Genomic DNA, 60,948 nt, shown 5'->3' with positions numbered 1-60,948 from the left:
TCATTAATACCACTCTACATGTATGATAACAACTTAGATGCGAGGACACACAGTGAGTGTTCGAAACACAGAAAATGGATACCTATCCTAAACCTTACAATATCTGTCCAACCAGACAGTAATCAGATAGTTTAACCCTTTAGCACTTGTGTTATACATTGTACTATTTACTCCTTATTGAGTCCATGAACAATAGAGTTCTGGGACATTTTGGGGTGGTATAAGGAGTAACGGGGACAAATGTGTTAAAATTTGTCCGTAAGGGGTCGTTCAGATGGGGGGCTTATCTCCGGAGCTAGCTAGCTCCACCCTAAATAGTTGTTGTTGGAACGCAACTTAACTATGCCTCTGCAAGTATCTCCAGAGCTATCCAGCCCCAATTCTAGCCCCCAAAGTTTTTGGGTCTAGCTCCACTTTCAGCTCAACGGGGCTTCTTTTTACGACCTAGCTCCACCGTTATTTGTCGTTTGGACGTTTGAACGCAACTGATCTAGGTCCACGCTGACGCATCCGGTCGTTATTTATTTGCCGGACTAAATATTACGTAACCTATTTGGGATCTTTCAGCTGCTGTAACTCCAGCTCCGGAGTCACCATCATTGTACGAACGTGAGCAGATTTTGGATTTGACCACCAGCTCCACATGAGTTCATTAATTGGAAAAGAGCTAGCTGGGGAGCTGCCCTCCATCTGAACATACCTTAAGTAATATTACTAACGAGATCATTCCCCAACAGAGTACATGAAAAGTCACTACGAGAAAACAATTATTTCAACAACTATCAGTGTATTTTGGGTCTTCGTTTATTTAAGATTCCCTATAAAGAGTCATTTCTAGTCTGATAGGTCGTTTGTATGTATGTTACATTCATTTGAACTTAGTATGAGGTGCGCGAATGCAAAAACAAAAAAGGTGAATTTAAACTATAAATTTAACAAAACTTAAGTTTAGTAACATTCAAGAATACACATTCTAAATCATCTTCATTATCCTTTGGCAATCCGTAGAAGTTATCAAGAAATGTAGAGATTAGTTTTGACGGCTTGGGGAAACTTTTTTTTTGCGATTTTTTTGGAATTGGGGACGTTCTAGCATCGGACTCATTATGTGTTCACAGGCTCTGAGGACCATCTGATTAACATTGTTGTTCACGTTAGGCCGATCATGAATGTCTTGTATTGTGTTGCCCGCAAATGAATAAATCATACGCATATTAAAAACTGCAGTCATTCATTTCTTTCCCTCTCTTTTGCCAAACACAGATTTTCTGCCATTCATAAATGTCGAAAGTTAGTGTTGTATTCGTTTCATTCAATGTTACACTTTGTTTTGATTTCATTGTACATTCAAGTATTGTCAGTACAGGTAAAAAGTGTGGGTAATATCTTGACAGAAAGTATTGAGAAAATGTTCAAACTTAAAAAAAAAAAAACAAACCAAAAAAACTTCAGTCTACACTCTTTAAAGCAGCACACATAAACGAAGCCAATTTGATAGAAGGGAAGTTTATCCATTCGGTGTGTGGGTAAAGCCAGGCAAACGATTCTGCCAAATTTTTACACAACTTGAAAGCTGGCAAGAAAGTAATAATACTTTTTGTTTCCATAGATATATTACATACTTCTCTTTATATACATAGTACAAATTGTTGAGACATTTTAAATGTAAACACTGGTGAGGATTGTATAATGGTTGGTTGTCGTCTCGTTACTCTTCGCTTCGCCCTCACCGAGCGGCCTCCGCAGTTACGGCGATAGCAGCAGGAGGGGAGCCTGCCGTCGAGACGTTAGAATGACTGGATTCTGCGGGACTTGCCGCGGCGGAGGACGCAGCGATCGCCGCCATGGGTTTGCTACCGGCCGCCTGGGGTGCTGTCGTGTCCCGGGTACCCTGTGCACTGGTACCCTGCGCAGCATACTGTCCACACACGCGGTGGTGGGTTTCCCAGTCCTTGTGCTGGCAGAACGATCCACAGTACCTGGCAGTGTTGCAGCCGCTACACGTCTCGTTGGCCTTGCGTCCACAGTTCCAACAACTCTGCGGGCCAAATACAAAACGGTAATAAACAATAAGCTGTTGAATTCAAAACAAACTGACATCACTCACCTCACAGCTAAGTTTTTACATTTAAGTTGCCAACTAAATTTCTGTGCATGACAGAGGCCTACTAAAGGGCAAGTCCAAGAATTTGCGCACGGCATGTCCCATACAAGTTCAACCCTCCAAGATATTCATGGATTTCAGTGTTTTTTTATATTCTACTGTTGGGCATCTGCAAGGAGAGTACCCACAATCATTTCTTATGTTATTAGTCTTTGAGATGATTATGTAATTAAAGAAAAACATAGCGTTACCTTTTCTTGGACTTACCCTAAAACATTCGACACAGGCATGCAACAATGTTTTTCAAATTTAATGGCATAAGCGTGAAGTGAAAAATGAAGAAATCAGCTAAGCTGAGTAAAGTTGCATGGCTTTTAACAGTAATTATAGTCAACTATACTTTTTTTAAAAGTTTTCATATGGTAATTACAAAACATATGGGGTGAGATGGCCTAGCGGTTAAGAACACTGGACTAGGGGTTAAGAACACTGGCCTAGCGGTTAAGAAAACTGGACTCATGCTCTGGTGTTTCAGAGGCAACAGTGGCATGGGTTCAAGCCCGGGCCGACACTTGTGTGACTTGTGCCCTTGAGCAAGGCACTTAACCATTATTGCTTCGTCCTTCGGATGGGATGTAAAGCCGTAGGTCCCGTGTGTTGTATAAATGCATGTAAAAGAACCCAGCAAACACTTATGGCTAAAAGAAGGGGTTCGCCCCGGTGTTTTTGGCAGTTATCCTCATACATACACCATGAGGCTGTACGCGATAGCCACACCAGGCGTTTGTACAGAAGCTAACAGATACAAACCTTGTTCATACTAAGTCTTTTCAAAATTCAGAAGGCTGGATAATCTTTAAGAAAGAATTCTATCAGTCGTCTTTTGTTTTTCAATTGAGATACTTATCTCTTGGAATCTTCATCAATATACATATCTCTCAAGGGTCTAATCAGTGTACAGCATGCTTATATTTACACCCTTTGTATAGAGAAAAAGAATGCACTTTCATTCAGCACAAGAGGCAGAAAGTGAAACATGGCGTTTCTCTCACACTTTTCAAAGATATCTAAAAAAAAAATAAATAAAAAATCAACTGCCCGTCTGTTTAAGAAGCGGTCTAATATCGCATGTGGCGTTTTCCCACAAATAATGGTTTCCCCGATAACTGCCTTATCTTTGATTGGCAACCTCGTTGACTATCTTCTTGTGTTTAACTATTGAGATTATCTAAACCGGAATGAACGCACCTGACACTATTTTACATAAGAACTGCGAGTCTTCAGAAGAACAAAAATGCTTTGATATTCGCAAATTAACTAGCAATACGAACTAATTCTTTGACGAAAATCAGAAACACGATTTGCGATAAAATGCGCCCAAAACTAATTCAAATATCACCAAAACGGAGGACCATTCAAAACCTGTAATTGGGGTGATGCCTAGTAACACTAGTCAGTACATTTAGATATTTTTCCTTTCTATTAAACTCTTTTGTAATTAGTATTTTTTTTTTACAAAATGGGATCTTGATTCAACTTAATATTGAAAATTTAAATTGACTACCAGCCGGGGCCCAATTTCACGGCTAACCTTAAGCACTATTTCACGGCGTATGTGTGCTAACGGTCGCACGTGCATGGAGATTTCTATTGCTACTTTAAGCAGATTTTTCCTCTGAAGTAAGCGTGCCTTTTGCTGTGCTTATGCTAACGGTTTCCATGAAATAGACGGAGGCTCTGTTAGCAGAAAATCATGTGCTTAGCAGCGCCGTGAAATTGGGCCCTGGTGAGTAGTACAATGAGAGTTGTACTAGTACTAACTTTATAACGTGTTTACCAGATTTCGATTTAAATAGTCCAAATAAAAACTGTTTACATCGGATGCTCTCCTAAACGTATGTGAGGCATTTTGGCAAAATGAGACAGAACAGGGCAGAGGTCGAAATGAGGGTTTGTAGGTTTTAGAAAAGAGAATAAAATTCTCCGTACAATACTGTTTGTTGCACTTCAATCGGACAATTCGTTGACAAGTTATTGCTGTTTTAAAGTTAGCATTTATTGACATAATTATGAAAAAGGCCAAACTGAGAAAAAGGCCTTTTAAAGATGCAATTGTTTTTGCCTACATATATTCCATGATTTTAATACTATTTTCTTACAAAATGTGTGGTACACGTAGGGTGGCCACACCAGGTGCTAGGGTGGCCCTCTGGGACTAGTGAAAAGGTTTTCAGGTATACAAAAGTGCCAAGTGAGTTACTGTGAGAAAACTGCATCTGCATATGTCCTTTGCCAAAAAAGGGAGTCAACTCAACAAATGTACAACCTCAAACTTTCAAAGTATTCAGGAAAATTTCTGAAAGGAAATAATCCAAAAACCTCGAGACAGTAAGATACTTTGTCTCTACCATGAATAACAACCTGTAGCAGAAGACTAGAGTGCGTGGGTGGTTTTGGGCATTATGAAGAAGTAACAGGCAGGGCAGCTTTGGGCGGTACAAGCAAACCACAGCCAGGGCAGCTAGGGGCGGCACTGGGGTTAAGATACCCTCTGGATTTAATCACAAGAGTTGGAAACTCACCTCGCTCGAGTCCTCTTGATGGTTCAGCATAGACACCACATTGTCAGCAGCTTGCCGGCGTGCGTCCACCACGGCCTGGTCCAGCTTGGCTCGCTCGGCGTTCACCATCTCGTTGGCCTTCTGCTCGGCCGCCGCGACGGCCTTCTGCAGTTCCGAGACCGCCTGGCGCTTCACCTCGTTCACGGCTTCTTCTGAAAGGAATGTCGAGGACAAACGTCGTAAATGAGGTATCAACAGGCTGGACTGAAGCAGGTTAAGTAGAAAAACTCAGGGGTCGTCTCGTTTAATATTCGGGATGAGTTGCGGGAAACGCGTATCCCGAATTACCCGATGGCGTCAGGTACGAGTTGCAGGATTTTGACCAACTGTCCGGACTCTTCCAGAAATGAAATGATCAGCATTGTTTGAAAATTATTACCTCACTGGGGGAAGTTGTTCAGAATCCTGCAACAAATACTCTATACAATGGGCAAATTGCACAGATTTTAAAAACTTTTCACAGATATATACAGGGATGGCTCCTTACATTATGTCCTTTTGTAAAGCAAAGGTAATCATTAACCTATTAACATGTGTATTACATTGTTTTACATTTTGCTATATTCACCGAAGAATCTATAGAACCATTACTTGGGCGGTTTGGGGCGCTAGAGGGAGTACTAGGCAGGGTGGTTTAGGGTGGTACAGTGACTGACGGCGGGTTAAGTTGAATTCTCCGAATCAAAAGCAAATACAATTCTAGGGATTTGAAACTGAAGTAAAGACTTCTACATGTATGTGCAATCACACAGGTTTCTGCCAAAAATTTTCCTCCCAAAACAACTGAACTCTTTAAGTTGAATTCTTCTAAGTCCGGAATTAGACTAGTATCTCAGCTAGATGACTAATTGCATTTTCTCCTAGGTACAGAATTCAATAGTGACATTCCCGACTTGGTGTCATCTGCGAAACATTACGGTAATCAACGCAGGGATTTTGTTTCCTAACCACATTTCCCCCCTCTTTCAATCCATTAATGGCTAAACACAATCATAACATGTCCAGAACTCAAACCCCAAAAGATTTACCACATGTTGTTGAGGCCCTATCTTAAGATACCTATAGAAGAAGAAGGAAAAAAAACCTAGTTGTCAGATCTGCAGCTTTTTGTCTTGAATATGATTGAGTGGCCAGACCAGAGTGTTGATATGTAGCTGCAGGACAGCTGCAATCCATTTGGTGACAGGCTGATAATACTATGGGGGCAGAGCAAGGCCTGGGCCCCACGGTGGGGGCTTGCACCTGGGTAAACAAGCCTGACCTTATTATGCTAACAGGGACAGTCGCCTGCCCTTTTGTGTTCAGATCAGCTGCAAGGTTCTTACACAGGGAAAGAAAAAGTGATCAAGGCTGCTCCACTTTTTTTTTTATACACTCTATTTTAACTAAGAAGAATGGATTAGTTAAAGCAGTGTGGGTTGTAGGCTTGTGTTTTTACGTGAATAAGTAAATTTGAGCACAGCTAATAATAATAATAATAATAATTATGATACATGTATGTGGAACTGTGCAATGTTTATCTAAACTTAAAGGGAATGTACAACATTTGCTTCTGCTGTAATTTTTAGAAATGGATGTTTTTTTTTTTGTTTGTATTTTATAGCAAATATTGTTACACTGTCTTGTTTGAAATTTTGGGTTTGTAGATGCTGGAAAAACCAAGAAAAACAATCATGCTCCCCGCAGTCCGGTTCCCTGACCCCACGTAAGATGAAACAGAGCAATTAATGGACGTCTTGGAATTGTAAGGTCAGGGAATCAGTCTAGGTGGCTTGTACCCGTTCATAGGTGTGTAATTGATTGCAAACAAAATGCGGACTAACTAAATATGGTAAACTGGGAGCAGTATTTGCAAAAAAAGCCAGTTTTTTTCAACGCTGGTTGGCCGACCAGTGTTGAAAATTATACAAAAATACCACTTTTCTTGAAAATGACAGCACACCAGGTGCCATGATTTCACAAGGTGCTTGAGACTATCATTCACTAACAGTCCAGTAAGGTATTTCATAATAATTTAGTAATTTTGTTTTTTGATGTTTGCAAATGTTGCATATGCCCTTTAACACTAAAATACTTGTAGAATGATAAGTGTTCAAAAGTAACTTAAGGCGTTCATCATTTACTGCTTGTTGAGATTGCTAGTTTGTCTTACATGACCTACATTGTTTCTTTGTTGTGACTGAAGTAACGTTTAGAAACCTATGTGGGTTACTAGACCCATATATTAACTTCTGGACAGTGAGAAAATAAGCACACGCCTTCGCCGCTTTTAAGTTTAATTTTGCACGGCAAAATCGGCCCGTTTCTGGGCTGTTTCGCAGGGTACTTTACTTACACCTGAACTGGTTTGCTTTCCAAGTAGGCTATCGATGCTAATAAATTAAGTGGCAATAATAAGCAGTCGGGTTTCGTACAAAAGACAGTGTCAAATAATCGAGGGAAATCCATTGCAACACCGCTGTTTGAAAAGAAAATAAACAAGTTTATGGGCCACGTGCAAGCATTTCGAGGTGAAATAACAATTTCAGTTGAGACCGATTATTTTTTATAAAGAGTCGAATTAAAAGGTTATATACAGCATTTGCTTTTGCTGTGATTTTCAGAATGGGACGGATTTGGGGGTTAGTATTTTATAGCAAATATTGCCTTACACTGACCTGTTTAAAGTTTTGTGTTCATACATGTAGATGCTGGAAAACCTAAGAAAAAAATGCTGTTCTTGTAGTCGGATAAACCGACCCTACTTCAGACGAAACAGAGCAATTTTTAGACGTTGGGAATTGTCAGGTCAGGGAACCAGACTAGCTGGCTTGCACCTGTTCACGGATGTGTAACCAATTGCAAACAATATGTGGACTGACTACATTTGGTAAATTGGGGCAGTATTTGAAAAATGTCAGTTTTTGTCAGCCAATCATCATTGGACATTGACACGAAAGTTCCTCTTTTCTTGAAAAAGACAGCACACCATGTGCCATGATTTCACAGGATGCTTGAGACTATTATTCACTTACAGTCAAGTAAAGGTATTTCATAATTATGTGGTAGTTTTGCTTTTTGATGTTTGCAAATGTTGTATGTATGCTTTAACTTGCATGATTCTTCCGTTAGAACACATTTTCCCAATTATTTTAGTCTCATATGTACCACCACCTATATACATGCAAAACTGAAATTTGTCCAGATGTTTTTCTCTGAGTGCATACAAACTGCACTTAATTAAATCATAATTTATGCACATCATTCATTTTTACGATTTTTTCTTTCTCTGACCCAAAGCCAGACTGTACAAATCCCTTGCATTTGAATTCAGGAAAGCTGTACCACTGCCTTGCCTTGCCTGCCAGCAGGTTTGCTAGGAACAGATGGTTTCCAGTCATAAATATGCAACAATTGTGAACTAAATAAAAGATTAGAGATAGACTGGAACACAGCTTCACGATATGCTGATGGAATTGACAATGTAGTACCATACACTGCACTGTTCGTGGAAGCCACAATGCAATCAACCCAGTCCTTATCGCTTCAGATCCTTATCAGTATCAATGGACCTTTTGCGTTAGAGTATTTCTTCAGAGGGCGCTCTTTCTTATTTCAATTTAGTAACAATGAACGCAGTAAAGGTGTGCTCATGCATACAGCAATACAAATACCCTTTTTTTTCGTTGGAGGCAACAAAAGTGTTCAAAATCTAAGAAAAGGGTGCTTAACAACTAATGTGATGACATTTTGGATCAGTGAATGCTGTTTATTCCGAGAACACAATATTCTAGGATCTCGATTTCAATTCAAAACGTGACGAGTCATGTTTTGAATTGCACCCAAAATCAGCATCTGGGACACGTTCTCATTCAGCCGATTGCAGCTACGCTAAGTCACGCACTATCCTGACGAATTACAGCAATTGCGCGTTCGCGTCGTGTCAACGCTTGTGCGCACCCGAATCACCGAATCACAAACCAACTACAAATGGAAACTTCCAAAAATGCGTCACTTGATGCATCTTTGGAAATAGCATTCTAATATTGTTTTCTTCAAAATGACAGCACGCCAGAAAGAATCATTTTAAAAGGAGTTAAGTGCCATTACTGTCTTTAAACCAAGTATGCTTTTCAGCAATAAATTTGTCAACTACTTTTTGGGTAGCTGCAAAGGATATACTCCACATGTGCCTTTAAATCCTCCCTAATGCATAAAGTCTAAAGAATAAGATCTCAGCTTCTGCTTTACTTAACACTTCATCCATGTCAATCACTGAAAACTTCAGGTTTTTTTAAAGCAAAAACCCTTGACTTAATACTTATGCTTAATCAAATGAGTGTGATAAATCCCATGTAACTAATTGACAGCAAAAAATCAAACAAGAGTGTTTAGTAACTTGTTTTTTTTCCCTTGGTTTTTAAGAAATATTTTTTTTGGGGGGGGAGGGGGCCTAAGGGGTAATGTATAGAGTTTGCATAGTGTGCCCTCCCATGGGCACGCCTTTGTTCCTTAGTGATATGTTTACATGCATTCATCAGTAGACTCTTTGTACTTTCATTGTCACTGAATTTGCATAACCAAACCTGACCACTACGAAGGCGCTGTGTGCAACCTCTCTATAATAGAACACAGAAACTGACAAACATGAAAAAGAGGCAAACAACGACAAAAGAAGAGGAAAAGCCCTGGCTAGAGACACACACCGAATGAAAGATGTTGGAAAGTGCATTCACCCAGTCTGAGAGAGTTCCGGGGCCCGCCGGCCCGCCGTTTGACCTCGGCGATGCGCTCCTCGTTCCCCCGCAGGCCGTGGGGTATCAAGTCGTCGGCGCGCTTCTTCAGATCCTGCTCGGTGCTTTCGGTGTGTCGGCGGGCCCACAGCGACAGTTCCTCGCGGTCCTGGATGCTGCGCTGGTGGAGCACGGCCAGGGCACGTTTGGTCTTCTCTACCATACCCACAATGCATTGCAGCATCTGCATGACAAATGGAACAGTGCAAATTAATAAGCCTTTTCGGAGTTCCAACTGCGCGCATTCGTAACCTGTGACAACGCACATTGTTTGTCTCAAAAGCCCTTTGACAGTACCCACAATGCACAAACAGCCTTTTTGTAAAGTCAGTGGCGCGATGATGTCAAAGGCCATTTGAGACAAACAATGCGCGTTGTCACAGGTTATGTATGCGCAGTTGGAACTCCGAAAAGGCTTATTCCAAGTAGACAGCATGTGTCTACATGTTCCTTTCAGGATAATGTTACAATATGGCACTAACAAAATTACTTTACGAAAAAAAATATGGATGTTACATGTAACTGGCAGAGGGAATTCTCTGATTATGATGAAGTATAGATGACTGGTATCAATTTTTGACAGAGTTTTGAAAAATTGTGTTGGCAGGATGATTAAATGATATTGGTTATGGAAAACGATATTGTGGGGGGAAAAAACGTGACCTAGGAATGCACGTTCCACCAACAGACAAACGTTTCTCACAAACCTCTGGAACAGTTTTCTTTAAAGGGTCCATGAAATGAATTTTTCTTAGGAGCATATTTTGTGGAACTTTCCACTCCTCTCGCACACTATTTTACATCCCTTCTTGGTTAATTTTATTGACAAGTTCTTTCTTTCAACATTTAAAATTGTCCGTGCTTTTCCAGACAACTGAGGGCGCTGTTGCTGTGATGTCATCTCAGGAAAACACTGTTCAGTTTATGGGTATCTGCTCAAATTGTGAACCCAAATAGTTTGCTCATTGAAAACATCTGTGAGTGTTGGGAAAGTTTGCCCACTGGCTTACAGCCATGTACTGACACAACAATGAATCACCACAGAACAGAAAAGTTACGACCGGCAAAAATATCCACAATTAGCTGCGACATTGAGGTTTCTGCCTGAAATGAAACCACAATTTTGTTCACGAATATGGAAATTTGCAACAGCATAAAAACCAAAAAAGGCATCAAAATATCCTCGAAAATGGCAAAACCAAAATTGAAAATACGGTTAAATGGGGCATAAATGGGCATTTTCACGGACTGCATGTAAAAAAAAAAAAAACTACATTGCATGGGCCCTTTCTGCTACCAAAGAGGTTTTTTTTAATACGGAACCCAGCCATTAAACACTGTTAAACGCAAACACATATTCTTGTCAATACTCAAAGATAAAAATGGCCCCTTTTCAGTCCAGTATTTTTGTCAAATTTCAAATCTGAAACACTTGAAGACCTTCCTGAATAGACACCGAGTCTCAGGAATCCTATTCTTCTGTGCTGCATTGATGAAGCTCAGTATCGGTGTCGACAATTTCCATAAATGCTTTCTTCCCCCGTAATACAATACTTCCTGTGACTTCTTGAATGACCAAAATGCAGTTTAACGCTTGGCTCATTCATCGACAGACCACGTCATCCCAACCGTGGACATTCACACTGATTTATCTGGGGAAATCTTCTTGACATATTGGCTGATTGGCTATCTCATCCTACGGGAGGAAAACGCAGGAAGCGGGGCCCATTGTTTTGCTTGTGAAAGTCTTTCCCTAAAAATAGAGCCAGAAACGAACCGAAGATGAAATCTTAAAAAAAATAAAAAGGAAAAAAAAAACCTACTCACCGTGTCGACATGTTTCCAGTCGTCCTCTATTCTATCGTCAAGAAACATTTGATCGGGGTAGACGTGCTCTCTAGCTGGAAAACCTACAAAGTTACACAGACAAAAAAAGAAGAAATTCTCACTCACTGAATTCTCTTGAAAAGTGCTCATTACAAAATATTCCCTTACATGGCCTGATATTAAGAATCTTTAACCCGCTTAACCTCGTTTCAAGTCGTCGGCACTAAACAATTAACCGCACAGAAGGAATAAAAAACATGCCTGAAGCAATTTTGGTTTGTTTGAGCATTTCTCTACTTGCTAAACAGAAATACAAATGATGAATTAAAATCGTGTGAACAATCAGGCCCAAGTTGAAAAGAGGTGGTTATTTTTATTGAAGCGCAAAATATTCACCAACCACAAAGAAAACAACAAGAATTAAATTTTGAATAACAATGAGTAGATATCATGCATGCCCAACAGCTATCGGCGTTTTAATTAACTGATGCAAACAGCGACAAGCTTGGCCGTGGCTTTACCGCCATCACGCTGGCCACGTGTTTCTACGACCCACTACTGATCCTCTGCACGGTTCAAAAGCTGAAAAATCACAGCCCCAGGCAACCCCAGTGCTAGTCTTGTCATGCCCAGACGGGCCTGATCCGGTTACGTCTTCTATTTAGTGGGCCACAATCATCGTGGAGACATTCGCTGATGCATTCAGCGTATTCATGGCTTGGGTCTCAAGACTGAATGGCCAGATTTACTTACAGCGGGATTAATATTTTATTGTGCTGTACTGGGGAGTCGAGTAGCACAAATTGATTCAGCGGGCAAACAGGCCTCTGGATTCTTGTAGCAAACTCTTTACTAGAAAAAAAAGTTCCGTCTGACTGTTCAAGTTGTATTTACTTTAAATTGAGAAACATTAATATCGGATCTACTTCAGTTGAGGTAAATAAATTTATAAATGCGCTGGCTTCATTACGCCAGTACAGTCTGAATTCTTTAGCACACTCTTGCAAAAGCGGAAGTTTTCTCTACCTTTTCCTGACATATTTATTTAACTTGAGAAACAGTCTCACCATGTTTACTTCAAATGAGGTAAAAGAAACTATTCCAGTTATCAGCATATCGATCGTTGACAAGTTCATTTTCATATCGCAGGTTTAAATTTCAAAAAACAAATGCTTAGGAAAACAGCTTAACAAATTTTGGATAAAACAGATCCAAATGCTCAAAGCTATCGTGAGAAACTTAGCTTTCAAATATAATGTGCTGACTTGTAATCCTCTATTTACAGGGTTGAAAAATAACATTAGAAATAACCGACACAAATTTCTTCACATACAATACCTGGAAAAGCAGAAGATTATCAAATGTGTGTTGTTTGAGTACATCTGAATTTACAAATTCATCTTGTGAATTTCACTTTTGATTCACTGCTTCTGTTTAAAATTCCTTACCGCCTGCTTACATTTGTATTACTTTTGAGTTATCGGTCCGTCATCAGTGTGGGGCTGTTGCGCTAATTTTACGACAGGAAATGAGAGATTTCATCATTGCACTCTCCCACTTAAGCCGATAATTGAAATCAGATGTTGCACGGAAAGATTACTGGGAATTACGCGAACGGAAACGCCCAAGTCTAGAGAGACTTATTCCCTTCCCTCATCGTAAGATGTGTGGCACGTTGACAAACAATGACACATGCCCCACTCAGGATGTACACGTACATGCGCACAATAAAAAGGACTTAGCAGTGTTGTAAGTCGTAAAAAATACACAGGATCACATCCAATTTCAATCCAAAAACGAGAACCCCTCCTTCAGGGATGTGACTGTTATGTTAACTGAATGAACAATCTGAAAACTTGACGAGGTGAAAAAAAAAAAAATACAATTTTCAGGCTTGTTAAATATGATTTTAATCCAAAAAATCAGATTTTCTGGATAAAATTCAGATTTTTTTATTTAAATCGAGTTTTTATTTTTTTTTTGTCTTGACATGAATTATCAAAAATGTTTGGTTAGTCATATTACATACATTACTATATTAGTCAACTGCAAAAAACTACTTTGCATTGCATTTTTACATTTTAAAACTCCCCAAGTGTTTTTTTGTATATAAATTCTCTGTTCCTAAAAAAGAGAGTACCGTCTCAATAGCTTCACTATATTCGAGGGATTTATGAAATTATGGATCACTGAACATGAGCGAAGGACCCATTATTGAAAACGAGGTTGGCATCTGTTTCAGTGTTATTCCCTCCCCCCTCCCCATCCATCCCCGTCCACCCCCACCCCTAGCCAGCCCCCTCAAAAAACAAAAACCATAAAAGAGAATAAAAACTGACAGCAACAAAAATGTGCAAAATCCGTTCAAAAAATGAAAGATGATCAATCACGATTAACTTATTCATCTCCTTACATATTCTTGATTAAGTCCTACAACCCCTCCAAACAACTGATCTCAATGCAAAATTATGGACAGCCCGTTTGGCCATTTCTAGCTGTACAAAGGCTTGAAGCTCCTCACTGGTTCCCGATCCCTCCATCCAATTGTGGGGAGGGAACCAGTCTCTACCACTCCCATTGTTCAGAAATAATTAAAATGTAGTCGTCTCAAAGTAAACATAATTTGTTTTCTAAACACAAATTTTATAGAAAATATATTTTTGTTACCCTGTTACATGTAAATTTGTTTGAAAACAGAAAATGAATAATTTGTTGAATAAAAAGCATACATTTCCACTAAATTTGATATCTTTCTTCACAAATGTATTGTTCTTGGCGTGGTACCAGTAATATGGCGGACGGCGACTTCACTTTTAACAGCCAACGGGCAATCCAGATATATTTTCATATGGAGATCGGTGCTCCAAACATGGAATCCTGGAGGAACCTTTGTGATCGTGAACACAACTTTGCAGGCTGTCATGACAAGAATACTCACTGTATCCTGGGTGCCTGTCCCGTTCCCGTTCGTATCTCTCCCGGGCCATCTCCCTCATCTCCCGGGCGTGGGCTAGGTCCTCCATACGAATCTGATGATGCGGCATGGCAGCGGCCGGGTAGTGGTTGGGGGCCTGGGGCGGCGTCGTCAGATGGATACTGCCGGGGCTGACGGAGCAATGCCTCTTGGGAAGGGGGACCTCCGTCATGTTGTGGTCGGCACCGTTCTCTTTGGGTCGCCCCATTATTCTGTCAAAATGGCCAGTACAAGTTCGGTTTCATCAATAAACTCATTTTCTTGGCTTTCTTGGGGGTGGAGGGGGGATATTTTGGAAACAATTTTGTTGTGATCGGCACCGTTCTCTTTGGGTCGCCCCATTATTCTGTCAAAATGGCCAGTACAAGTCCGGTTTCATCAATAAACTCATTGGCTTTCTTGGGGGTGGAGGGGAGGGGGGGGATATTTTGGAAACAACGGGAAGGCGTTACTTGGGGTGAGTGAATTAGGGCAAAACATTTTACCCTTATTAAACAAAATTATCACTCCTATAACTGTGTCCACCTATTGTGCCTACTTACATGTATATAAAAAAAGGCTAATTATAGAGTGGGTAAGAATGTTAAAACCTGACACTACTTTTTTCTTCATATGTCATCTCAATAAAGGTCAGTCCTAGGAAAAATGTTGAAAAGACATGAATCTTGAACTGAGAAACATTTCCAATTTTGTTAGGAAATACTCCATTGACTTGTACACAACCAAAGAAGTGGCGTCAGGATACTACATGCTTTCCATAGAATGTCCCTCCAACAAAAGACAGAAACATCACCAAGGAAAAGAAATCAAATAAAACACAGGGCAGTTAAAAGTACATTACTCCTAACGACGTCAAAATTTAATGTTCATCTATTCTATCGAAGTGGGAACTTCCGTACACCACAAAAGACGAGTTCAATGTAAACAAGCTCACTAACCAATTATATGTATGTAAGCACGTTGTACTTTGCAATCATGTATTGCCCATACTGAAAGTAGGGGCTGTCACACTGGCCGTGAGTACAAATGCGAGTCACTCCTCCAAACACTGTCAGCCATTCCCTCATTATCTTTGGCACAGGACATGATTACGGAACCAGACTATGAACAAGTACCCCCTCAACGGTTATAAAGAGAAAGTTGAGAGGGACAACTCGGAGGGACAATTCGAGCGCACAAGTCCGCCTGATGCTCGCGCAAAGATTGAATGGGTTTCTGCACATTCAGTAATGCGCGCTTCGCGCCATATGCGCGTAAACTTTCTTTGTGCCTGCACGCAATACGTCCCTCCCACTAAAGCTCCCGTGAGTGGGTGACAAAGCACGGTAACTTTTTAGTCCCTGAACCGCCCCAAACTGACCTGCCCGTTACTGCCCAAAACCACCAGAGCACTCAAAGGTTTATCGATTCATCAGTGAATAAACACAAAGTAATACAATGTAGTACACATGCTATAGAGTACCGAAGTAAATACATCACGTGCACAAAATGTGTGTAAAAGACATTGGCGCGTGATTCAGCCCGTGAACCAACACGCGCGCGTACTCCATTCGTCTGCACTAACACGCGCGCGTACTCCATTCGTTTGCACAACACTTTCTGGTTCTAAATGACATCACACTTTGGTACTCTATTGGGTTTAAGTTACCGCCAATGAGCTGATGGCCTTACCTGTCGTCCGGCGTTCGTCGTTTACCGTTTTCGTTGATATCCGTCACGGCTTCCCCTTCCGCCGGCACGGCTTTGCCGTCCAGAATCTGCTGCTCGTGCTGCATGTAATACTGGGAGGGTGTCATTTTGGCTAATCTAGCACAGTGCATCAACTCCCGTTGCAGCAGAGACAGATTAGCCTTAAGGGGACAAAGAAAATCAGACATCAATTATTGAAAAATTAAGAAATCATAAAAGCCCCCATTTATTTCAAGCCAATAAAATGTACCCTTTTTTGGTGTCATCGTAATATATACATGATGCCAATCATCTATGAAATTGCAGTCTTTTTTTTCAGGAACAGGACTGAAACGTTAAGAAAATAATTGATATTTCACACAGAGATTATTGCCAGCAATTTTTACGTTAAGTAAGCGTGCATGTTTTTGTAGTGAAGATAATTCTCAGTTGTCTCAAAACAGGACTACCGAGTACGCTTTTAAAGTTGCGTCTCTTGCCATTAAAACTAGTGGCTGACATCCATTAATCAAATGGGAACCAGTGACAAGCAATATGTGTAAAGTGCATGACATATTGGCTGGTAACATGTTGTTGCTATGGAAACATTTCTGTGCTAAACTCCATGAAACGGGACCACAGATCAATACCCTGATATCAAACCAAAATACTCTAAATTGTTTTTTAATAGTGGAACTACTTTCTTGAGACTTGCAAGACGTTAACGTTAGAATACCTTGAGAAATGGAATCACGAATGGTCTGAGGGGAAAGTTGGTTGCTTCCTGAAGTTTGTGGTGGAAATCTTCCACCGTCAACGCGTTATTCTGAAGAAAAAGAGTTTAAAAAAAAATAGTAAAAAAAAAAACATTCAAAATCTCTTTATTATAAATTTATTTTGCCAATTTTATGTTCAGCAGTTGATTGTACATGTGCAATGCTAACGTTTGCTAATGTCGGGAACATTTGCACAATTGACCAAATATTTGCCATGAGTGTTGGTGAACGTTAGCAACAAAGATCTACCTGAATTGTTCCCTATGTTTTCCAGGATGGCCGACAAACACACTGAACATATACATCATGTCAGGGCTGAAATATTCTGTTATCTACATCTGCAGTAAGTTCATACAATACTGGTACCATATCACTTCCGTGAGTCTCTTCATAAGATGGAATTTGCGTTTGGGTGATGTAAATTCAATACTGGGTTTTGCCCTTTATTCACCGACGTATTTTATAAACACTGCATACTCAGTGTTGTCCCGAGTGTGGGACACTCAGGTGGGAATCGAACCCACAACCTCCTGTTCAGGGCTTGGCTGGCTGGTTCAAAAGTTCTAGTCTCAATTACTTTTTCGAGAATTTTGACAACAGTTTTTCAATGACATAATATCTCCATTTGAGGTTGGCATGTTCGCAGAGCCTAGCTACCGAACATAAACATGTTCGCGAGACTGCAGCTCACCCCAGGTGTACAAAACTCCAATGAACAAAAAAATATATGATGGCAGTCACGTGAAAACCTGTGAGCTACAGAGTTTTCTTAAAAGAAAAATTAGAGAAAGAGCAGACTCTTACCACGAGTCCCATGACTAAATTCCTGACTCTCTCGCCAATTTCAGGCGAGATGTCCGAGCCAAACTGCTGTAGTGTCGTCAGGAATCTCTTGAGTTTACTAAGCTGCCTGGCCCCACAGGCTGGGGGGAGCTCCTGGCCTGCTGGGGTCATACCGGTCACGTTGCTTGGGGGTGACGGGGTGCTGTTCACGCTGTGCGGAGAATGCATCCCATTCACCAACGAACCTGATGAAGGAACATTGATTGTCTCTGGTAAGTGGAGGCTCATCATCTAGACAAGATGACTTGAGCTTTGCCAACTATCACGGCAATCTAGATATTTTGCGACACCATATACAGTATAGGCTTTATTCACAAGTCGGCAATAATAAATTGAAAGCGAGGTAAAATCTTCATTTTTGGAACTTGCAAATAGAAATGAAAGTCATGAAATTAAGTTAATTACAAATTAATACCAGTCTGCTCTGATGAATATTTTAAAATTTGCGATTAATTAAATGCTAATGTTTTAAGCCACATCTTTAAAAAAAACCTATATAGTGTTTTTTTCTCATAGCACGGCCACTCAAATTGAAATACATAATAATTTGAATAAATAAATAAAGCCGCAATGACAACGACATCAGGCATATTCTGTCTATACTTGTAGGTAGAATCTCATGATGTCACGATCACTGGAACTTTATTGTTACATCAAATTGGGTGGCAACGCAGTGAGTGAAAAGTAACATAAAGTACATCTACTCAGTTATAGTCTCTATAAACTAGTGCAAAACAGACCTCAAATTTCAGTTTCCATACATGGGCGTCACCAGGATTTTTTCTAGAGGGGGGCAATACATATTTTTGCCAAAAAATGCATTTCTCAACACATTCTCGATTGATCAGTTTTAGAGGGGGGCAGGGACATTTTGCCCCCCCCCCCCTATTAAATTTACACCACTATGACTTCGCGCCTCTTTTTCTTTCTTTTTTTTCCCTTCTTTTTTTCCTTTTTTTTCTTTTCCAAGGGGGGGGGGGGGGGGGAAGTGCCCCTCTTGCCCCCCCTCGCGACGCCCATGTTTCCATAAGTGTGTTATTCTGATTACACCATACATCAAAAAAATAGTTTGAAAGGAAAATTGATGAAATGATATTCAATAACAATCTCCAATGTCCCCATGGATCATTGCATCCGTGTACGTGTGGAGAATCCTGATAAAACTGATGCAAGGAACCAATGCGTGCATGTACATGTGGTTTCTGCACATTCATTTTTTTCTATGTCGGCCAAGGTTTTCATCTTTTTCGTAACATATGTTCAGTACTACCATCGTGCACATATGGTACAAACATGTATGTACAGCCTAATAGCAAAATGAGTTTTTTTAAGGGAATATACAACATTTGCAAACATCAGAACACAAAACTACCAAATTATCACGAACACCTCACTGGACTGTTAGTGAATGACAGTCTAAAGCATCCTGTAAAATCTTGGCACATGGGTGTGCTGTCATTTTCAAGAAGTCGTGTTTTTTGTATTAATTTCCAACGTTGGTCGGCCGAACAGCGTTGGAATAAAACTGGCTTTTTTTCAAATACTGCTCCCAATTTATCATATTTAGTTACTTCGCATTTTCTTTGAAATCGATTACACACCTGTGAACAGGTACAATCCAGCTAGACTAATTCCCTGACCTTACAATTCCCCGACGTCTATAAATTGCTCTGTTTCAAGTAAAGCGGGGTCAGGGAACCAGACTACAAGAAAATGATTGTTTTTCTTTATTTTCCAGCATTTACCAACCCAAAACGTCACACGAGTCAGTTTAACAATACTTGCTATAAAATCATAACCTCCCAAATCCATCAATTTCTGAAAATTACAGCAAAAGCAAATGTTGTAAATTCCCTTTAAGTAGGCAGAAGATGATTGGTCATAAAACGTGTATACAACTGAACCTTTTAGAAAGATTTCAGCAGATGACATGTTACATGGTGGACACCTTGCAAATGCATAAGAGTGCCTTACCTGAAGCTGAGTTTGTAGACAGAGACCTAGGATGTGTTGCCATAGCTACAGCACTAGGTGACGTCTGGGTTGCAAGCTTATTCATGGTAGTCTGTTCCACTGGAGATTCAGGTGTTCGGCTGTCACTGTGATCTACATGTCAATACAAAAAGGCATGAAGTGAAAATAAGAAATCTTTTTTGTTTGTTTCGTCTTTTTTTTTAGTATCGAATGGAAAACTAATGTTGCAATATCCACCGTGCCGATATCCACTCTGGCGGCAGGTGCGGGGGAAATGAGAGTGCGAAAATGAGATGTAAAAGGAAAACAGATCTTGGTGTTTGGGAAAACAGGACACCCTAGCGTCAGCCCCCAGATCGGATATTACTCTTGTTTGGGAGCAGGTGGAGTGGCTACGAGGCATCGAGGAGGCAGAAAGGTGAAGCGCCTTTTACAAAATGGTCAACCTGGCAGGATCAAAGGACGGGCGCACCTGCCAAGGAAATCTAAAATCAATGCCTCCGATGGCGCTGAGATGCTGGATTGAGGATGCCAGCCTGACAGGCTAATGGTCAAAAGTACTGTGATCTCAAGTCCTTTCTCTTTCCTCTGACAGGAGGACAGACCAGAGAGAGAGTGCCTTAAGATGAAGACCGAGAGAGTCCAAGACAGATAGAGGTTGACAAAAAGGGCCAGGTTGTCTTCTGCACCAAAGTTTGTGAGATACTTTACGTCAGATTGATGCACTGTGGTAGACTTTAGTGGTTACTCAGGCACCGCCCACAATCAAGAAACTGGAACAAACTTGCAGGCCTACGCAAACACTACACAGGTGCTGATAGACAATAACTGCTCACTTGGTAACTACCCTCCATTCCAACACTGTCCCAAAAACTTTTGCAACAAACTTGGCACACAGAAAAGTTTTTGAATCCACTCGTCTGCAGTAAAATTAGAGTACAATCGCGCATTTGGCTCGGAGGATAATCTTAATTACGGAATTGTGATTTTGTGTGTGTGTGAAATACTGAAATCATTTTTTTCAATTTTTGCTTCTCACAATAAAAGCTACTTTTCCAGAGCTGGTGATAACTTATTTCCCTTCAAAAATTGAGAAGTTTGTGATAAAAATGCTGAAAAGAAATAATAATTAAATACCACCACACACTCCACACAGAAATAAGATAAATACCCATTTAGCACATGAAATGCTGAAACACTATAGTATTTTTTCCACACACATCTTTCCCAATGGCAAAAAAGTGAAAAACCAATTTGTCCTCTCGATAATTAAGAAAGGGATTTTTATGCTAGTCAGCAAAAAAACCCCACAACCACTAAACATAGTTTATTTTACAATGGGTAATTTGATAAAGTTTCCTAAATTGGACTGAAGAAATTGAAAGAAAGCATTATCCAAATTCCAATTACACTTATTGACATATATTTAGGAGTTAGACAACATGTATGCCAGCTTCTCAAAGACCGTGCCTAAGTGATCATATGGAACGGAGTGTGACTGCACACGCACACAGAGCTGATCAGGACCCCTGAAGCAACATGATGCAACCAGACAGGATGTATGCACTCCATCTGGGCCAGAAGTTAAAGGCATTATCCACTCATCTCCACACAGACCACAGGAACGATTTCACGAAAAAATTGTGTGTATCACAACATTGATATAGGGTTAGAAACCATCATTAAGCCTCTTATGCAAACATACATTCCGTGCAAGGTGGTTCTTTCAGTCAAAATCAGTCAGGTGACAGTTTTCAACAGTTACGAGCTCCCGGCCTATACATAAAGCGGAGTTGACTGGCTGTGACTGTTTGTGTAACTTGATACAGCTATGCTTTGACTGCAGGTGATTGATAAGCCAGCCGTGCCTACTTCTTGCCTGCATTTGTCTGTTGACTGAATTTGACTAGTGAGAGTACTTGCCTTAAATCTGATATGACTGTTGGTGACTAGCCTGTGTAAAAGGCATGGCAGGGGAAGAGGATTGATTTTTTGACCGTCTGTGGCTGTTCAGAATGCAGGATGGTTAACTTAGTGATTGATGAATGCTGACTTTTTCCTGGCTGTGATTTTTTTTTTAATCCAGGGGCAGTGGCAAGATGGTTGCAAAAATGCAAAAGAACAATATATTAGGCCCCGCCCACTACGCACGTTTGGCAAAAACACGTGCACACGTGTCTCCATTCTAGCTGCATGCGTCATACGCACGTGCACGCATGCTGGACTTTTCTCCACAAACGTTAGACATTGATCACGGCTGTGATTGGTCAAAGCGTAACGGGGTGACGACTTTGGATCGGTCTCATTGGACACTTTGTCTCATTCAAAAGTCGTCCCTTGGTTGGGAACGATCTTTGTGATGTCTTTATCATGCTCTTATTTTGTTCCACCACAAGATGGCCTTAGCTGGGCCAATGTACAATGTACATGTACATGTAAGAGTAGTCTTGAGAAATAAGGGCAAATCTTTCTAAATTGGCTCTTCGCGTAGCAAGAAATAATTCAAGCCTGCGAGAGCAAGGTTTAATATTAGCATTTAGACTGGCCCTTTAATGTTGTCTGTCTGCCTGAATGATTCCACATGTCAAGCAGGAGTGGCCAGGTAGCAGATGGGTCGTCATCAATTAATTTACTTTAATGGACAGACTGAGGCAAGGATGGAGGACACTGTGGGGGGAAGGGGGGGGGGGGAGGAGGGACAGGGGAGTCAAATTGTTTCATTTCCTCCCACATTTGTTACTTGATTTGCTGTGTTATTGGGCAAACAAGAGGAAAGAATGAATTTCTTGTCTTCATTTTGCAGGCACACATGTACATGTAATTGCAGGACGTAATTGATCACTGATGAGGTTTAAATTAGCCGGTTTACCGTGCTAGCCCCGGACTCGAGCCCGTGTTTAAGCAGAGTTTACTTTTGAGTTCAATAATGTTGGTTTGTTCCCTCAATTTGTCAAAGAGAAGGAAACACAGCTCATTTCCTGATGTGTCTTGTTTCCACACAGCAAACAATACATGAGATACAGGGTTGGTTTATGTGGCAATTAAGATGTACACATGTAATTTGTTTTGGAATCTATTAGATGTGTGTGTGTGTGTGTCAATAAGAGGAAAACAAAGCATACAATTACCAGAACATATACCGGTAGTTGACAACATACATGTATACTTGCCATTATAATGTGCGAGTATACTCCAGAGAAGGTTTTTGCACATCACACACATAGGAATTATGATAATGAGATGACAAATGCATAGTTAATACTACCGAACTCTACACTCACAAAATAATGCAATCCACTAGCAATTCGTTAATGTTTCAGTTAATTAATATGAAGGTAAATTATAAAAAAACAACATCCAGAAGTTTAATTTGCAGGTTTTGATGCAAGCGGGTCCAAACTAAATGCAGTGCATTAGCCTGTACTGGATAAATTAATGGGTAAAAGATTACCCCTCGTGTTCATGTAAATCCACGGCAGCCATTCCGGCAGATGGTCTATACTCTCCGAGAAAAGCCAAAGTACTTGTTATTTTCAATAAAAAAAAAAGGAAGGAAATTTGCCAAAGCCTTCCAAAGTGCGCAATGCTTGTATGGCTGTGCTTAACCACAGGGGGCGGCCATTTCAACCGGGCCTGTTTTCCCTTGAAACCTCTAGGAGTCCCCTGTCTTCCTCTCTACCATAGGACAATTATCTGATTATGACATCTGTTGGCTGGCCTGCCCGGGTCTGGCCTGGTCCGCTTGTCACTCATTTTACATACTCGCCGCTTTTACAACATAAAGATACTTTTTAATATCCAGCGTAATACACTAACAGCCTGGTCCCCGCGCTGTCGTCTCCGTGGTAATTTCCAGATCCTAATTTGGGCCCATCTGGCTAAGAATTTCGGGTGCTGGGGAGTGGATTGCTGGAGTATTATGTGCATCGTGGAAACACTTCTAGGATGTCTGGAGAGAGTTGCTAGCTATTCTGGACGGATATGAGGAATCGAGGAACAGCTGGGTGGCCACTACTGAGAGTGGATCAGACCAGACCGCATTATGTCTGGAAACAAATTCAACCGGTCCGCCAGACGACATGTTTGTTCAAGTAGAGCCAACTACATGTTAAACAAGAACTTCCCTTTCGGGCAGTCATTCTGGCTGAAAGCTATTCAGAAAAATGTAGCCTTTGAAGTCGACACGTCTTATGAATGTTACCGATTTGAAGCAATACCAACTACAAATGTCCTTGTGCACAGTGACTTGTCCAGTTTAGCAGAATAATTAAGTTTTCATATTCCAAACAGCCGTGCATGTAATACCAGGTAGTACGCCATTCATTTATTACATTGTACCCGGTATATGAATGTAGGGTGATTATTCAAGCGATTACCTACTCAAATGAATATTCATAACAAGGACAGATTTTTAAAGAGCTACATTTAACTTAGACGCCACATGTTATACATGTGAATATATCCAGACACATTCAACCTATATCCAGACACTTTCAACCAAAAATACGGTATTTTCAAAAATACATGTAAGTGAATGTACTTCAAATCAAGTAAAAAGATACCAGTACATTACGCTTCAAAGTTCAGGGCTTCAGGGTATAAGGCCTAACGGTACATGTGCAGTTTCATGAACATTTATGAAGATGGCCTTCAATCCTTGGTAAACAAAAAACAGACTGTGAACTGCGTTTACTCTATGCATACATGTATGTACATGAACATGTATGTACACCAGCCATGCCTTCCAAACCCTGCCTTCCAAACCGAACATGTATGTACACCAGCCATGCCTTCCAAACCCTGCCTTCCAAACCGAATCTGAACAGTGACATTCCTTGCTCTATGCATGTACATGCTCATTATGATTAACCCTTACGCCAATAGGAATGTGTATAACTACATGTACATGTTTATATTGCGTTCCTCAGTACACACCTTTAACTCACTAGCCATGAACAGCTTTCTTAGATCCAATACATGATATCTGTTGATGACATGAAATTGTACCAACAAACGTTTAGCATTAACAGGTGTGCAAGGAATTAGGGGGTGTGCAAAATCGTACTGAAATTGGAGGATTCAGGACTGTTAGGGTTAATTAATAACTGGCCAATATTAAGCTTTTCGTGTTCATGTACATGGTACATTTAACCCCCTACAATACACTACACTTCAGGGTACAAGTATGATGAACACAGAGAGTTTGTTAGCACAATCAATGGCAGTACTTAAAGAGGTTGTGGAATGCTCGAAGACATTTCCGTCATTTTTGGGGTATATGTAGCCTAAGGTGTGATGAAATAAAAACGACTATTGTTTCTGTCATGAAATGAGTACAAAGGGTACTTTTGAGAGCTATTTTTCAGGTCCTGTTTCGACCCGAACGTGCAATTTGTGTAAAAGTCGTCGTTGCGGGCAGCAAACAAAACACAGTAAATCGTGACGTAATAAACAGGACTCGTTTATGCTACTCTGCATCGGGAGTCCTGTTTATTACGTCACGATTTACTGTGTTTTGTTTGCTGCCCGCAACGACAACTTTTACACAAATTGCACGTTCGGGTCGAAACAGGCATGACAGGATTTGAAAAACAGCTCTCAAAAGTACCTTTTGTACTCATTTCATGACAGACACAATAGTCGTTTTTATTTCATCACACCTTAGGCTACATATACCCGAAAAATTACGGAAATGTCTTCGCGCATTCCACAACCTCTTTAATAATGGGTGTCATTTTCAAACTGCCTTATTGAGGATTACACAGTATGGATGACAATACCTATAAACCCTGTATACCTGAAACAGCTTACCCATGAAGTGTCTGACGCAGTGTATTATAATAGATCTAATTGGTCTCTTTGCATTGAATTTGAAGACTGTACATGATACTCTACTACGCAGCTGATCTTTATATACATATGAATGAAGGTTTATGGCACCTGAACGAAAACACTATCTATTTTAAGCTGTCACTGTGTGACCAATGTAATAAAAACTATGCTCTAAAAATAGAAATTGAGAATACACCTTGACAATACTTCCCGTTCATCATATTTCCTTCTTTCCTTTTTTTTCTGTGAGAGATACAATAAAACAAACAGCACTGACTGCTGACTAATAACATGTAATTTGAAACTCTGAGGCAATTGCGGCCTTGACAAAAAAATCAGTTGCTAATAGTAATATGGAGGTTTTCCAAAAAAGTGATTGCCCCATATTTTCTCTGTAAACATTGATACTGATACTGATAAATTAACCACTCACACTGTAATTATTTCAAGTGACATAATGTACATGAGGAGTAGAGCAGTACAGTTTTCTTAAAGTCGGTCTCACCATGATGAAAACATCACAATATGTGAACAATGCGTCATGATATATACAAATGTATTACAAAGAAATTAAAACATTGATTTAAGTGAATGAAGTGATGTAAAAGCACATTGTTTTTTAACCAAATTTCTTGCAAGTGAAAGCATATTGGGTCTGACACATCACTTCTGGGAAGAGTCACACGAACTTTCACATGTTTATGTGTACATGTACATGTACCTTACTAAATACGGGGTATACCGCTTTTTATTTTAAGGACGGTGTACCTCATTTTGTACACAAGTGAAACAAAAAGTTACGATGTTTTTCGAGTTTCATCCTGAAAAAAAAATAGATTTCTGTTCTAGATTGTTAGTTTTCTAGCAATACAACAATTATTCACTATTGAAAGAGGTATCGATTGAAAAAAATTGGTCCATGTTTACATATATTTATTTACAAGTTTCGAACAGCTAGACAATAATTCCGTTCTCGCGGGGTAGGCTGGTTCCGGCCCCACAATTAGTATCGAAAATGTATGGACCGGGAGCCAGTCTGCTCGCAAAGCGGATCTGTCGGTGCCCCAAACAAAACTTTTTTTCCCCAGAGGGTTGCAGATGTCCCAAAAAGAAAAAAGGGGAAAAAAAGAGCTTTTGGGTTGGAATAAATCATACAGGTTGAAATTTTATTAAGAGAAAAAAAATGTATTTGTTGAACTTGAACAGCACATGTAGGGAGTGCAACTTTAAGTTCAGCTGGTAAGGTACTCACACTTCTAAAAATGATTCTCGTAATAACTTGCACTTTCATATGATGTCACGCATTGACAGTACGGTTGCATCTGTGTAAAATAAGATTCTCATACCGTGGGATGCGTAACCCTTGCCATGGAAAATTGGACAAAACGCAGATCCCCACACACTATAATAGGGAACATCTGGTGCAGATTACACTATGGATAAGGTGGCAGACTATTATGTGCTCAGCTTCAAAAGAACCAGAGAGCTCTTTGTGAAAAGAATTGAACTCAACTTTCACTCTGACATTATTGGAAACAGATGGTTGGTTCTCATGTGTTACAGAGAGAGAGACATAGAACAGCGCATACCAGTCATGTACATGTACATTGCAATGTACATTGGTGAACTGTCTGGACACACTGTAGTTTACACGATGTGAAAATACATACAATGTAATTTACTCGTTGAAGCCGAGTTGTGAAACCTGTAATTTCAATGTAGCGGCATTGTCACATATTTTTGCAGTGTGTCAAGTTCATATGGTTTATACCAAATTGCTAGACATTTATTCAGCGTTGTTATGTACACAGTGCAAAACATTAACTTTGTGAGTACATGTAAAACAAGAAATAGTGCGAACCATCAAAATTGAACAATGTTAGGTGTAGGGTGAAGCAAATAGCTTTTGTTCCCTAACCTTTGGACAGACAATTACAATACACATCATGATCAATGGAGACAAAACATGAGGACAAGTACGAACATGACAAGCAGGAGTCACATGATTGGACATTGAGTTGAGTTTTTGGTGTTTATACGAATATAGATATAAAGTTAACATGATTAATGATGATTGAGGACATCGTTTTTTCATGTGAAGCAACAAAAGTGCTCAAAATCTAAAGAAGGGTGCTTAACAACTAGCCTGATGACGTTTTTAGCTCAGTGAATGCTGTACATTTTGAGAAAACAAATATAATAGTCTATCAATTTGTATCGATAGAACACGGAGGAAGGATAGATCTGCATTTTACAGATGAAAGTTAATTAGATGTATATGAGCCTATTATGAGGCATGTCTTAGAAAGCATGGAACATTTTATGCCCTGTCAATTGAAGAGTCTGTCACTAAAGATACACAATGACTATGAGAATTATCACAAATTTTTCCCAATATTTTTTTTTTAAAAATAAGCTTGTTACTTTGTAAGTATTAGTAATGCCCATTTCTAAAGCTACATTAGGTATACACAAACCAGATGATATTGTGAATTAGCACAATTGCATACTTTAACTTTATATCTGTGGAGTACATGTAATGATGAACAATGTAAATTGCACGGACTGCTCCCAATACATGTCCCCAAACTCAAAATAAGCGCAGCAATTAAGACCATGACAGCCAACACGTACATGTACATGTACATTGTACATGCATCATATGTACGTGCAACGCAAGTATCGTCATGTAAATTCACAGGTGGCTATTTGTGAACAATAAATGTACACATGTACATATTCATGGTCAAATAAAGTGAGTTACTATTACTAAACGTGAAACTTTCATCACTGAAGCCAGATGAAACCCAGAATAAGTCATGAAAAGCACAATGATCTAGCTTGTCTTTATATGTAGCCAAATTATTTTGCCGTACAAGAGTTTGTGTGTTAATTTTCGTCGACGTGAAAACAATTATGTGGCCACAATGATACATGTAGGGTTACAACTTGTATATGCTGCGCATTGTACATGTACTACTGGAAACTACCTGTAAACACTACTTTTGTCAACACAATAAAAAAATAATAATAAATCAACAATATTAATAAAGTCAGACTGCATGAAACAGTAATTATTCTTACCCTTCATAATTTCCTTAAGGCGGGGCTTGAGAACCATTGGGGATGAGTACATGAGTGGAACGTTTAACTGGACGATCAGTCGGGTCAATTTGTCACGAAAAAAATAATCCAAGAGAAGTGATCCGACACACAAGAAGAAGAAGTCAACACGCGGGGGCCTGCTCCAAAGCTGCAAACAGTTATGAGTTACATCCACTTCAAATTTGTTGTGTACAGCAAGTTAACACAGAAGTATTGTGATTTCCCCCAGTTTGATCACACTGAAAAACATAAACACAGCCTTTGCCAACTGCAGGCCACAAATGCCATCCCACTGTCTGCAGTATAGTGTTGACTGATCAGTGTCCCAGCGTGTAATTGTCCAAGGATGGTGCCTTGCCAGCCACTTTAAGTTTTATGACAACAGAGCTCAGAAGTCAGTGCTAAACTATAAACCAGACTAAAATTTCATGGCCTACAGTAGTCAACACTATCAAGGGTCCAGGTGACAACCACGTGTGCTAGCTGCTGTACGGACACAAAACCAGGCAATGGCCTGCATGCATCAGCACATATGGTACAAAGAACAAAACCCGCACAACTTCATTGTTGCCCAGCCAAGATCACGAATACCCATGTGCTCCACGGGGCTAAGTAATAAAAGCTGCCGAGTACAATGCCTGGTAACAGTGGTATACTGGACCCCGCTTGTTTGTCAACCCACTGCAATGGTTCATTTAGTGGCCGAGCCTCCTCTGGGCTGCTCCATTTTCCGCAGAGGTGTGAACTGCAACTGAAAGAGGTGGAGTGCACTGTCCAACGATACCAGATGCAACAAATAAAGCGTCTCAATATTAATGTGTGGTGATCAACGCGTCAGGGCAAATTTGCCTGTTAACAGTGCTTGACCACACAACGGTGGCATCCCCAGAAGCGATGGCCCTGACAATGTTAAGTTGATGATCGGGCCTGCTATATGATCATCATCCATTATTGATTGACACAGGAAACAAAGGTTCTACGGCTAGGACTACCAGCGTGCACTCTGAGGAAGTCTGTATGTAATGAGGGAGCAGCCAGCTTGAATTATTAAAGCGTTAAATCATTTATGGCTCTCATCAGGATTCAATTTATGCTTCGTAATTTGATAGCTCAAGTATTTTGCCATGGAGGAACTGTTCATGTGCACTACATATTACCATGATTAAAAAAAAAAGCCATCTCAAAAGCATTTGCTTTCAATAAAATATCACACGGTAACAAATTAATCAAGAGAACCAAACATTTTCATTCAAGCCCCTAAACCTGCAATATCAATTAAATTACTACAATTTTAATAAATTGAGATTTAAAATTAGGACTAGCTTGGTTCTACTCCGAGTATCAGAGGTTCATATGTGCAGAGCTACTGACACTACAAACGTCTGATATACATTGTATCCGTGCATGTCAAATTTAAGCGACCCCGCGCGCCAGCCAATCAAAGCTGCCTTTAGAAGTTGTGACGTCATTTAGAGCAGAAATTCGGCCAAAGCTGTTGATTGGTCAATAGCCGTCATGTTTTCATCATACAACATTTGGTTACCAAAGACACGACAGGAGGCGCCTGCTGAATGGTCAGAATCTGGGGGTCGAGACGCATGAATGCATATCAGGGACGAGTGCCGTACAAGCGATTATTCCATAACCTAGCTTGGCTGCTGATATCCTATAAAAATTCTCGGAAAGCTTTCCCGTGAAACCAAATCTCCTTTATGACAAGCAGTTGGTAAATGCGTGGTGTATTCCCTATTCATCATCGAAGGAAAGGGATATCTGTCTTTCTTGGCCGGCTTCCAAGCTGACAATATCCGTGATATCATCTGCAGTTTGCCTCTGAGCGATTCGATGGCAGGAGATTCAGACAATTCTCTAACCATCTGGGAAGGTGACCGCCATCTGGTTTTCGACTCGGAGACATTTTTTTTAATGCAATTGCAGAGCTGGGTCACCACTGATGCATTATAATTAGGATTCCATGTTGGCTCTTGAATATTACAGCATGTTTCTGGGTAATGCAAACTGACGCATATAATTTGCATGGGAAATTTTGGTGCGTTATACAATCTTGGTCACGGAATAATCTAACTCTTAAGTAAAGAAATATAAAAACTTGTACAGAAAACCGGTAACTAAAAGCAGGTTCATACCATCTGTTCGTATCTTAAGACATGTTTGTTGGTTTGCTTTCGCCTCTTTTACCCCAGTCTTGAAGGGCGTAAATATTTATATGCACACTTCTCGTACTATTGAAAATCTGAAGTCGGGACCAATATTGTTTTATAGTCGTTTGGGCCTGTACAGTTTCACATTATTATAATTTCATCGCATGCTTTTTAAGCAAATTGCAGACAGCTGTGTACTCTTTTGATTCAGAAAATCTGCAATTCTTGTCATATTTATACACATGTACATGTCCATAAGAAATACTACAGGTTTGGCTGTGGTTAAGAAGGGACACTTTCGTCTGGAAAGCGTGCTTTGCAGCTCGAAATGTGTTTCTCATGAAACGATAATTGTGAAAAACATGGATCGCTAAAGAGAAAGATTGTCACTGCTGAAAATACATACAAGCCAGGCAAAAATTGCTGCTGCGCGTCAGATGTAAGCAAACAGGGTTTTTAACATTTTCTTGGTAGACATTATCTGGATTTTGAATTTCTGCGACATAGACCTTTAAAATATATGGCAAGTAAACAATACACAACACTAAATTTTGGCAGTCTCATGACAAAGTGGACCTTTAACCCTAACCCCCTTGAAGGATTTACTAGGAACCTTCCTCACGCTTGCAAAATCCAACACCATATGGTAAACTCCACATCCAAACTGTTGGACTCCGGTTATGGTGGTATGCCTGACCCCATGTAAAGCATAATCAGTTTACTAGTGCAGTCCTCACTCCAACAGATTCCAACAAAACATGCAGTTGGAGTTTGAAGGGTTGGGGTGGTTTAAGGATTAAGTGTTAGGTAAGTTGAACTGACTCCTTTAAGCTCAGATAATCAACTACCCCAGCACAAGGGCTAAAGCTCAACAGCCTTTTACAATGTGCGCCTGTGAGAAACGTTTGCACCAATTGAAAAAAAAAAAAAGTACCAGCAGAATCTACTCTGCTCCCACAAAGACTGATCAAACAATTGGATTTCCATCAAACTGTGTCATTATGATTATACATACTTGTGTCTTAAAAGTATCGCTCAATGGCAATTTTTTTACAGCCTAAACTTATTAGAATAATGCGGGTGGTCTTTGGCCACACAATGGCAGTATGCTATCTTGAAGCAAATTTCAAGAAAAAAGCAGGTACATTTAGCAAAAAACCTTTTATCAGGGACCAATCTGATAAAACTCGCTACAGGAGGTCAAACCAGTATCTGCACATGGATGTGAAAGGTTTCTAAATTATAATCCATGGTTTCTTATGAAAGTTTATGGAGTAATGTATCCATCTCTGTAATTACATGTCAATTTAAAAGAGCACAAGTTTAGTTGTGTGTTAATTTAATGAAACCATATGATTAATGCATACATATGGTAAAGATGTGACGTTTACACATTTAAACGAAAAAAAAAATGAAATCCGTTTGCAAATTTTAGAAAACGTTTGAACGAAACCTGAGAATTAAAAAAAAAGGGACCTACAATGTACATTCATGTGATCTTCCTTAGAGATAAACATTCATAGCACAAATAATTAAGGACGTTTTCAAACCTCTTTAATTTATGAAAACTTAGAAGTACCACATGATGACATTATTTTGAGGTACACGTTGTTATGTTTTTTAACATTTTTACTTTTTCAATGACTGCTCGCTATTTATCACATGTCAATAATTGTTCATTTATCATGTCAATCATGCCGATCTGCAGTCATGAGCCTTTGTGAAATGGCTAAACGTTTAAAATAAATAAAACATTTGCTTAAAATATTTGCTAAAACATTTACAACATTAAACACAAAGAAGTCACACCCTTAACATATGGTATCAAAATAATGAACACGTTGAAGTTCAGTTTTCAAAAAATTGTTCAAGGGCAGTATGATCCCCCCTCCCCCCCCCCCCAAAAAATTCAACATGTTGGCATATGTATTGGTGAGATTCAAGATCTTCATGAGAAAAAGATGTAGTACATATGTAGGCCTATGTAGCTATGTTCAAATGTGACATCATTTAATCATAATCATACAATATGGTGAACACAACAATTTTGATGTCATAAAAAATGGTTGATTTATCTTGCGCTGCATTCACAGCCACTTTTTTTTCACACAACTACAATATCAATCTTTTGAAAGCTTTTCTTCTTTTTATTTGTTGTTATTGTTTATTTCTTGTCCTTTTTGTTTGCACAGTTGTCTTTTTTTTGGCCCGGAATGAGCCGGTTCCTAGATAAGGCAAACTACCAGTATTTCTATTTAATCCCGGGGACAATACTAATAAATATGCAAAATGCATTTAAAGGATGTGTGGCCTTGGCCAAAGTTTTGTGTACAATACCATATTTTCAAAAAGTTCAGCATAATTTGTCAACGACTGTCACATGCGCCCAGTTTTTTGTTTTTTTTCTACGGGTGGGTTTCAGATAATCAAGTACCAGCACTTTTTTCCCAATGAAATTGGCAGTCAGCCTGCATCACGTTTTACTGACCTACATGCACACGCACCGACAAATTTGAAAGTCCGGTAAAGGATGGGAAGATTTTATCTAGTTTTAACTGTGGTACCTCCGAGTGAGATGAGCTGAGAATGAGGCCTGTGCATCGTACCCGACTACCCAACCGCTGATGTCAAGAACAGGTTCCAGATTATGGAATCGAGTACCTGTAATTGACTTAACATATTGTAACTACTCGGGCCATGAAAAAGAAAGCTTTTGCAAGTTATCAGGAGTGTGAGTGACCACTGATAAAAAATAGCTGAAAACAGCTGAAAAAGGCGTTAAAAAAGCTGAACTTTGGAAATCTCCTTTACGTTTGTAATATTGTGCATCGGGTTGGGTTGATCAGGCCAAACTGACCTGAAACATTATAGACACAAACCATATCCGAACCAAAACCGATGTGAACTCCCTAAAACTGACCCGACCCGACAAAAAAACAAGGAAAACCGAACCAAACTGACCCGAAAAAAGACCCGCAGCTGTGTCCACTTTTTGTGCCTCAACTTTATACCTGTGTCGCGTGAAAATCATCATCTCCCAGTGCCTGAATCATACCGTACGATACGGTCAAGACTCACGACATGACCAACCGGTGGGCCTACATGTACTAGACCGTGCATAATAGACCGCAAACCACAGTTGGTCATACTGGGCGCAGTGGCCCTGCAATAAATATTGCACCGTGTGAATTTTCGGGTTTTTTGGGGGGTTATTTCGGGCGAACCGTCCAGACCCGATCCAAAAATCGCAAATGCAAAACCGAAACCGACCCGGTCCGACTGAAATGATGGACAAACCGCCCTGACCCAACCCAAAGTCGGTTTTGGGTCGGGCTGGTTTTGGGTCGGGTTTGCACAACATTTGTTGGGAGTACCCACGTTGTTTTCAATCGGGTACCCAATTCCCGTACTACCCATTAATGCACAGCCCTATGAGATTCCTGCACGCTTGTTGCTTATATGTAGGAAGTTCTAGGCTTGGCCAGTTACAATGTAGAACCAATTGTGACATTTTCTAGTAAAACCAAACTGCTTCCACGCAGAGCTTAAAATGGAAATGTGATAATTTTCCGTATGACTTTTTTTTTTCTTCAGCAACTTTGCAATTAAATTTGTTTTAATAGTAAAAACAAATGGTTCAGACAATACACTTTTCACCTATTATGGTTTATAAATGATTTTGTAGAAGTATATCAGAAAAAGAAATGCATCTCCCTCAAGCTATTTGACGAGAAAGATGGTCACTAAAATGTACCGATTTTCAACACAATACTGTTGCCAAGGTCATTCTGATTTTAAAATATAGACTGTCATTGTCTTGGGGAAGGTTCTATATTTCATTTTATAAAGACGAAGAAAAAAAAAAACCACCCCAAAAAAACCTAACAACAACAACACACACTACAGTAACAGATGATTTATGTGACAATTTGATAAATTTGAGGGTGGCCCAGGACGTCCATGCAGAGAAACATACGACACAGGACCGTAAGTACTTCATAATTTACAACTTGCGGGCTACGATAACATTTTTTCATTTTTGTTGTTAATTCAATGACATCATACATTCAGCGCACCTGGACAATCTATGCCTTTTATCCGCAACATCTGCATGGACCATCGGATCAATGCGGGAAACAAACAAATAAAAGAAACCAACAGATGTTGGAAATACACCAAGGCAACTAAACAAAACAGCTGAATCAAAACGCCCAAATCCAAATCCACAATTCCAAATCTGCATAAGGTGTTTTTGCTTTCCACAAAGCTCATTGGCACAGTGACAGAAACAGTGCAACACCGACAAGCTTTTTACAATATTTGAAGAATCCTCTCTAACAACATACATGTTCCAACACATCCTGGACTTTGGCAAATGTTATTTTAAAGGCCTTTTGACATGAATCTTGCTTGGGAACATATTTCGCACAACTTTCGACTCCTCTACTGTTCTGCGTCACTTTAGGTGCTTTCTGTTCAAATTGTGAACCCAAAATTTGCTCAATAAAATCAGTGAGAAAAATTTGCTCATTGGCTTACTGTCATGTACTGAAACAACAAAAAATCACCAAAGAAGAGACAATTTACGACAGCAAAATGTCCAAAATTCTGGCAAAGTTTGGTGCTGAAGGTGTAACATTTAGGTTTCTGCCTGAAATGACATCACACTTTTGCTCATGAATATTGAAATTTGCATAGTATAAAAACGACAAAAGGCACCAAAATGCCCTTAAGAATGGAAAAATGAAAATTGAAAATAAGGTTAAATGGGACGCAAAGGTGCATTTTCAAGAATTGCGTAAACAAAATTACACTACATGGGCCCTTTAAGGTCTTGGCATTAACAGGGTTCCTGCGCCTTTAGGACATTAAAATTTCATGACTTTTTCTTGACCGCAGTATGAAAATACAAACACATTTGTACATGACACAGTGGGCCGAATACACCCACACCGCATATTCATTGAGATGATTCCTAACTCAGCTGCCTAGCAGGACTACATGGCCCACCCAAATTCATATTGTGCAATCACTTTTTTAATATTTGTAACCAAAACACCATTAAATGTACATGTACATTCATAAATACCTAAGACAGTTTACGCATTCCTGTTGGTCCAGAGCCCGGCACGAGGCCGGTCTTAAACGGATGATAAAGACATGGCTGGCTGGTCTTAAACACTTTTCCAGTGGCACATGAAATTTGGACTCCCATGAAATCCGGTGCCTTCTAACATTTCATTGGTTGAATGTTCACATTCCTCACGCATGCATGCGCAATGTACTACAAGTGAACCAGTATTTCATGGTCCGAAATTCTCACTTCACCAGCCCATCTGCGTTTTGCGCAACATCGCGCAGTACGCGCGACCATGGAGGTGGAATGCGTGACGCACAGGCAATTGTGGAGGGGTATTCCATATTATAGTCAGAGGGGTGTTTTGTAAAACATTAAGTAAAATTGTTGAACAAATTGGTTAACAACGTCTAGTTTTTGACTTGTTTCGATTTTTGGACCAAAAAGATTTGGTTTTTTTTAACAAAAAGGTATTTATGAATGGGAATAAATATGTGTTCCATTGATATTAAACACTCTCTTTAAAACCTGTGTGAGTCTGGATGAGTGATAATTACCCTCGGCTTCGCCTGGGGTAATTATCACCCATCCAGACTCACACTGGTTTTAAATAGAGTGTCATAATACCTCCGGAACACACATTTATTCCCTTAACAATTGTGCTGTTCTTTTCCCTGGTTTTTTTGTCCTAGAGGAAAAATACAAACTCACGTACCTGCCATCTTGATCAGCCGACTGCAAAATGAAAATATGAGGGTTGGCGAGTTGGACGTACACATCCAACCACAAAAGATAACTTTTTTTTAAGTGACCAGAGTTTTATGATCATTACAAAAAATGATGGTACCTCATCTACACAAAAAAAAAAAAAAAAAAAAGAACATATGGACCTCACAGAATTAATTAGAAAATATATTAAAATAAATAATCAATTAATGGAACACCAGGACAGTCAGGGCAAGTTGGTGCCAACTGCACAACACAAGCACACGATGGATTTTGATTTAATACTTAAAAATACATACAGTTCACAATAGTCATATTTGTAAACTTTCAAATCAATATACGATTGATAAATGCCTAATGTTATTTTCACATTTTGCAGTGATGCAAGGTGAATTCATTTCAACTTTTGAATGGCAAACATATGCTACGGCATGATCTGTAACATCATTTTACTTGGAAAAAAATGCAAGTAACCCTCCTGCTATTTAAACAGTCACAGACAGTTAAAATGTCCATCCACTTCCCCTGCTATACTTTTAACACAGGCTAGTCACCAGCAGTCAGATCATACATGTATGTCAAGCAAGCACTGTTTCTAGTCAAACTCGGTCAACAGACCATATGAACAGACAAAGCAGGCAAGTTGTGGGCACAGCTGGCTTGTTGTCTTTGTCAATTACCCACAGCCACACCAAAGCTGCTTTGAGTCACATCAAAACAATCACAGCCAGTCAATCTTCAGCTTTATCATGTAGGCTGGGAATTCTGAACTGTTGAAAACAGTCACTTGATTGATTTTGACTGAAAGGACTACTTGGCACAGAATGTAAGTTTGCATATGGGGGCTAATGTTTACTGTCTGATTAGCGTTTTATTTTTCATTTCAAATTCTGAAGTTGGGCAGTCAAATGAAGCCTTGCAGAATACATAATTTACTGTGCAACTGCAAAGAAAAAAACAAAATAACACCTATAACCAGTATAAAACTTAACACTAATAGACCCCATGCAAAGAGCGCCCTCACTGAGGAAAGACCTTGTTCCTCTGTGATACGCACGAGTGGATGCTTGGTTAATTCATTCTGTACTGAAATTTAACAACAACAGCTGTCTGCAGCGAGCATGGATGCAGCGACAGAACTCTGTATACAAGAGGTCTACATCCTTCTCCTACTTGTGTAAGATGTGAGACACACAACAGCAGACAGAACTTCAAATTCATTGCTTTACATTTATAAACACGCTGACTATCTTTCCCATCTACATGTACATCAGGGAAAAGTGTATGGCCTTCTTGTTGGCATGGTTAAAAATTATACACACATATCTAAGTCGGCTTGGGATGTACCAGCAGATATGACAAGTATGGTACCCCCCCCCCGACCATAAATTTGATAATTGCCCATACATGTATACTGCCTGTACAAAGCACACCTTATTGATGGAATTGAAGGTAAATACAGAATACATGTAGGTCTTGGGAAAATAGGGAAGAGGGGCCTTTGGTCTAGGTGCTAACTATGCCACTGCCACCATAACCTATAGGCATATTCACACTATCATCTTGCCTACCCGTGTTGAAATAAACATTGGTCCATCGTGAGCAAGATGGCACCGAACACGGTTCGCCCAAGCCTCCCCGTCACACTGAACACCACGAAGTGCACACATATTTCGGCCGCACATGTTGGACTTTCTATACCTAAGTAGAGCCCCTCAAGCCTGGTCCCACATGGGGCTAAAAACTGTAGAAACTATGTTGGGTCCTAGCTAGTATGAAAGGTGTTTCTGAAATTTCAGGCTTAGACCCGGGTCCTGAACTCCGATTTCTGGTACAGTGTGTGAAAGGCCCAATAGAACTGTAAAGGCAGTTCTCAACCAACTGAATTAGTTCATAGAGCTATATGAGTTACATATTGGTCAGAATTACTTGCAATTTTCGCAATTATTTCTTCATTTTCCTCTCTCTGCAGGTTTCGAGCTACAGTGCCTAGAGCTCTTGATTTAATATTTTTGGATCACCAGAAATAAATAATATTGATATTAAAGAAATGGCAGAAATTAATGATTAAAACAACTCACGTATTAATTCAAAAACATTTACAGCTGTCAGCTATGATTCGGAACATGAATCATGACACTCTCAATAGAGGGATCCAAACCCATTAGCACTTGTAATACATTGTATTACATTGTGCTTATTCACTGAGGAATCAATAAAAGCATAGAGTGCTTTTGGGATTTCAGGCGCTACAGTGACTAAAGGTTTAAGGTCCATCCCAGTGCACATGTTGCGGCCACGTGCTACTACGTAACTGCATGCACAATCTTGGCTATTGGTCAACACATCGTAAGGCAGGGCTTAACCCTTCTACTGTTTGTACAGTCACAGACAGTCAAAATTTCCATCCACTTCCCCTGCATGCCATGCCTTTTACACAGGCTAGTCACCAACAGTTCGATCATACTTCAAGCACTCTGACTAGTCAAATTCACTCAACGGACAAAAGCAGGCAACTGGTAGGCACAGCTGGCTTATCAATCACCTACAGTCAAAGCATGTCGGTAGCTTATCAGGTTTAATACATAAAAAGTCACAGCCAGTCAATCCTGCATGCTTTATGTAGGCTGGGAGCTCTTAACTGTTAAAAACGGTCACTTGATTGATTTTGACTGCAAAGACAACTTAGCACAGAATGTATATGCTTGCCTCGGCAAAATTCCCATGGCAGTTTTGAGGATTTTGGAGGATTGAGGATGAATGGTGTTTGAGAAACATGTGGAGTTGGGAGGATTCAGGATGAATGGTGTTGAAGCACATGAGGATTTTGGAGGATTGAGGATGAATGGTGTTTGAAGAAGAGGAGGATTTTGGAGGATTGAGGATGAATGCACTTTGAGAGGCAGAACTGTCTGACGATTTTGAAGGATTGAGGTGCTGGGTATCCTTCAGGATTGAGGATGGTTCCTAGCAAAAAGGGCGTAGGGGGTTAAAGACCAACTCCAACGATTTTAAAAGTGTTGAAATTGTACGTTATTGTGTTCAGTATTAAATAAATTAAACATTCATTACAAAAAAATGTCTAATTTGCCTGTGAATTTTGTGAGAAATATGGACGGTTTCTTGCGAGTTTCTGAAAACTATTGGACATGCATCTACTCATCCCCAACCTCATGTTGAAAAAAAAAAAAAAAAACGGCGCCGGGGATGCTAATCAAGAATTCATGTTCGAAATATTGACCTCGATACAAACATGCACATTGTACCGGTAGCTTATCCCACATCAACAACAACCCGTATAACTGACATTATGTATCACGTCTGCTCCCATTGTCATCTGCCTTGAAAAAGCTACAAGACAATTTTCTGTTCAATTTGTTCAGGCTGTTTGCTTCCCAGGCCAACATTCTAGATTGTGATGGTACCTGCTTTTCACTGTTATGATTCAGAGTCACTGGTGCGCAGACTGACTAACTTGTTGTTAAGTTCCCCTGGATTACAGAATACAATTGCGCCCGGGACAGCTGGGCGACTGTGTTTAAGACAGTACCAGCACAATTGCATATTATGTACACAAATTGTATGCCCCTTTTATTTTAAGTTAAAGATGGTGGTTAATTTCGCTGTTGGCTAGTCTGCCAAGCAGCTGGGTCGACTGTTAATAGATTTAAAGGGTTATGGCGCCTGCAGATGCACTTTGATCAGTTCTTTCCTCCGTTAACCTTTTATATCCAATTAAAAATTCAGCAATTCAGTTGTTCATTTTATAATTCTGTCTCTGTGAAGAAATGAGTTTCTGGTCAGTCTAAAACATCCTGTAAAATCGTGGCACCTGGTACACTGTCATTTTCAAGAAAGAGGTATTTTCGTATCAATTTCCAAAAATGGTCGGCCGACCAGCGTTGGAAAAAAACTGGCCTATTTCAAATACTGGCCCCAATTGACCATATTTAGTTAGTCTTCATTTGTTTGCAATTGATTACACACATGTGAAAGGGTATAAGCCAGCTAGACTGGTTCCCTGACCTTACAATTCCCCAACGTCAATAAATTGCTCCGTTTCATTTTAAATGGAGTCAGGGAACCAAACTACAGGAAAATGATTGTTTTTCTTCGTGTTTATAGCATCTACGAACCCAAAACGTCAAAAAAGTCAGTGTAACAATATTTGCTATATATTACCAAGCCCCCAAATCCATCCATTTCTGAAAATTACAGTAAAAGCAAATGATGTACTTCCCTTTAAATGGAAGGAAAGTAACTGAAAGTTAACTGAAAATTGACACATGCATGATGGTCGACCATTGATTTATGTAACAGCAACAGCTTTTTTTTTTATCAATAACACACACAAAGAAAGAGAAAAAGGATGAAGCAACAATAAAGGTAATCTCAAGGCAGAGTATAATAACGTTTATGTTATATATCCCATGGAGCTCTTCAACTCCATCCTTGTGACTGCAGTGAATGATAATTATTTGGTGTACAAGTGATTGATAGACTTGAACTCAGTGGTGCTAAGCCTTGGAGGAGATCATTGACTCCAACACAAAAGCATTCAATCAGTCATTAACATCAAGAAAAGGGTTAACCATCAGGTCTACAGTAATTACATTACCCAAGAATCTGGCCAGCAATAAGCTTTCAATTAGGGACAACAAGGTCATCTACTTCACACCTCAACAGCTTGGTTTAGTTTGAGTAATTGGGTGACAGACAGCGCCCAGACATTGTTTGGGTTTTAGGGCGGATTGGATGACCACACACAACAATGCCTCAGGTCATAATCAGCTCAAGGGCAGAGAAAAGGGCTATTCAGAATGAGATTTCCAGGACACCTTCATACTAGCAGCAGTCTGACATGCCTTCCACATGGGTCCGATGGTCAACATGGGTAAAACCCAACCCTGGTACAGGGTGAGGAGGCTGGATCCCGGGTAGAAAATCTACAATCTACAGACAACTCGTGCAGTATGTGTGAATAGAATGGTATGCCTTGATCTGGTGCACGGTACCCTGTGGAGACATGTGCATAATAGGGAACAAAAGATACATCTCCACAGGGCAATTTCTAGATGAATACGTCTCCACAAGGTTATCACGAAATATGGAATTTACTCAAAAACTAGGAATTTCCAAGGTGTGTTGATCAGTTGCAAATTGAAGTATTTTATGTAAGGGATATTTAGTCCAAATTTCAGCCCAGGAAATTAATTCTGGTTAAAACTGAGCATTTTGAAACTACACTTTCAAACTCGCACATACTGAAATTTGTATCCTTGTGGAGACATTTCTTTGTTCTCGTGTACTAAAGTTTTCGAGTTTGAAAGTACAGTTTCAAAATGCTCTTATTTATACCAGAATATAATTCCTTGGCTGAAATTCGGACTTAAATATCCCTTTTCTAAAACTCTACCATTTGCGGCGGATCAACATACCTTGGAAATTCTTAGTTTCTGAGTAAAATCCATATATCTATTTCGTGAAAACCTTGTGGAGACGTATTCATCTATAGAAATTGCCCTGTGGAGACGTATACAATCTTTTGTTCCCTATTGTGTGCATGTCTCCAGAGGGCACGGTGTATCAGATCGAACTTTAGTACACGAGAACAAAGAAATGACTCCAAAAGGATATAAATTTGTTAATTTCAACAAAGCCAGGCTAGACAATAGTGTGAAAAGGCACCTACAAATTAATGACATATATACCATCAGAAACATGCGTAAATATAAATTAAAAAAAGTAAAAAAATCTTGAGACATGCAAAAACAAAGTGAGCTTGGTGGCATCATAAAATTAATGGCATCATAAAAAGTGCATGTAATTTGGCAAATTTATGAGAGTGACACATAAAGATGGCATTAATACTTTTGTCAAAAGTTGAATGCTTGTTGGGTTTTTTTTTTTTTCAAAGATAATATCCTTCATAAAGTTTCACAGTAGGGTCAATAACTTTGTAAATCTTTCAGCCCTGAGACCAGGTGCCGCCTAAGGCCATGACTATTAAGATCCAATTTTAACACATTTGTTGCTAATACATGGAAATAATCTAAGCCGAGACCACAATGCCACCGCTCTATTGGGACCAGCTGAACTCCACACAGGGGGTACACACAAACTCCCCGGTATCCCGTCCCCCGAACACATTGCACCTGGAAATCTGTGGCATTTGAGCGAGTTATGGCTTCCCAAATTCTTGTTATCACACCTCGCACGCTGCCTGTCCAAACACTCCCCGAAATTCCTCCCTCAACGGGGATCTTCACACCAGGTTGCACTGAGCCAGGTGTCCCCTCCGGGCCAGGGATATGAAGGCCGTGCATCTTTATGATAACCAGTATGGGAAGTGAGAGGTCAGGATGCCAGACCGCAGACAAACCACAGCAAAACAATTCATGACAAGCTACGGATGTAGCATGTCTTCTGATATGATGGCTTCATATACATTTTAAACTTAGGATATTGCATAGGGCAGTGAGTGCAACAAGTCATTGGACTTGTTTAGAAATCTGCAGGATACGATGAAATATCTATCAACTATCAAGTAATGACTGCAACTTATAACTACTGGATTTATAGTAAATTTGTATTTATTCACAACAAAATACTCGACATTGGTCAAGATATTTAGCTTCTTGATTACTCAAGGAGAAAAAAACAACTATCCAGCTAAAAATGTCAAGCAAAGCTACAGGCTTTTAAGAAAAGGGCTGCTGAAATTGTTTTATGGAAGTAACAAGTTTGTGAAGACCTATTCATCAAAATCATTCCCCAACAAAAGAAAAATGTGGGTGAAATTTACAACACGTAATTTCAGAAGGAAAAAAAAAAATCAGAAAAGAAAATCTTTCAAAGTCCACACCCTAGCAATGCTTGTGATCCCCGTCCTTGCTCTATCCTTGAAAAGGTCATGATCACACCCTTATTATGTGTTTGCAGTCACCCTGTAGTCATCAGTAGTCATTGGACCCCACCTGTTCAACGAGGAACACCTGTTGTCTGCCTCATTGCAGGGTACAGTGCTGGGTACCATTATAGAGCCCGGCACCAGTGGTGGGTGATTCATTCTGGTTGGCTAAATGTTGTGGTATTGTTTTGTGTAGCGAATGATCCCCTCAAGCTGTTTACAAAGCCAAACTGCTTCAGCTGATGAAATCAACTGGAAGGGCTTAGCAATTTCCTTAAAGGGAATATACAACATTTGCAAACATCGAAAAATAAAACTACCAAGTTTTTACAAAATACCTTACTAGGATGTTGGTAAATGCCAGCCTAAAGCAACCTGTAAAATTATGGCACCTGGTGTGAAGCCATTTTCAAGAACATTGTATTTTGTATACATTTCCAACACTGGTCGGCCGACCACCGTTGGAAAAACCTAACTATTTTTCGATTACTGCTCCAAATTTTACCTTTTTTCAGTCCAATTTTTGTTTTGCTGTTGGTTACATGTTTATGAACAGGTGCTGCAGGCCAGCTAGACTGGATCCCCTTACCTTACAATTTTCTGGCATCTGTAAATTAATCCATTTTATCTTTAGTGGAGTCAGGGAACCAGACTACTTGAACATTTTTGTTTTTCTTGGTTTTTCCAGCATTTTCGAACACAAAATTTCAAACATGTCAGTGTAACAATATTTGATCTATTATACTAACCCCTCAAATAGTTCATTTCTGAAAATTACAGCAAAAGCCAATGATGTACATTCCCTTTAAAGGGAATATACAACATTTTGCTTTTGCTGTAATTTTCAGAAATGGATGGATTTGGGGCGATTAGTATCTAATAGCAAATATTGTTACACTCACTTTTTTTGAAGTTTTGTGCTCAAAGATGCTGGGGAAAAAACAAGAAAAACAAGCATGTTCTTGCAGTCTGGTTCCCTGACCCCACTTAAATTGAAATGGCGCAATTTATAGGTGTCGGGGAATGGTAAGGTAAGGGAACCAGTCTAGAAGGCTTGTAGCCATTCATAGATATGTAATCAATTGCAAAAAAAAAATCAAACTAACTAAATATGGTGAATTGGGGCAGATTTGAAATTTCAAGAAAAATGGTATTTTTGTATCAATTTCAAACGCTGGTAGGCTGACCATCGTTCGGAAAAATTGACTTTTTTTTCAAATACCGTCCCCAATTTACCAAATTTAGTAAGTCACATTTTGTTTGCAATCGAACATCTGTGAACGGGTGCAAGCCAGCTAGTCTGGTTTCCTGACCTGACAATTCCCAGACGTCTATAAATTGCTCTGTTTCATCTGAAGCAGGGTCGGGGAACCAGACTACAAGAAAAGCACTTTTTTCCCCCCTTGGTTTTTCCAGCAGATCTATGAACACAAAACTTTAAACAGGTCAGTGTATCAATATTTGCTATAAAGTACTAGCCCCCAAATCCATCCATTTCTGAAAATTACAACAAAAGCAAATGTTGTACCGGTATAATACCTTTAACTTGCACACTCTGTTATGCCAAAGAGTGAAAAATCTACTGCATCAAACAGAAAACCAGGGATAATATGGTTTAGAGGGAAATCTGAATGGACCGAGTTTTCACTTTAAGGGAATATACATCATTGGCTTTTGCTGTAATTTTCAGAAATGAACTATTTGAGGGGTTACTATAATAGATCAAACATTCTTACACTGACATGTTTGAAGTTTTGTGTTCGAAAATGCTGGAAAAAACCAAGAAACACACAAATGGTGGACTTCACACCAGATGCTTTAATTTTACAGGGTGCTTTAGACTGTCATTTACCAACGTCCTAGTGAGGTATTTTGTTAAAACGTGGTAGTTGTATTTTTTGATGTTTGCAAATGTTGTATATTCGTTTTAAGATTCCATTGAATCATCCGGTCCTTTGTTCCACTCTTTGGAGAAAAAAAAAGAGCACGGCCATGGAAGAACAAAACCTATTAAAAGCACAAATTGAACGCTCTTCTGTATTCCTTGACATCTCTAATGTGGCCATCCTGATGAGTTAATGACAATGGATAACACTAGAGTTCATCCCACTATTGTCATTGATGTGCTTGTTACATCAACCAGACAACCAGAGGCCATGATTACACAGTCAGACCGGCCCTTCTGAGTACTTACATGGCCACGGTCCGTGAGCACAGTTCATCATTCCACATGCACATGAAGCCGATGGACGTAAACACTGGTGATCAAGGTGATGATGAGGATAATAGTGAGACGGAGGAGGAAATATTGCCCTGCTGAACACCTGCCGGCCTTCCCCGTGTCAATATTTAAATGTACTGAATAATCCAAAAGCCAATGTGATCAATATTCAGGATTCTATGAATGCGCGGGCCTAAAAGCGGAGTGCGTACCCCCGGCTTACTGCATTATTGGTCATATCAGCGCTCATTCATACCGTTCCATTCATTTCCTGAGATAATATTTTCAGATACCACAATTGGAGTGATTGTTTATTTGTGAACAGCTTAAAGTAATCCAGATGCTACAATAACGCAATCATAGTCTGTATAAAATGGCGCTTTCTTTCTGTTTTATTGACAACGACTGCAACACAAAGCAAGGTGATGCTGACTGTACGCTTGTGGGAATTTTGAAGCCCCGATGTCCGTTGACAAAGCGATTTATTGAACCCGTCCTATATAGCCTTCATATTGATCTTGTCTGTGCATCAGGGAAAACAATAACAGAGACACCAGTTGGTCACTGTGCCTACTCTCACAAAGCCGGACGATACAAAGGCACTATGGATTGATTTGTGTATGATCAGTATCTGGCGACACTATAGCCGCAGGCAAATTATCTCCCACATTGGGAGGGGGGGGGGGGTCACTGGAAGTCATTAATCAGTTAACAGTCCCAATGCGGTGGTACCATACTCCTTGGTCCATGGTACTTTAGTAGTTCAACCTCCTTTGTGTTAGCAAATTTCCAAATTTTTCCACATGGATAATTTTTTTTCACATTAAAGAGGTTGTGCAATGCTCGAAGACATTTCCATCCTTTTTCGGGTATATGTAGCCTAAGGTGTGATGAAATAAAAACGACTATTGTGTCTGTCATGAAATGAGTACAAAAGGTACTTTTTGAAAGCTATTTTTCAGGTCCTGTTTCGACCCAAACGTGCAATTTGTGTAAAACTCGTCGTTGGGGGCAGCAAACAAAACATAGTAAATCGTGACGTAATAAACAGGACTCCCGATGCAGTGTAGTATAAACGAGACCTTACTACAAATACCAGAGTTGTAACGAGTCACTGATTTTTGTGACTCGAGTCGAGTCGAGTCATTTTAAAGAAGTGACTCGAGTCGAGTCGAGTCATTCGGTCAACAAGGTCGAGTCGAGTCGAGTCGAGTCACAGAGTGTGGTCGAGTCGAGTCGAGTCGAGTCAAGTATTTAGCTCGAGTCAATTCGAGTCACAAATATTTGAACACTTAATTACAATAAAAAGCAACAAACACAAGAGAGAAAGAATACAAGGCACCAGTCTATTACGGAAATCCAAAGACATAAAGTATGCTGTATGGTACCCAACCAACAGTTTCCATTGCTAGCTCACGTCACAGATAAGAAGATGTGAAACTTCGGTCTTATAACTGGTTTGGCTTCGGGTCTAGATTTTGTTGTTCGCTGATCGCTGACAACGTTAAAACCTAATACAAAACTGTTTCTGATTATTTAAAGGGGGGCCCCTCCGTATCCATTTTTGTGTGTGAAATCGGGACATGAATTTAGCCAGCGTTCCACCAAGAACTTCAAAATCGCCCGAAACCAATGATGAAACCACGGATTGAGAAATGCGTTTTAAGTCTGGTTCCGGGTTTAGCATTACATGCTATAGAACCACAAGGTGGGAGTCCGCGACACAGTGTATGTTTGTTGTTTCATTATGGAGGAAGGAAACAGACTGCCGCTGTATATAAACGTACATTATTCGCGAACATTAACGTGACGTGAACAAAAACTGGCAACGCGAACGGCGCAGCGTAAGTCATTGCAAATATTTTTCGCAAGTAAGTTTTGCTTTTATTTTGGGACTCGAGTCTTATTAGCCTTCGCTCGAGTCGAGTCGAGTCATTCTGATGAGGGACTCGAGTCGAGTCGAGTCATTTGCTCGCAGTGACTCGAGTCGAGTCGAGTCATTTACCCGTCGGGACTCGAGTCGAGTCATTGACTCGAGTCATTACAACTCTGACAAATACCCGAAAAATGACGGAAATGTCTTCGAGCATTCCACAACCTCTTTAAATAATCTAGGAAATGTTGACAAAAAAAGCTTACCTTTACTCAGAGGATCCAGTGGTCTTTCAGCTGAATCTGCAGAAGAAACAAGATAAGAAACAACTTGACAGTGGGTTTTTGGCCCTTCACCAAAGCAATTATATAAGTGCCGTCTTTGACAGCCTGTGAAAACAAAAAACTATTAAGTTTGCTTGGCCGGGACTCGAACCCACAACCGTTTGTTTACTAATGTGCAATTCCAGCATTACGGAAGAAAGTGCAACGTCCATGACAGAGCCACTTAACCATATCTAATTAATGATTCAGAGAAATGATCCAAAACTTTCAGTCTATAATCTTCTTGACCATGGCTCACAAGTGGGTGCGGACATCCGGGAATTTTTTACATTGGCTTATCTAGCTCCCAGACCTATGTTCTTGAAACTCAATGGTTATTGAGTCTGGAGTGCTGAATGGTAACACATAGCAACTGGTGAAAAGTGGTGTGCAAATGAAAAGATGTTTTAATCGGATGATGTCACCGCTCCTATCTATTACAAGATGATGGATGTATGTGTATAGTATAAAAGTTGAAAAACAAAATACATTTTCAGGGTTATTTACTGAGCTCTATAACCAATGTGTCTGATTTGCGATGTCTGTGAGACTGCATGGAATTTTTGTTTCTTTCTTCCATTGTGTCTACTGTACTTATTCGAAAGAGAAGGCCTCCAAATGGTACCCTCAGTGGAGAGTAAAATCAAATAGGGAGGGTGGGTGGGATTGGGACACCAGCAGACGAATACTATTTCAAATCTTATCATTTGCATTATCATTCACTACATGTACACTGTATACAACGCATGAACAATTTCACACACCTTTACCTGGATTTCCTTTGGGTTTTAAAACTTTTTTAGGTTACCTTTCCAGACTTCTGATTCTGCCATTTGTTCAGTATGTTCAGACTTTGGTGTACACGTAAGTACTATGCAGTGCATGTACACATACAGCTAGGGGGCTGCCTACTTCAGTTTCATAGATATTCACATAACAACAAAGATTTATTACAGATACTTGCATCCTGTGGTTTACAGCCTACATTGCTCTATTATTACACAGAGACTAAGTGATGTATTTCCTCTTTTTCTGTGCAACCAATTTTACCCTGAATCGCTCTCCCTGATTTTAAGTGATCAGGCAAACACAGCTGTTGGATGGAGCCGAGAAACTACATTTGGGATCCTGAATTCAGAGACTTATTGATACAGGAGGAATCTTGGTTGACAAGATACACCACGGAGAAATTCATGTTGGGAGAAAAAAAAAAAAAATCAATGGCGATCTTGAGTCCGCCGACTTCATTAAGACTTTTGGGCCTGGGGGCCCCCGCCGCTTGCGGGTTGAAGGATGAGAGCGAATATGTAAGAAAGAATGAAGCAGGCAGGGTAGTTCACCTGTCGGCTGGTTACATAAATGGCAAGGTACCAGGATCATGTGGCGCCATGTAATGCAGTGTCATTAAGCGAGGGGGTTTATACACCTGGCTTTTCTCAGCCGAAGGGGATGGGAATCTGCCAGCCTTGGGGCCCAGTAGAGTACTGGAGTGTTTGCCCAGCTAATGCACCTTGCAGGGCACCTAACTAAACAGTATCTGCCAGTGCTAGACACATAACGAGACACATTGGGTAAAAAAAAATGTATCTCAGAAACAAACAATTAAAGCCACATAGGATCCATTGCAACTACCGAGAAAAAAATACCTACCAACCTAATGACAGAAACCTTGTTGTCATACAGTACTGAGTATCAAATAACTTGTGGAAATATTCAGCCTGAAATGGTATAATTTCATAGGGAGCCCGTGGGTACATTTTCTTTTTTACGTGTGCTAGCAACAAAAATCTAGTTTTACGTGTAGACCCCAAAATGTGTGCATAAGTCTCCTCTGATTTCTCAACATGTGTCTTTAGTATCCACTTAGTTGAATCTTCAACAGCTTACTTTTTATGCACCCTACTTTTTTAGCGATTTTGTTGCTTGAGAAAACAAAATGCACAAAAAGCAAAGGATCGAGGCAGAGTTCATGATTGACCATTCCAATGGGATTGGGCAAAAATTCTTGTTAATTTTTTTCACTCCAAAAAAAAATAAGGGGGTCAATAGTCCGGTGTTTGTCCGGTTTCCTTGTCATCCCACTTCTGCTCTATGCGGTCATCCCTATATTCCCAGTTCTTCTCTATGCCAGTGAAACTTGGACCCTGTCTGCTGCTACCTGCTCGGCAGTTGATGCATTCCACCGGAAATGCCTACGCTCCATACTGAGGATCAGGTGGTTTCATCCTGTCACCAACAAGAACATATACAGCCGGTCCCGCAATCCTACACCAGAGGAGACTGCAGCTCCTGGGTCACGTGGCACGCATGGATGACTAGAGTGCCTGCAAAAACAAGCTGTGCTTGCCGCTTCTCTCAGGGATGCACCTCTGGGCTGGACGAGACCACGAGGAAGGCCTCGCTTGACCTGGACGTCCCAAGTCTCCAGTGTCCGACCACAGCATGCACAGGCAGAACTATTGGAACTAGTGCAGGATTGGACAGCTTTCAGCCGTTTAGCATGTTTAGTTGCCATGTTCACTTGATGGCTGTGCGGACATTTGTTGTTTGGTTGTTGTCTTAACGAGACTAATTTTCTTTTCCCCCAGATGGGATGCAGACCATCACAGGTACACTGTCTACTCATTGGTGGAGTGAGACGTAAGTGGACACAAAGTGGCTTGCCCATGGACACCAGTCACACCACATATAACCAGTGGATAGATTCGAACCAGTCAGACCCTCTGATCAAGAGTCACTAACCCAGAACCACACTAACCCTTATATTATATTAGAACCAATGGCCTATCAACTTTTGATGTGCAAATGCATTCGCACATCCGCGCCGAAATGAACACTTTTTTTTTCCTCTGGACACTTGGCCTGGGGGGGGGGGGGGGGGGGGGGGAGGGGGGGGGAGGGGGGAGGGGGGAGGGGGGGGGGAGGGGGGGAGGGGGGGGGAGGGGGGAGTTTACCCATCTTCCAGATGGGGGCGCCCCCCCCCCCCCCCCCACTGATTTGAACCATTCCTTTCTGGCCTAAGTCAATAATTATGAAGATTCCAAACTTTCCCATAAATGCGTGTCTAAAATTTGTAGATACACATCTCAGTGCACACTGACTCCACACTTTTCTCGCCAACAGAAGTCCAATCTAATACTGATAAGGGTACTCCATGCTAATCAATGGATATTAATTAAAATTTCTAAACTTTCAACATATGGACCCAAAATGAATATTTCGAACAAACAGAGTCTATTCGCAGAAAAAAAAGACAGAGAAAAAAAAATATTGACATTTTTAAATAAACAGAGGAGGTATTGAACAGAAAAAAATTAATTAAGAGGAATCAATCGGTTGGCCTAGAATCGATAACACATTTTCATTATTTACTTTAACTTGAGGACAAATTCAAAACAGGTGGTGGTGCAGTAAATACACAAGAAGTAATATTAGCTTGTCAAGATGCATTGTGAAAGTGATTGTGTATTGTGTAGAACACGTAATATAAGAACAAGATGTAGACGTCCCAAACCATACTGTAAGAAAGTCAGAAAAACAATTGTACAGAAGTTGTGCAACTGTCACCAAAAAAGGAAATTCTTGAATAAAACATTTCACATTATTCTAAAGTGTATTTTAGGAGTTTCCTCAGCATTTTATGGCCTAAACCAAGCAATGCTATTCAAAATGGTGCTTAAAAAATATACTGGGCCCGATTTCAAGGCTCTGCTAACCACACAATTCGGAGTTAAGAAATCACCAGTCTGTACTAACAGTGCTAGCAAAAAATATTTTGTGCTAACCACTAAGCACATAATTCTTAGTTATGGGATGTATGCAAGGGCATAAGCCAAAAATACTAACCCGTGAAATTGGTTAACAGAATTTTATGGCACACTAAGCAGGGATTTTTCTCTAATGGTAAGCAGAGCCATCAAATTGGGCTCCGAGATCAAGAGAGTTCAGAGCTGTATGTGTCTCAATTAGCAGCATCTGATTATAGCCAGATTGCACTGCTTAGAGACTTTATAACACGCCTTCTAGTGAAAGTTAGCTTGTTAGTTAGGATATATCTGCCAGTCTTATCAGCATAGCTTTATTTCGCCCTCAGTTCAGGTCAGTGCATTTTACACACCGAACAATGCGACATTGTTGGCCTGCACGTGGCTTAGTTGTAAGACTGCGTGGAGAGGAGGGGTCTCTCGACCACTTTAACCACGCTACCGGTATCTCTACAGATGGTCCAGTCCCACAGAAACCCAGGCATGTGACAGAACCAGCTGGGCCGGCCCGCTGAGAGCTGCTTTGTCTCCTGCTATTGATTCCCCTCCGCGGCAGTGCAAATGTTGGCTCTAATGAAGCTGGCCAGTATAGCATTGATCACATATGGATATCCAATCTAAGAAATTGGGGGTGGGGAAAATCAATCCGACAGTAACAATACATTCTCGGGAATACATTTTGAGGAAAAAGCATGGAGAAAAGAAAGGGGTTAACTGAACTTATAATGCAATATGTGGGAACATTTTATGCACTTTTTTTTTGGGGGGGGGTTAATCATAATCGGATGAGCACTGGAGGTTTCTTCATTTTCCTCAGGCGTGCTGAAAGTCATCAGCGGGGAAATAATGGAAGATTCCAGATGAGAATGAAACCAGGTGGCGCGAGTACACAGTAATGTAAAGGAGTGCCTCACTCCATCCACAGGAAAAGGGGGTAGTTATTGCAGAATGGATCCGCGATTGTTTACTAGCAACCGAGGGGGAAAAAAACTGATATTATTGCTGTTGGAGAGCAACTATTACAGGCAGTCAGGCTGGGAACAGATGCAGATGGGACTACTAGGCGTTTTTACTAGCTAGTAAACATGCCAATGCCAAGGGCTCTATTAATGGGTTCAGAGGAACACCGGGGACAGGCACTCAAGAAAATGAAATTTCATTAAAAATGCTCAACATCCGAGTATGATTTATTGGGCAATATGGCAGCGTGTGTACTTTGGAATAAATTTGAATGAAGCCCATATGGTTGGCAGGCGGGGCAATCGACAGAAGTATTATAGCATTGCGAAAAGTGATTATTGGCAGTTTTTGGCACCTTCTTCCAAAACTTTTACCCGTGTTCAATTGTTTCCCTTCACAGTGCCGTGGCAAATAGCGCATTGAGATGAATTCATTTTGCGGCATTCTTAATTTTTTTGGGAGAGGATATCATACACATTATGAACATGGAATTCTTTCATGAATGTTTGCAACAAATGGATGTTGAAAAAATTAAAATTTAATAATCTCATGAAGATAATGTCTCACAAAATTAACAGTGGAGCACCCAAGGGGGGGGGGAAGGGGGCTTGAGTCAATTTGGGTCAATTTTTAGTCCCACGATTTGACCGTGGTAATATGTATTTGGCCTATTTTCGAGTAGTAGAATAAGGGTGTAAATGGCGCCACCAACATCAAAATAGTTCGTCTCCCCCAAAAATAAAAAAATAAAAACCCCAATTTTGGACATTTTTTTTTAATTCAAATTAAAAAAAAAAATAGGGGAAAAAAATGTGAGCCCCCCCCCCCCAGCCAAATCCTGGGTGCGCCACTAAAAATTAATACCAATTTTTTTTTTTGGGGGGGGAGGGAATTTGTGTCACCAAAAAAGTGGTATATAAGCCCTTAACTACCTTTTTAAGTTTTTTTTTTTGGGGGGGGGCCTTTCTCAGAAGATATGATACCGGTACTTAAAGTTTTATTCAAGCATCCTTGAACACAAACATTTAAACAGATCAGTGTAACAATATTCGCTATAAAATACTAACCCCCAAATCCATCCATTTCTGAAAATTACAGCAAAAGCAAATACCTTTAAATCTCAAATGGTTAGCTGGGGTGCTTTCCACTTCCACCCACAATATTGCTTATGTCTTTCAGTCATCCAATATGGAACCAATTGTGCCGTGATCAGAAAGATCCCATGTTTCTAATGTCACGGCAAACGCTTGGAGAGAAATCAAAGTCTCCAAAAATCTTTGCACACGCTTGTTTGAAACATTATTATCATCATGATCTCCTTACTTTACAGAGACAATCTGTGCCTTTGCCACAAATGCTACCTTCAACTTTCAAGCAGACAGGCACGTCTAAGGAACACAAAGAAGATAATTCTCCCCCCCCCCCCAAAAAAAAAATTAAAAAGGGATTTTTTTCCTCCATGCCCTCACAGCATTTCACCTGTAACACTGATTAAATTTGTGTATCCGAGTGGAACTCATTGCCAGCCTTGTTTCCCTGCTAATGCACTTGATGACTGCACACACATATGGCTGTGATACCTTAGCCATCTGCGACTTCAAAATGAATGCTAAGGTGTTAGTTTACACAGTCAATATTTTCCAGAAAATTGTCTCTTTTTGGGGGGGGGAGTTGAATACTAGGAAATTTGAATACAAGTAGAAGATTTATCACATATGATTTGAAATCTTGGCAAGATAAAAACTTAATAGATAAAACATCTTTATTTTCCTGGCAAGCAATTTTCCAACAGGATTTTTCTTATATTTTGAACTAACTATTATATCTTCGTATTTTTTTAAAAATTTTAAGCCACTTCTCTATCCATTAACCCTTAGCTTTGAACTTTACCTAATTATGCATACGACAACCAGCCAACTGTCCACGTCTCAAGCTACGCGTATACCGTTTCGTATGCATTAACATGTACATTCATGTATACATAAGTGGGGCCATCTGCTCGCTGATACATCAAAACCTTCTGGTGATGCAAAACTGGGAAAAAAAGAAAAAAAAATTCAACTAGGCTGATACATCAAACCCATCCATGTTGATTAAATGGGCCTCACTGACGATGCATGGGCTGTCAGCTGCTGGCATCTGCTGCATGTGCAAGCCTAGTTACAGTCACCTTGACTTTGCATATTGGTAATGCATGTCAAGTTCTTAAAGCCTGGCCTACCACAAAATTCATGTTTGCCCCAGAAATGGACAGTCTACATGGGATGAAAATGACCTAGCATCGTAACAATGTTGTACATGAAGTCGAGTACAGTTCCATGAGTACAAGTACTACGAGTACTTTTGCCATGAGTATGAGTACCTGTATAAGAACGAGTACTTTGTCATGACTACGAGTACGAGGCAATTTAAATGAGTACGAGTACCAAAAAAGTACTGAGTACGAGTATGAGTCTGTTCCACGAGTAGGAGCAAATTTCAATGTGTCACGTGCTTTCAAGGGCTTTTTACTATCCAACTAGGCATTTAACAAATGCAGAAGTCTCCCAAACAGTTGACAAATTGTTCTTTTCCTGCATTTAGTTCTTAATTTCTTTAAAATTATTACGGCAGAACATTTGCAATAGTAAGCATATAGTGTGAGTACTTTGTCATGAGTACGAGTACGAGGACAAATACAAATACAGATAATTTTTTTTCTTGCGAGTATGAGTACGAGTACGACTCTGTATGAGTATATTTTCATCAGTACAAGTACGCGTACAATTAAGTACCCAAAAAATGCACTCGAGTACAAGTACTAGAACACTGCATCATAAAAGACAAGTTCCATACGGCATGCAAATTTATGCAAATACAACATCACTGAACCATTTGCTGTTAAATTCACCAGAATTACAATATGTTCACTATTACAAATCCTGCAGTGTGCATACTTGCGGTGACTTAACATAAATTTGCATTCATGTTCGCTTTCACATCTGGGTGAGTGCAAAGCTACTACATTCCTAAAAGAAGGAAGCGTAGAAACCAGTTTTTAGTTATCACCCCCCCCCCCCCACCAAATACTGTATCTTAAAGCAAAATTTAGCGTCTTTACAAATCAATTATCAGCAAAAAAGGTGGTGTGTTGGACAAAAGCAGGACTTGTATTTGGTGCCGGGATGGCCAGTAAACTGCAGCATTTTCATTCAGTCTTTTATTACAGAATGCAGCTGGCCCAGCTGCCTCAATATGCCATCATGTATGCAGACTTTATTTTTTTTTTCCCCTCCGGAAAAAATATTAATGATTACATTCTGAGCCATTAAAAATCTGTCTCAAGGGAAACATATTTGTGTTATAAAGTTGTTTTGGATAATTAGTCGTGTTTGTCGTAATAGTTTGTTTTGATACTTTGAGCGTAATTCATGAAAACATGACGCAATAAAGAGATTAAAGGGGACATCGTCCTGAATTTGGCAGAATTTTTAAGTTTCAGATTGTTTATTAATCTTATTTTAAAGGTCTGGTTGATGTTATGTTTCAAAAGTCCACTTTTGACATTTTATTATTTTTTTTTATCAAAAAGGGATGTCTCGTAGTTTTTTTATACATGTACATTTTAGTGGAATGGATATTCGCTGGAAATATGCTCCAATGTAAAATTGATTTCATAACCCTTTAACAGTGGCGCACCCACATGTTTTTTTTAGTCCCACGATTTGACCTAACGTCAAAATAGTCCGCCCCCTAAAAAAACCACTTTTTTTTTCTGTGGCCAAAAATGTTTGGCAAAATTTTTGAATAAATTTCAACTTCTAAAAAATTTGGAAACAAAATTGTGAGCCCCTTGGCCCCCCCCCCCCAAAAGCCAAATCATGGGTGCACCACTGCCCTTTAAAGGGAAAATACAACATTTGCAAATATCAAAAAATAAAACTACCAAATCATTTTGAAATATCTTGCTGGACTGTTAGTGAATGACAGTGTAAAGCATCCTGTAAAATCATGGCACCTGGTATACTGTCATTTTCAAGAAAAGTGGTATTTTTGTATCAATTTCCAACGCTGGTCGGCCGACCAGTGTCGGAAAAAAACTGGCTTTTTTTCAAATACTGGCCCCAATTGACCATCGCACTTGTTTGCAATCGATTACACACCTATGAACGGGTACAAGCCAGCTAGACTGGTTCCCTGACCTTACAATTCCCTAATGTATGTAAACTGCTCTGTTTCTTCTTATATGGAGTCAGGGAACCAGACTACAGGAAAGTGATCGTTTTTCTTGGTTTTAATAGCATTTTCGAACCCAAAACCTCAAAAAAGTCAGTGTAACTATATTTGCTATATATTTCCAACCCCCAAATTCCATCCATTTCTGAAAATTACAGCAAAAGCAAATGATGTATATTCCCTTTAACCATAGACGGAAAGCAAATTGAAGGCAAATGTTTGGTCTACTCCTGCATGTGTACTCAGTTGCTGTTTTTGCTTTTGCTCAGTTTTTGCATCTGGCTTCTCAACCAGTTTGCAGTTGCAAAAAGACTCAAGGTATTTGCAAAGTGCGACCTCCTTTTTGATGAACTCCCGTAAATGCTGGTGTCTAGACTATAACAGACATCAAAGGAATACCCCCACCCCCCATCCCAACCCACCCCATTCCCAAACCCAATTCCCATTTGCATGCAGCATGGTTCTTGCCAATTCATACTGCAAGCAATGATCTACATACCTACCGGTATACATATGGTTTCGACAATAATAATGCCACATTTGAACTCGTGAACGCTTTCATATGGAAACACTCAGGTTAGAAAACTTCAGTTGGAAGAAATCAACAGTTTGGGCGTGGAAATAGTCCCTTAGGCCAAAAAAAAAAAGTCTCCAGTTTCTGGTATGGAGCTTGCCCAAAAAGTGGTGTGACAACGCGGCTTTTTTTTTTTTTTTACCGTTTCTTTTCTTCAAATGTTGGCTGATGACTACAATGGTGCCCGACTAAACTTTGTGCAAATATATGGGAGTCCGGAGAGGCCACATAAAGCTTATACTCGATCGTGACCACATCTAAAAACACGTTAAAATTGTGCAGCAGCAGGATTCCAGTCAAACCAGTGAGTTTGGCGGTTTTGATGCATCATCTTTCATTGAAAAAAACACTTTTTAATTTTGCCGACGCGCATGGCTACGGCGACGCCTGCGCATACCAGAAACAGGACACTTTGTTTTGTTTGGCCTTATAGTCTTATTTTCCCCAATGTATACGTTTTGCCAAAAGTATACAGAAATTTATCGTTGTTTAACAACTAACCGAGGGCCAACTTAAATGTACGACAAGACAAAGCAAACTCAGTAGTAATGCTGGCCCCAGAGTGCACGCAATTCTATTCCACTGGTTCAAAATGGCTGTTTTGCAAGTATCTGGTATACACATTGGGCCCGATTTAGCCAATTCATTGGTGTTTTGGGGGTAATCCTATATGATAGCACTGCCCGGCTAACTCAGTCTACTACCAGTCTTCGACACACCATAGTGTGTGAGTCAGATATAGGACGTCAGTCGGTGAGTCAGTCAGTAATACATGTAGATTACAAAGTGAACACAAGCCTGGCCCTCTGGAGCTGGCAAAAACGCATTATATCCAGGGCCCAATTTCACGGCGCTGCTAAGCACAAAAATTTGCTTAGCACAAAAAAGTCTGGCTTATAAAAGCAGGTTATCAGCCAAAACTCCATGTGAAGCAAACAACAGCTGAATACTAATCACGAGCAATATACATCACGTGGAGTTTTGGCTGGTAACCTGCTTTTATAAGCCAGACTTTTTTTGTGCTAAGCATATTTTTGTGCTTGGCAGCGCCATGAAATTGGCCCCTGGCCTACACCTAAACAAAGACAATTTTGAGCAGTAAGACCACACTATCGGGATCTTCATTAACCCTCACATGTCTCCAGCACAATTTGTCAATAGTTTGCATTTTTTTAAATTAATTGTCAGACCTAGTGGTTATCTAACTTTGACAAAGTGCAGGCATTACGCTTCATGGGATATTATAGGTACCAGTATGTATGACGGTAATTAACAGAATATTAGAGACAAAACAATTATATATTTCTTTCAAATTTCCATATGGTTTGATCATTCATTAAAGATACGTATTATTTAATTGGCTATTATTTATTGTTTCGACAGTGTTTATCACTTGATGGATGTATATAAAACGCCTGAGTTTTCAATACACACCACGCATTTTTACTACAGAGCAATCACACATGTTTAACAATCCTCTTTCAGCATCAGAAAAAGCTGGAAATATCAATGTTCCTATTAAGAACAATACTGAATGGAGATTTAGTCAACAGAGGGCAGCATGTTCCATTATAATAGTGTTTAGTTAGAATGCTTTCCATTTGTCCTCAAGATTAAAACGTAATAATACAACATTTGCAAACATCAAAAAATAAAACTACCAAATTATTTTGAAATAACTTGCTGGACTGCTGGTGAATGACAGTCTAAAGCATTCTGTAAAATGGCATGGCACCTGGTTTACTGTCTTTTTCAAGAAAAGTGGTATTTTCGTATCAATTTCCAACGCTGGTCGGCGGACCAGCATTGGAAAAAACTGGCTGTTTTTCAAAAACTGGCCCAATTTGACCATATTTAGTTAGTCCGCATTTGTTTGCAATCGATTACACACTATGAACAGGTACAAGCCAGCTAGACTGGTTCCCTGCCCTTACAATTCCCAATGTCTATAAACTGCTTCGTTTCATCTCAAATGGAGTCAGGGAACCAGACTACAGGAAAATGATGGTTTTTCTTGGTTTTTATAACATCTACAAACCCAAAACGCCAAAAAAGTCAGTGTAACAATATTTGCTATATTATCACCCCCCCCCCCCAATCCATCCATTTCTGAACATTACAGCAAAAGCATTATGATGTACAATGTATGTATATTCCCTTTAAGCACCATGCCATGTATAACCTCAAGATAAAAGGGGGAAAAGAAGGTCCTTCATGGTATGTATCTCAAAATAATACCGAACATACACATGCACACTGACTAATGCCAGCAGACTGTCATTAATGTTGGTGTACCAGTACATAAACCAGAAGGCCATCCTAGCAGGTTTACGACTTGAGATAAAAACCCTCCAAATGCCTAGCAGATAATTTACATCCTTCCTGACACTCCATTGACAGAGCATCTCTTGACCGAAATAATCAGGGGGGTTATGGTTTCCAGATGTTGCAAGGTCAGGAGAGGTCAGCAACTCCTCCCACATGGCTTGACCTTGATATCAGGTCCTGCCTTTGACCCCCCAAAACACCAGAATATTTTGGGACCGGGAGCAACTGTGTAGCAGTCTTGAAGGTTGAGGTTTGAGCTGGCACATTCAGATTCCAGTAAACAAACGTGATGAAAAAATCATGCAGCAAGACTGAAAAATGAAGGGTTATTTTGGCACAATGAAGATAGAAGAACTCTGTATCAGATGTAGGCATGGCCCAATAGATAGCAAAATAGTAGCGGGTCCAATTTTCTATAAGTCCCCGTTAGGCCAAAAAAAAAAAGTCTCCGGTTTCTGGTATGGAGGTTGCCCAAAAAGTGATGCGGCGACGCGGCTTTTTTTTTTTTTACCTGATTTTTTTGCTTCAAATGTGTGCTGATGAATGCAAATGGTGCCCGACTAAACTTAGTGCAAATATATGGGAGTCCAGAGAGGCCATATAAAGCTTATTCTCGACCATAACCCAATCTAAAAACACGTTAAAATTGTGCAGCAACAGTATTCCAGTCAAACCAGTGAGTTTGGCGGTTTGGGGACATCATCTTTCATTAAAAAAAAAACTTTGTCATTTTGCAGACACGCATGGCTACGGCGACGCGCGCGCATACCAGAAACCGGAGACTGAAAACTTTGGACACATTCATAATCATAGCTCCAAGAGTGATGTTGTAAAGAAAAGTAACTCCCCCCCCCCCAAAAAAAATATTCTGAAGTCAATTTCAATAGCACCGGTACTTGCATGGTAAATACACAGGTCAGGTGTATCAGGAACACAGAAAAGACACACTTTTGGACCTCAAATTTATGGAGTGACCCATTTACATACACTTCTGTAGTGGGTAGGAGATTGTAATATATTTCCTTCACCTTGTTTTCCTCCTTCAGTGTTGTTAACACCATAATTGTAACTACTCTAAATTAGTGAACACATGTTAAAGCTATCCCGCATCATGTGTGCAATGAAAATGCTGATGTCTCAGATATTTTTAGGGGGAAAAACCACAGTCCGCTGGGGATACTGCCAGTCTGGAGTGTAGCAGTTATTCGGCCAGACTTCAGCTACTTTCACTCCAGGAATGAATGTGCTGATTGTAAAACTTAACAGGCTGGGTTAAATTGCTTTGCCAGAAGTTTCAATTCCCGCACTATTTGGGGGTC

At 40.0% G+C, this 60,948-nt stretch overlaps 1 protein-coding gene across 6 annotated transcripts; it reads right to left on the bottom strand.

The window, feature by feature from the left end:
* Positions 1-786: 786 nt before the first annotated feature.
* Positions 787-47,764, bottom strand: LOC119739196 (protein CBFA2T1-like). Of its 6 annotated transcripts, none has more exons than XM_038214039.1 (10): positions 47,732-47,764; positions 19,560-19,691; positions 17,547-17,770; positions 16,703-16,792; positions 15,970-16,148; positions 14,263-14,510; positions 11,325-11,407; positions 9,411-9,681; positions 4,687-4,877; positions 787-2,038 (listed from the first exon to the last, which is right to left on the bottom strand). In XM_038214039.1, exons 2-10 carry the CDS (start codon positions 19,642-19,644, stop codon positions 1,727-1,729), a joined length of 1,683 nt encoding a protein of 560 aa, XP_038069967.1. In that variant the 5' UTR covers positions 19,645-19,691; positions 47,732-47,764; the 3' UTR covers positions 787-1,726. The 6 variants fall into 6 exon arrangements, with proteins under 6 accessions (XP_038069967.1, XP_038069966.1, XP_038069962.1 ...); XM_038214038.1 differs by lacking the exon at positions 47,732-47,764 and adding an exon at positions 45,566-45,974; XM_038214034.1 differs by lacking the exon at positions 47,732-47,764 and adding an exon at positions 36,451-36,502.
* Between the last annotated feature and the right edge of the window lie 13,184 nt (positions 47,765-60,948).

Source organism: Patiria miniata, unplaced genomic scaffold (genome assembly GCF_015706575.1).
Source record: "Patiria miniata isolate m_02_andy unplaced genomic scaffold, ASM1570657v1 HiC_scaffold_30, whole genome shotgun sequence".
NCBI lineage: Eukaryota > Metazoa > Echinodermata > Asteroidea > Valvatida > Asterinidae > Patiria > Patiria miniata.
Note: the sequence above shows the minus strand (reverse complement) of the source record. Positions and strands in the feature narration are given on the sequence as shown.

Excerpts from the sequence above, each read along its gene's own strand:
- LOC119739196 (XM_038214035.1), bottom strand. The coding sequence starts at position 28,527 with ATGTACTCATCCCCAATGGTTCTCAAGCCCCGCCTTAAGGAAATTATG. Across the intron at positions 16,149-16,702 it reads TCGTGATTCCATTTCTCAAG|GCTAATCTGTCTCTGCTGCA; the intron begins GTATTCTAACGT and ends TGTCCCCTTAAG. Across the intron at positions 9,682-11,324 it reads ACTGGAAACATGTCGACACG|ATGCTGCAATGCATTGTGGG; the intron begins GTGAGTAGGTTT and ends TTTGTCATGCAG.